The sequence below is a fragment of the Simochromis diagramma genome, unplaced genomic scaffold, assembly GCF_900408965.1.
Source record: "Simochromis diagramma unplaced genomic scaffold, fSimDia1.1 OVJJ01000656.1, whole genome shotgun sequence".
NCBI lineage: Eukaryota > Metazoa > Chordata > Actinopteri > Cichliformes > Cichlidae > Simochromis > Simochromis diagramma.
The window spans coordinates 2,270,425-2,342,513 of NW_024387038.1; the positions used below are offsets into that span (position 1 = coordinate 2,270,425).

Consider the following 72,089-nt stretch of genomic DNA (forward strand, 5'->3'; position numbering starts at 1 on the left):
ACTACATTATAAAAGACATTTGGCATATTAGAGGATACATACATTGTTCAGAGCTCATTATTAAAAAAAAAAAAAAAAAAAAAAAAAATCAGCTGCTTTTGGAGGTGTAAAAAAAAAAAAAAAAAAAAAAAAAAAAGACCAGACACATGCACACAAAGTGAAAAAGATCTGTAAAACAAACAATGAGATGGTGGTTTGTTGCTTTTTTTCCTCGTGAAAAAGCTTTATCGAAAGTTTTCTTTTTTCTTTAAAGGCATGTAACATTTTTCTTTTTCTTTCCTTTTTTTTTTTTTTAAAATCACCCCTCTAATCTGGTTACGCTGTATCCTCCCTTTGTCCCTTAAAACTCCAGATGTTTTAAGAGAGAGAAAAAAAACAAAACAAAACTGTAAACCAGCTCGGATTGTCAAGGCGACACATTTTCAGAGAAAAGCGTGCATCACCCCCTTATTTGTGTGTGTTAGTTTACAACAAAAGTGGCGAAGCTGCTCTGTAGCCAAAAGGGAGGAAGGAGGAGGACGGGGGGGGGGTCAGCCTAAAGCGGCGGAGGCGATGCAGACGCTGAATTTAGAGCTCGAAGACAAAGAAGTTAAAAATCTACAGTTCAGATTTCGTGACTTCCATCCTGCAGAATAAAGGGCTTTGGGGCGGGGAGGGCTGGACCTGCAGCTCGACACGCTGCAGAAGAAGAAGCGCCAAATGTTGGGTTTTTGATGCTACGCGGCGGCTGCAGCACCTTCTATGACTTCCTCCACGTTTCCAGGACAAACAGGAAGCGGCCAGACTCAGGCAGCACGGCCAATAATGCACTTTTCTAGTTTTTTTTTTTCCGTTTTTAATTCGTTTTTTTGTGTGTGGACATAAGACAAGGGGAAACTTTGTACCAATAATTTAAAAAATATCAATATTACAATATAAAACATTTAACATTAACGACACACAGGTGGGCAAGAACGGCAAAATGGGGGAAGAAGGGGGAGGGGCATAATTTAAACTTCTTTAATTAATATTTTTATTTTTTTTATTTTATTTTTTACATGGAAGCGTGGGGGGTGTGGGGAGGGAAATGAGTCTGTGTGTTCCTGTTTCGAGGGCGCGAATAAGAAACTGAAATACTTCATTAAGCACACATTCAAGTCACAGTATTGTTCTTTGTATACAGTTGTACTGTAATACTGCGATCACAAGTATTGCCTTTGAATGTTTTATCCACATTTATCAGACGTTTAGATCCCGGTGGAAGACATTTAAAAAAAAAAAACACCAATAAAAGTTGTTTTTTTCCTTTTTCTCGGAGAGGACGCGGAGCGAGTCTGACTCAATACACCGATTACAGCGACTGTATATGAAACACGCACGCACACATACACATATATATTTGCTGGCTGGTGAACTAGTGCTCAGGCGGACAAAACCCGAAACGAAAACAAAAACTGATGAGATGACCTGTACAATATTGCTGTTATGTTTTGGAAATGCACATTTTCAGTAATACACATTTAGAAGGCCTTTATAACTCCTACAGGTCTCGCCATCGAACATGAATGAGTGCAACTACTCGGACAGTGAGTTCACAATGTACACACGCTTGCTCTGCCAACACATTAAACCACAGGACTTTTTTTCTTTAAAGAAAAATAACATTGAGAAAAACCAAAGAAGAAGAAGGCTGAAAAAGAGCTTACAGCGCTCGTGAGACGTTGTACCAAAAAGTGAGAAGGTGCCGGGCACCAGTGTGAGAGTTTAAAAAAAAAAAAGTGGGTTATTGTACTTGTACACTGGGAATGAAGGCTCCCTTCAGAAGGCTGCTCTGCACGGGGAAGGTGGTTGGAGAGCCGCGGCGATGAGCTCCAAACAGCAGAGAAGCGAGGCGTCGGCTTGCTTTTGTGCTATGCACAGGTTCTCCCAAGGTGAGTAAACAGCATATAAGAAAACTGAAGTGTTTTTCTTCTTCTATTTGAAGTTTTCAGTAAGGCCACATCAAATTGAAAGTGTCTTTTCCCCCCCTGTTTTTTGTTTTTTCCTTTTTTTGGAGATAAATGCCACCAGAACTACAGCACGGACTGGAAGACACCTTTGCTAGGTGCAAGTTTCGAGACACTACATTATTGGATACGTTAGCAGTGACAGATAAAGGATATTATCAGATATGTGACTGGCTTACCTGTGTACACAGTAAGAATATACAGTACTAAGGCTATCCTTTGAAGTCGAAGACTACGCTCGGTACATTAGTTTGAAAGCGGCAGACGGATTTGCTCTGGCAGAAGACCGCTTTCGTGTTCTGCAGATGTTGCTATGGCTCCGTGTGACATGTACTGATGTGTATACTTTCCAGGAGACACAGCGCACACAGAGTATTGCAGGCAAGGCAGAGGCGTTGCTTAAAGCTTTTCTTTTTTTTTTTTTTCTTAAAGACTTCATTAAAAACCAATGATAAAAATAGGCCCTCTGAGGTTTGTCCCCTTTCAAAAGCAAAAAAACAGAACAAAACAAATGAAAAGATCTTTGCTTATGTAAAATCTAAAAAAACAAACAAAAAAAAAAAAAAAAACCCAACCCAAGACTTCAGACTTTTCCCCAAAAAGAAGAAGCAAGTATATCAAAATGAAACCCAAAAAAAGGCGTTTGAAGTAAGGTCACAATAACATACAGGTTGGGATTTTGGACCTCGAAGGGGAGAAGAAATAAAAAAAATAAAAACAAAGCCCAAGCTCAGAGGAAGAATAGAAACTATTTGGTAACAAAAGTGTACTATATGTTTAATACAAAAAAGGTATGGAGAAAAATGTACCTTTACTAAAGCTTATACAAGATCCTTGGTCCATAAAAACTATGTTATCGTCACGTTTTATGTGTGTCCCTCTGCATCCTTGCACTCCCTCCAACAACAACACATCCAAACCACCCCCGCCCCCGCCCCTGGTAAGGGTTTCAGACGTGAATGTGAGAAACAAAAAGGAATAATTACAAAAAAATTAAAACGGAGCGGGGAGGATAAAGGGGAGGTGGGATGCACACGGTGGATGTACTGTTGTTATCGTTTCCGTCCTCACAGCTGTAGAAAGGTGCTGGTGCTCTGAGCCTGCAGGAATTCACTCATTCCCAACACCAGAACTGGACAGGCAGGTCCCTAAAGTAACCACAGGAGAAGAGAGTGGGGGGGCTGGGGTGGGGAGGCGTGTCAAGGAGCACTTTATATACGTTTATTCCCATCAGCTGACGTTGTGATGTCACTCCTTCAGATTTCCCTCTGTGTAGGAGGGCTCCTCTGTCCCACCGATTCTTTTGTTTTGTTTTCCTTTGCAGCTTCTTTGTATCCAAAATGAACGCAGCACTTTTAGAGTCAGTTTTGTTTATTTCCTATAGTCTTCATATACCTCAGGGTATATTTGCTCTCAAGGCATGTATGAGTGCCCCCCCCCATGTGTGCGTTAGGAGACCACGGCTGCGGCGGTGGAGGAAGAAGACGTGACTCCTGCGTTGGAAGTGCTGTTGGAGCCGTAGACGCTGGAGCCGGCCTCCTGGCTGCTGTTGCTGAGCAGGCCCGAGTTGCTGGCCCGCAGGATGGCGCCGGCGGCGCTGCAGTGTGGCCTCGGTCCCGGCTCCGGCGTGTAGGTGAAGGTCAGTGTGGTGGAGTAGATGATGCCGTCGTTCCTCACCAACGTGACGGGCACCTGGACGGGCTGCCGCACCCAGCGCCAGCCCTCGCGGAAGGCGGAGATGTCGGGCACCACGCACAGCATGCTCTCGGCACACCTGCAGGGAGACACGATGATGGAGTCATACTGCAGGAAAGACTCCGTCTGGAGTTAGGGTGGAGCTTCTATTCGTTTTTACTTTGACTTTATAAGGATTAGACCAAATCAGTGAGTCACAAGGAATCAGCTCTCTGTGGATTTTGGAAAATTGGGTTTTTACATATAAGAAACATAACACTGAAAATCAACTCATAAAACCATTTTGGGATTCCTGGTTAATTCAGCAAACATGACCGAACCATAACAAACCCATTACTGCCATAAAGCAGTGCTGTTTACAGATTCTCCAGCTCACACATGGCATAATGTACAGTGAGTAATATATCAGCTGACAAGTTCCCTGCTGCCCAACGTTATCACCTATAAGTCTTAAATATATACCCAAGCAGTGCAGGGACCTCGGTATATGTTTAGACCCATCCACAGAGTGCATGGGTTGGAGGCTCGGTAGACCTGCACTGACTTAGGTAGGTGGTCACTTTGATGTTCCTGTACTGCGTGTGTGTCACGCTTGGTGGGTGGCAACGATAAACACATGTAGATGAGTCGCTCGGAGAAACTCAACATGACAGGATAAGTTAAGAAAGGGGGATTTTACAAGGTATGTGTGGTATATTGTCTAATAAATACATACAGCTAACACAAAATGGGCAAATTATATTAACTAATCTGAAGTTGCCACTAATAAGTATTAAGAGCAAGAGAGTAAACACTTTGTTCTTTAACTGAATCCGTCATTTATGCTCATATATTAAACATTGGCCATGTTTAATATGAGCCTTACTCTCAAAACATGAAGACCGTGCATTTACAAGAAATTCCTTGTTCCCACAGCTCTGAGTTAAAGAAGCAGAGGAAAAGAGATGGATGGCTCTTTCTCTCTGATGATCAGACTGCTCTAAAACCTCAGCTGTTTTTTTCCTACTATAGGGGCTCTGTATGACATCAGTGAAATGGGATACTCCTAATGTGTCCATCTCAGGTACACAGCTAAAAGGTAAATGGTAAAAGGACTGGTTCATTTCTACTCCGAGCACTCAAATGGCTTTACACTTGCCTCATTCACCCTCACACACTTTCTATGTAAGTGCTTTCTTCTGAGAAGAACTTGGAGATAGTATCTTGCGGAAGGCTCCTTGAAGCATACAGGAGCAGACGGGGGTTGAACCACCAATGATTAGTACGCGACCTGCTCCACCACCTGAGCCACAACTCTGTCTATGAGCACAAAAGTCCCGCCCACCTGCTGTGGTTTACAGGGGGCAGCCAATCAAAAGACAACTGGCTTAAAGGGAAGGACAGTGGCTTGTTTTACAATGAGCGGCTGCACCAAGGTCAGGAAAAGAACAGGTGAGGATTATTTCAAACTTTGAATCATGCAAAGCAACTCTAGTGATGTCCATAAATAAAGGTGGAAATTAGCAAACCAAAACTCTCAGTAACTACAGTGCATATTACCTCAGATTACTCATAATGGACAACAATCTTGGGATAAAAAAGAAAAAAATCTAGCCACGGTGGTTTCTTTTCCCCCCCTTCACTTAACCTGGTAACCTAAAACATGTTCAAAAAGCAGCAGAAAGCTGAGACACAAAGCACATCCCAGTGAATCCCAACAAAGCCCCACCTGTACATGGTCTCAGCCTCAACGTCTCCGAACCAGACCCGCAGATTTGGAGTGAAGTTCTGTCCCGTCAGCTCCAGCATGGCGACATCCCCGCCGCCGTTTAGCTGCAGACAAACAAGATAAATAAACCTGGGATGTAGTGCAGGTGAAATGTCCTGTTAAAGGGGGGAATTTAAAAAAATCTAAACGGTCTCTTTTGTATACCTGTAAGCTCTCCACCACAGGCACCGGGGTGACAGGCGAGTGGACGGGGCCCATGCCCTCGTAGAAGGTGTATTCGGCCTTGTCTGTGCTGATGATTGTCCAGGAGGCGCCGTCGTTGATCATCTCCTTGTTTGGTTCCTTTGGGCATGGAGTGGCCTGGGGGGGGGAGACCCAAGACAAGTTGACCAAAACATCTACCCACAGGAAAATAAGCCAGGCACAGAAGAAGAAATGAACTCAAATTCAATGTCAAGTCAGGCTGCCTGGAGCCTTTTTCAGAACGCTACAGCAATCATCCTCAGTCATCTGTGAATAGTATGATTGACTTAATCTGAGGGTGACACGACCGCGACCCTGAAATGATGCGTAGAGATATAAGAGTGACACTGACTTGAAACTGGATGATCCTTTCTTGGGAAAGGCACAGGTACATGCGCTCTGTGTCCTTCAGGTAGAAGGCACACTTGTGGAGCTGGGAGACGGGGTCATCGGCGTCCAGCAGCGCCGTCTGCTTGTCCACCTTCCGGATGATCTGAAAGGACATGAGAGGGGAACAGATTAGCCGACTGCACGATGGGGAAAAAGGAATCGGGCGGGGTGAGCGTTGGAGAAAATTAAGTGCAAAAAACCAGAAAGAAACTGAATTAAGGAAAAAATGACAGATCTGGAAGCAAGGGGGAATGAAATGCAGGACTGCATGAGCAGGGAGATTAAGGAGGGGGGGGACAGGACACACAAGCAGAAAAGACAGAAGAAAAGAAAACAATGTCACGAGAAGTTCAGTCAAAACATGAGTAATACGGTACAAACATCAGGCTGCTCCTTTCAGAAAAACTCAGTATTAAAAAGGCTTTCTGCTATTTCACCGTCAGCATTTGCCGAGTTTTACCGTGGATACGTCACAAAGGTAGGTTTAAATTTTATTAACTTAAACGGAAAAGAGGGGTCACTGCGTTTGCTGCTGCTAACCTCTATGACCGCGGCCCTTTTAAGGAGTTATAAAACTCTCGGGAGTGATCTTTGACATCAATCTAACTTTTGATAAACAAATTAATGACGCTGTTGGAACGAGCTTCTTTCATCTCCAGTCACCTGCAAAGGGGAAGCTTTTCCTCTGGTTCAGAGACTTTGAGACTGAGCTATCCATGCCTCGATTTCATCTCGATTCGATCAAAGTAACGCTCTGTATTTGGACGTCAGTCTGTCACCGCTTTAGCCAACAGCAGCTGGTCCAAAACGCTGCAGCACGGTCATTAGTTGGCACGTGCTAGTGATACCACGTATTGGCTGTCAGTCAGTTTTAAGATTTCATTAGTAGCTTTTAAGGTCCCTCTAGATCAGGGAAATCTGCTGAACAAATGCTCCCGTCCAGATTAAAACACAGAGGTGACCCTTAATTTGTCATATTTTAATAATAATTGAACATCTTTTGTAGTAGCCAGTTTATTCTAAGTGTGTTTCTTCTTCATGTCTGTTTGGAGCATAACGTGCCATCTTCAATATGCACGATGCGACGTGTCGCAGTGTTACATGACTCATCACTGAAGAATGTGATTAATGGTTTCAAATACTGTTGTTTGGACAGTTTTTGATATGGTCTATTAAACAGCTCTCACATTTATTCGATATCAACGTGTTTCTCTTAGTTTTAGACTAGTTGGTTGGTCCAGTTCACGTTCATCTGACTCAATGCCTTAAGTATGTTAACCGGGACAGGCTGGATTCGTCCATCCTTGCATTACAGTTTCATATTGTGTCATTGTTGTGAAACAGTGTGATTGTTACCAGTCTGGGCAGGGCCATGCCGGTGACGGAGCAGACCAGCTTGACCGTCTGGCCGTAGTGGATATAACCGTCTCTCACAGTGAACTCCTCTCCTTCTGACTCCTCATCGTCCACTGCAAACACCAAGCACAGGAACAGGCAGTCAATGCTGCAACCAGCTGCCCACACGCACACGCTTTGGTTTATACACTAAAGCCAACATTCAATCTATCAATCAGCCCGTCACGTTCTTTGTCTGCGATGAATCACATGTGTAATTACTACAACAAAGAACAAAGCTACGACTACAATGAACAGTGAGAGGGTGACATGTAGACAAGGTGACAGGCTGTCAAACTGCATCGCTGTCCTCGTCAATGATCAGAAGCTTGTGTAACAGATATGAAACCTGATGGAGACTCACACAGGTGGATGTAGAAAGCGCCCCACTGTTGGGAGCTGGCGTGAAAGTTGCCACCCTCCACGTGTAGATACCGCGTGCTGACTGTTTGGGAGCGCAGTCGGTTGAACAGTGCCACCTTGGTCCCCGATGCAATGCACACTGTGGGCGGAGATGAAAGCGTGGAGACACGGCCGGTTACATAACGCACCAAAAACAAGTTGCTTTCAGGTCGGCGTGATAACAGAGAGATAAGACGTCTGCCAGCTGGCAGGACGTGTCCTGTGTGTAGCACAGGTGTGCCACATGTGACATAACTGGGTTACTGGACACTCCATTTTCACTACACTGCCCTCTGGTGGTTAGAAATAGTATTGATCGACTAACCGATTAGCTCAAAACACTTTGTTTTTTAAAAAATTACATTAAATCATAAAATTCTGAGCATGTTTTAAAAAGTAATGAACAAACAGGCTATAAAATATGCAAGAATAAAACAAGTAGAAAAATGAAGTTAGAAGACAAATTCAAATATCATTTACATTTCAGAATATTCGGTGCAAGATGGAAACAATGCAAATTAGCAGCTTAATTTAAGCTTTTTCTCAATATCCTCACAATGGCTGTAAGAAAACCCCCACATGTGCCTTCTTATTGGCTCCCTAAAGAAGAAAAGAAATCAAACCTTATTCACTGTTAAATGTTTTGGTGCAGGAATTGGGGAGACGCCCATTGGTGCTTAAATACTATAGAAACAATACTTTGTCTTCTACGTGCCTCCTTCTCCTGTTTAACGTTCATCCAAGGTTTTAACCTCTGTTCTTGCCTTCACTTCTAGTCTTTTGTATCAAAGCAGTCTTTCTGCTTGGACTCTGGTTAGATTGTGGTCTCATTTACGCTCTTACTTCGTCTAAACACCCCCCCTACACACGCGTGTTAGTAAAGGCATCTTCACTCCAGCTGATCCATACTTTTACAGGGTAAGTGAATCTTAGAAGAGATACAACCAATCCAATGTTTTCCAGCTGCAGTGAGAATCAAAGTACTTTTCCCTGAGCTGCTAATGAAGCTCTGCTGACTCTGTGGTAAATCCAATCAAGTCTTCACAATAAAAGCATCCTGCCCTGAGTGTGAAGCAGCAACAGCGGGACGTTTTCAGTTTACATCGGCAGTAACTTACAACACCGACAGGCCTGAAAACGAACCATAAAATAAACCGCAAAAGTGCCGAGAGCCTCACAGAGAGAGCCAGTTTACAAACAGACGTCAGGGTACGAGGCCGGCACGTCCGGGCCGCGGTCTGTACCGAATATCTTGAATGATTTTGCGAATCTAGCGTGCCAACCAGAAGAGAGACCCGTGAAACGCTCTAGCTGGCTATGCAGTAAATCACGTTAAGCGCATGTTAATATGTTTAAGGCTGTTGTCAGGGTTTAAATTTACAGCTCTGGCAGACTGAGCTACACACTGATTTGACATGAAGAGTGACTCTAAAAGGTAAACACTCACAGCGAACCTCTAAACTTATCACAAATGACTCACAGTCAGCATTTTTGAGGGACTGCTTCTTTTTGGAGGGCTTGGAGATGACTTTGATCCTCTTGCTGAGGAAGACGCCGATGTCCGCGCTGTTGCCGTAGAACATCTTGACAGACAACATGAAGTGCTTTCTCTTGTCAGAGTCGGATATGTACAAGGTTTTGGCTGTGCAATAATTCTGAATGAGGAGGCAGAAAAAGAAATAAATAACAAACAATCAGATTCATTTCTGTTCATGCATATTAAGCATATTAAGCACTACAGAAGAAAAACAAGCTCCAAATGTGCTGGAGGCATGTGACAGACTTCCTGTTTCTGTACTGCAGGGTGCCTGGAGGCTATACCGCGCGGCTATGGCTGCTTCTGCTGAGTAACTCCATGTTCCTGTGCCAAGGTAAGTGACAGAGTGACAGTATGTGTGTGGGTGGGTGCGTGTTGTACCTTTCCCTCTAAGTTGAGCTGTTGCATTTCTTGGTCGCTGTTGCCGATGCCGATGAAGGCGCAAGGCTGCGACTCCTGGTCGGAGCAGCCGTCTCGCTCCATCTGGTCCTTCTTTTTCTTCCAGCCGCTGCCCATCAGGTACACACAGGGAGGAGGGCAGAAGAACCTGGAACACACCACACACGTGCAGCTATAAACGCCAGCATCTAAATCTTTAGAGGTGATGAAACAAAGTAAATTTGTTTTTGTGGTGATTTTTTGAGACAGAGATTTGTTGAGAGATGCCAAAAAACCTGAAGCACCAAAGCTCTTCTTTAAATGTTTCTGCCTTTTACTCTCGTCTCTGTGCAGATGATCCCACACTGCTTCAATAATGTTGAGGTTGAGCTCAGGGGAAGCAAATCCATGTCAGAAGGTGCTTCACTTTGCATTTTTCTACCCATGTATGCTTTTACTGCACTGGCAGTGTGTTTGGGATCACTGTCATGCTGAAAAATGAAGCTGCTGCAAATCAGATGCTTTCCAGATGATTTTACACGGTGGATCAAAATCTGACGGTACTTTTCTCTGTTCATAATTCCAATCTTAACAAGATCTCCGACACCACTGACTGAAATGCAGCCCAGACAATGACACAGCCTCCACTGTGCCTTACAGCTGTAAACACTCAGGTTGTACATCTTTCCTGACCTCTGCACAATATACACGATGACTGGAACCCAAAAAAAAAAAGATCCAATCAGATGTGCTGTCACTGAGTTTTAGTCGAGTTCTTGGGTATTCTGGCACACCTCAGCCTTTCATCCCGTTTCCCTTCCTTATGAACGGTTTCTTGACACTTCCACTGAGTCCATGTCTGATGAGGCTTTAATGAAGAGCCACATGCATCTCTCAGGTCCTGTTTCTGGCAATGTCGGAACTCCCCCCCCTCATTTCTGAATCTCATGACTTTCAGATACTGTTCATCTGCTGCAGGTGGTTTTTAGATCTGCTGCTTCTTTTGTCCTGAACTTGTCCAGTTTCCTCAATTTTAAGGACACACTGCACACAACGCAGATAATATACCAAAGTTTTTAGCCAACTTTGGGAATCACTTGGTTGGTGTAAAAATTATATTTAATTATATTTGGAACTTTTTTGTAGATCTAACTTAAAGGAATGGAAAAACGATGCCTTTTGTGACAGTCTGCTAACAACGAAGTGTCTGAAGATATAATGTTAAAATTAGTTCTTTGCCACGTTGTCAGAAACTCTGGTTCGTTCCTTGATTTAGGGGTGTTTTTAGGCTGGAAGGAGTCATAGCTCAATGTTAAGTGGCTTAACAAGCAGATGATAGGTGTAAATGTGGGGAAATAAAAGAGAGAAGAAGAGGAATAAGAGAAGGAACAGAAAAGACCTGAGTGTGCACTTCCTAATTTGAACCAGAAGAGGGCACTCTTGCACCAAGCTCCAGCTGGAGTCCAACTTGGGTCAACAAGCTGTTGTGTACAGCTACAGTAAAACATCTAAAGGCTGTCACGCTTCATTCTGCAGATGTTACCGTGATCGGTCCAGAACCTAAATGATCTGTCAAGAAACGAGAAGCAGCATTTTGAATGAAATCTAACTTTCCTTCCCCCATTTTTAAAAAGGTCCCTCATTTTACTTCTCTTCTCCTTTCAAACGCACGTTACTACTGTGAAAACAAGAACTGCCTTGAAATAACTCGCAAGTTCAGTTTTGTTAAAAGAGAAATCCACTCATTACAGAACGAGCACACACTTCAAATAAATTTATGTGCGTCAGTGTGGAACTGGAAAGCGACCTATTTCGCAACACCAGTGTCTGTCTCTGTGGGTGTTTGTCTACTTTCACCTCCTATAAAAAGCTCAGACAGCGAGAGAGGCAGCTTAGAAAGAGGGAGACGGCACATTAACATTCTCAGTGCGTCCACTTTTGGGGTTTTTTTTTTTTTCCTGGGGCGCTCTCTTGTTAAGGCACAAAAAAGGAGGAATTAAGCGGTCTGACGCAAAACATGAACGCAGCCTTTTGCAGGCCAGGAGGATGTTTAAACAAATACCTGCAGCTACATCCGAGCACGGCCTTTGGGAGTTGCTTATCACCTGAAAAAGTTCAACCTCAATGCACAAAAGAGCAGCATTAAATATGTGTGACAGATGTGTTTGAATGTTTCTCTTCGCTGTCACTTTAACTGGATGAGAAGGCTTAAAAAGTCCTCAGAAGAATTCGTCTCAACCTCTTTTCCTATCTCTCTCCCTCGCTCTGTCTTCTGTTGCGCTCCAACTCTCAGAGGTGTCTGGGAGTTGGCGCGCAACAGCCGATTTACCAAGAGATAGGCCCTGATGAGATCGCAAGCAGCGCTGCACCTTGGCCAAGAAACCGAGTGGTGGGGAGGAGGAGGATAGGGGGGCTCAGGAGAGTTGCAAAATGAGCATGAGGTGTGGAGGAGCGCTATAAAAATATGCTTCTAAGTGAGAAATAAAAAGGTGAGTGCATAGTTACAGGAAGGGCGCGAGGAAGATGAGCTAAGAGGAACAGATCCAAAAAAGGAAAGAAAAAAAAAGTATGTGTTACGATGGCGAGCTATCACCCTGCGTTTAACCAGCAGCATCAGGTACGGCATGAAAATGACAACATTAGGTTGTCACACGTGCGCTCGCCCGTGAAAGCCCACACCGAAAGGCTTCACGGTGCTGCGAGACGCCCCTTCCTCCTCTTCCTCTTTTATTCTCGTAGCTCTCCGTCGCAGCTCTTTCTTCTTCCGGCTCTCTGTGGTTTTTAACGTGGCCTCGTGGAAAAGGTCGCCTCTCGCTTCCTTTTTTGACCTCCACAGATATCGGAGGTCAGAGGGGTCAACACAGCCACCCAGCACAGAGGCACCGTGCTGAGGAATGTGCTTTTGTTCGGCCCCTCTTGACTAATGTACACTACCTGTGTTTGCCACAATAGTTGAATATAGATTAGAGGATAGTATAAATGCCTCTGGGCCACAGGTGTCTGCAACCAGTGGGGACGGCTAAAGGCTAAAACAAACAAACAAAAATATCCAAATTTCCTTTTAAAAAAAACAAAAAAAACAAAAAAAAAACTAAAATTTAAAAACTTTTTTTTTGTTGCTTTTTTTAAACTAGATGTTAAACTGTGTCCGTTCTTTGAATTATTGTGATGCAAACAGATAAATAAATGCTTGTAACACGTTTATAAATAATCAAACTTCTGAGGAAAAATAAACTGCGTTTACAAGAACTGTCGACTGATCGCAATCTAAGCAGCATTATCGCCACGGGCTGAAGACGAGAAGCCGCCAGCATCACTAAGGAAGTAAATTTAGCCGGCTGGCTACCAGAGATGGGCAGTAACGTATTAAAAGTAACTGTAATCTGATTTTTTTCCAAGTATCGCGTAAAGGATTACTTTGGGAAAAAAAAAAAAAAAAAAAGGTGATTAGATTACTGTTACTTTCCCGTAAGCAAACTGCATTACTAAACAATGACTTTGTTTGTGAGAGTGTCTCACGACAATGACATACGAGTGTGCGACATCGAAGTGTGCAGATCAACAATGGATAACATGGAGTGCGGGAGAGAGTACGACCATGCAGCAGGCTGAAAGGTCTATTGCTTTATAACGTATTCAGGTTGTGTGTCATGGTTTGTTTGTTTTTTGTTTTTTTTGTTTTTAACTAAGTAATAAAGTAACTAATTACTTTTGAAAATAAGTAATCAGTAAAGTAACTGAATTACTTTCTTTGATAAGTAATCCACTAATTACTATTTTAAGTAACTTGACCAACACTGCTGACCACCCAGATCTCACCCACAGGCGTGTGTGGCTGTGCCCAGCGTATTTTTCTCACATCTTTTTGAGACGCGTCTGCAGACAGTGAAGCTGAAAATTTGAGAAGTCTGTTTGTTTGCGTGGTGAGTCACACAATCTCAGCGTGTTGCTTATGATTTTAAGTTTGTAAGAAGGGGTTAAACATTCAGCAGACTGATGAGCTTTAAAAAAGGGCTGCTCAGAGCGATTTACAGTCGTCATTTTCTTCTTTGAAACCAAACAAAACCACCGAGCTGACAACTTAAAAACAGAAACCGATGAGAGACTGGATGATCGCAAATACACTGCATGGTGAAATCCATACAATGGCAGTGATGACAATGATGAGCATTTCTGGTCACGTGAAGGGCTATCCAGCGATCGCCAGTTATTTAGTGAGACGTTCTCAAGAAGGCAGACCACTAAAATATTCAAATAAAACAAAAATCCTCCCCCACAAAGTCCTACGCGTCTAAACAACTGCAGACTCCAGGATAAAACGTAGCAGGGGCCGCTAAAGAATCAATTTTGTGATGTGTTACTGTGAGGGTGAAACACTGGCCGGCATTAATAGATTTGCTTTAGATTCAAGACCAAAATCTTGTAAGGATTCCCAAAACCTGGAAAAAAAACGTGTATTAGACAAGAAGCTCCCATTTCATACTAAACTCACCTTTTCTCATTGCCATAGGATTTCTGTGCAACTTTTGCGTGTAGGATCATGACAGTTTGGTCTCCTCGCTCCTTCAGGTAATTCCTCATCGCTTCTCTGCAGGAAGAGAAAAAAGAAGAGAGATAAATTAAACCAGCTATGTTCTAATCTGAAAGAGGAAGTGACGTGAGTGCAACTTCACAGAAGACTTAAGAGGCCACCCTCCTTGTGTATACATGCACATGCACTTGCAGCGACCTCTGAAAAGCCAGAGCCTCCACAATATGCTTGCAGAGAAGCTGAGCTCTCCCTGGGTCCATCCGAGGTTTAAGGGGGGAGCAAGAAAACACCAGAGCCAAAAAAACAAAAACAGAGCTGAGCTCATCACCAAAGATTCCTCATGTCGTGTCAAAAATGTTGCAAGGGCCGAGCTCCGATTACTTCTGTCAACTCTGCCAAAACTTCTCACCTCCCGCTACACCCCCACCCCCCCCTTCGCAGGCGCGAGCCGAAAGCTTGCTCGACTGAGAGGCGCGGAGGTGAAAGATCGGGCTTAGACGCACAATTAAAGCACGTCATGCGCATGGAGAGCAACACACTTTGACCCGATCGCTACACATGCACAGATGTCAGTGACACCTGACACGCCAGGGGATCCTCACAGGGCTTCCCACTCAAACACGCACACACACGGCTTTTCACTCTAGCACGTTATACTAGGCCGCACACTCGGCTTAGACATGCCCTTTGTTATGAAAAGCAAGGGGCCTCCTCAGTGTGTGTGCGGGACACAGGGGCATTCGGGGGAGTGGGCGATACAGAGGAAGAGGAGAAAACATGATGAGGCAATTATTTTTCTGATTATTTCAGTCTCACTGCAACAGTAAAAATCTGTTTTTTTCTAAATTACTGATCGCCAGCAGCTATAAATGAGACTAATAGAGGTACGATCCTGGAATTCCACACAGCCTGACATCACTTAAACACCACATGGAGAAAATGATATCAAGCCGGGGTGGACGGGGGAGTGCGTACGACTCCAGTGGTGAAAACAGTGGTTTCGTTAAAACGTTGGACTTCTCCCCACGGATGCATTTAGAATGTGATTACGTTATTAAAGGACGTAACCCTTCTCCGGGAAGTGAATCGCTGGTGTCACACACACACACTCTAATCCCGCCGGGTGGAGTGGAGGGGGACTCCTGTGCTCAAAGCTCTGATTGATTATGGAGAGAAAACACAGTCCAGGCCTGCTGATGTCAGACCCTGCAGGGCACATGTCACACCTCTAATACTGCCTGTGACCTACTGCTCCCACAGGAAGGATGACACACACACACACACACACACACACACACACACACACACACACACACACACACACACACACACACACACACACCATCCCATTTATACAGGATTAGGGCAGTTACGACTTAGAGCAGGGGTCCCCAATCCCAGTCCACGAGGGCCGGTGTCCTGCAGGTTTTAGATGCGTCCTTGATCCATCACAGCTGATTTACATGGATAAATTACCTTCTCAGCATGTCTTGAAGTTCTCCAGAAGCCTGGTAATGAACTAATCATGTGATTCAGGTGTGTTGACCCAGGGTGAGATCTACAACCTGCAGGGACACCGGACCCCTGACTTAGAGGAAGCTTCTAAAAGATGGTTTGCATCTTATGAATGTCCTAAAGACCCTAAATAAAAACATTTAGATCAAGTCATTCACAAAAAAAGATAAAGATATACAATTTGGAGCGACAAGTAAAATACATGAACAGTTTCAGTTTGGCAATCATGTGGCCCCATAACAGCGGGATCTTAGCTTGTCTGCCTAGAGACTGCTCTGCAACCGTTTGCCAAACACCAGTGATGGAAGAAGAGTGTATTCACAGACCAGATGGTGAAAATCTCCGTGCGATTGTGTTGACTGATAGCAGACTGCCACAGTTTGCCGTAGTTTCCAACTACTCAGAGCTGTAGTTGTGCCTTACGGCTGTAGTCAGTGCATTTCAAAAGATACAACTTTTACTCTGAGGATGGATTTTACATTTCTGCAGGTTTTTAGTTTATACTACCGCTCAGCGACTTCATATGCTTACATGTAAACTACAGGCTGCTGTGAGGGACCAACGCAGTCACAACAAGATTTTTGGTGCATTCACCCAGTTTGTCATTTCACCCAGTGACAGCCAGCAGCCTCCAGGAGCCACTCCCCCACCAATCGGTGACCAGAGGACGCATCGTGTCCAATATGGCAGACACCTCGAGCAAAGTACACATGAGAAACTTCTATAGCACAGGAACACCTTTAAAACATCCAACAGTGTTAGCTTCAAGCACCTAAATAAATCAGAGAACATCTTTAAATGATGCTTTATCCCCATTTTCAGCTGTTTTTTAAATCTTGGACTCACTAATGGAGAAGCTTTGTATAAGTCACACTTAAAATAATCTATGTTTATCTTTAATAATGGTCTGGATGCACACCCAGGCAGTTTTATCTGCCATCCCCCTCCTGCTAAACCAGCTTTCTTCTGATTGGCTGCACCTTGCAAACAGAAAACAATATGTATAGGACCATGTAAGTGACATCATCTCTCACTGATCTCATACAGAGTCATGAGTAGAGAAAACAAAACACAAATCCTTGTCTTTGGGCTTACAAAGATCATCTATGCATGTGCTGACCTCCTTATAAGAGCAGCACGACTATAACGGTCCACTCAGACCGTGCATTCGGTGCCATACTTAATGAGATCTTTGGGCTCCGTCACTCATTTTGAAGCTCATGTTGTCAACACTTTGGAATCAGTTCTTGTCCTCCTGACAAAAGGAAATAAAACACCAAATTAAAAAAAAGAAACGTTACATCAGCCAGCCTCAGAGTCAGGGTCACGCTCATAAAAAAGGGAAGCAGTTTGATCAAATATTTAAATACAATGGCACGTAGTTACTGCACGACCACAAAATGTAATGCTAGTGTTTGTTAAGTGTCGTGCGACAGCCTCGGCTTGTGGTTGACACCGTTTCAGCGCTCACCAAATCCTTCCAGACCACTGTGGCTGAGTTGGGGAGAGACCATTCCCCATCAAGACACAAATGCTTTGGCACGATCGCGCTTTGACTCACAGCGGCTCTTTATGCATGCCGATTTTCACTTCAGAGCGCCTCCAAACAACCACTGAATAGATAACAAAGATGCACCACATGTGGCAGCAATCATGTGAAACTGAATATCCTATGATCAGATGGAAAAAAGAAAAAACAACAACACAAAAGTCCCCAACACTGGGTCCATCGATCCAAACTTGTGCTGTGTAGCCAAGCTTTGTTCAAACCCGCAGAATTTTATATGAAAATCTAGCGGGGAACAAGAGCTTTATAAAGATACCAAATATGTCTCGAAGGATTTCGGGGGAGACGAGTATAAAATGATGCAAAAGACATCAAAAAAGATGACAGATGACTATCACGACGCAGTGAACCAGAAACATCAGGACTTTACGCAGGAGCTGTGTATCAGAGGGGGAAAACCCTAAAAATGGATTAAAGCAGTATTTGTGCATTTGTTCTCTATATTGCACTGTTACGCTGTGCATTATTATTCAGTCTTCAGTAATGTGTCAACAGGGTTTTTCCTGTCACCCCACCCAAAACGTTTGGACTTCCCCCCCCTGAAGGAATACGGGTGTAATAAAAAAAATTTTTTTTCTTCTTACTGAAGCATAAAACAGACAATTCAATATGATATTTACTGCCTAACACACATTTTGTTCCAAACAGAGGTGCCAGAAATATATTTTTCTTTTATACACAAACAGCTATGCCCATGTGTGTATTAATAATAAAGACAATGGAAACGGGACATGCTTCCAAAATCTTTTTCGTGCTAGAAAATGCAGGTGGCAGCAGGAGAGTAACGAGATTCCCGTCTCTTAAATGACTCGTACGTCTCGCATCGATAAAGACGCGGCTTTGATCTAACACATTCACCCTAACACGACAGGGCCGTCTTGAGTAATCATTTGTAGCTTATACAGAGTGAAACACGAGCGCACGCACGCCACACAGACTGAGCGCTGGAGACGGAAGGAGAAGTGAGAGAGACTGTGACCAGAATCAGCTCTACTTCCTGTGCAAGACTAGCACGCAGCAGATGCACGAAATTCCAGTGCAAATCAAAATACGAGTAAGGTAAGACCAAATTTCAAAACATTACGCTGTGTTCATTTGTATTTGAGGGATTTTTAAAAAAAAAAGGGGGTAAAAATAAATAAATAATAATAAAAAAAAAAATAAAATCAGCCCTTCATTCATGCAGAGACAGGAAACGAGGGTCACTTCATTTAAACCGAGTACGCCCACATGTAATAAAACCAATAACCACAGATAAGAGTCTACATCACACACACTCACACAGAAAAGTAACAGCATCTGAGCTGCAGGTTTAATTTCTGACGAGCTTTATTTAGGTCCAAAAAATGTGCTAAAAGGCAGTCGGTGACAGCGAGTGAAAAGAAGGAGGGAGGTCAGAAATAAAACGTGAGGGGAGGAGATCGGGCAAAAGAAAAATCGGAACATACGACACAAAAGACGACACGCTTGAGAGGTGAGACAAAAATGTGCCAGACAGATTTATAAAAAGAGGCATATCTTTAACAGCAGGCGATATGGGGTGTGTGTGTGTGTGTGTGTGTGTGTGTGTGTGTGTGTGTGTGTGTGTGAGAGAGAGAGAGAGGAGGGGTGAGGTTAAGTCAGGCTACAGATGCAGCAGAGCAGACAGGCATCTGCCCCGTACATCTGCCACAGCGTCTTCAGCAGAGCAGCACTGTCACAGGACCCCCTGTGAACACACTCAAGCACACGCACACGAAGAGCAGAGGGGCGGGGCCACATTAATACACACATGCGCGGTGAAACAGCTCAATTAAGATGATCAGACAGTAATTAGTTTGCACCTTGTGCATCACAAAAGGTAGATTACGCACAATTGTAGTGTGGGGCTTTGGGTTAAAGCATTAACAATCAGCCACTTTAGCCTCCTTTTACAAGGCTAGGAGACGTGGCCTTCACACACACACACACACACCCCTCACTGTTTGATGTCTGACCTCCGGATGAGCCGTGTAAGCTCACACACACACACACACACACACACACACAAAAATGGAAAATTGCTGACAACTGTGGGATATTGCTACAGCTTGCACTCATCTCAGCTCTGATCATTTGCTACGCGGTAAACAGAGTAAATCCTCCGCTTTGACATTTCTGCATCAACGACAAAACGTGAGAAAATTAAAATACGCAAACAGAATCCGAATTAAAACAGCGCTGGTGTCGTTGCTTGGGTGACGTCACCAATCACTCAGGAGAATATTGCAGTGGGTACTCGCGCCCTCAGTGTTGGTATATATGATATGGCAGCTGTAATCTGATCCTAAAACATACAATCAAACAGGCAGATCAACCCACTGTGACCAGAGAAGTGAAATAAATAAATACCTGTTTCTTCTTCTAGTTGTAGCTGTGATTAACAGTTTGAAATGGCTCATTTATGCTATTGACAATAAAGTTCCTGCAGATATGCTGGTATCAGCATTTATATCTGATAAATGGCAAAAATGTTAGGGAAACTTCTTTTGTTTTTGTGTGTCTGGAAGAAAATAAACATATTGGCCCATATCTTGAATTGTCAAAATCACCAAATAACAAAATCAGTATTGGTTTTAAAGTCCTTTAAGTCAAACTCTACGTGCCCATTAGACTGTACTCCCTTGGAAATTTATACCTTTTTTTTAAAATTCATTTTCTGTTTCTTTGCTTGTTATTGTCAAAAAACCTGTAAATTAGTTGCCAGTAAACTTGGCAACCCAGCCTGTATTCTCATGTTTAGTCCGTTTGTGTAAATTTGTGCAAGTGGATGTGTCTGAACCATAGAAGTGTTTGTTCCAGTCGAGTAGCCTCCCTGACAGTGTGAACCTCTAGGACCTGGAGGTTCGGCTGCCATAAAAAGCTCCTGTGGGATGCTGCAAAATTTTAGAGCAGCACCCAAAGAAAACCTGCGGACGCGAAGACTCTACGGCAGATTGACAGGCCAACAAAGACCATAACCATAGTCACATGAACTAAACGAGCTCTGTTGTGCCTTTCGGCTGTTTGTTAAAGAGTGTTTTGTGTCGGTCATATTTCTGGCCATCAGAAACCATCAGACGAATCGAAGGGCCAGTGCGAGCCAGCGGACTGGCAGCACATGAATAAAGAGGGGGACACATCAAAAGGTGCAGGGGCCCCTTTTTCCAAAACCACGCTCGGCTGTTCCAAGCAACACGCAACCCCCTCATTTTCCCCGCTGAGTGCCACGCGCAAAAGCCGAGCGACACACACACACACACACACACACACACACACACACACACACACACACACACACACACAGTCTTTGTTATTCAGAACAGCAAACACCAATAAGCAAACAAGTGCGTGCGCGCACACACACAATCCCTAAAAAGCAACCCACATCATCCATCAACGGTCTGGATTCACCCAAATGTTACTCCAAGTAACTTGGAGCAAACTTAAGAAGAACTCAATAATCAAAAACTTGCAGTACGGCTCGTCAAAAAAGCTGCACACAGTAAGACGAGTACAGCGCAGAGAGCGCACATTTGGACCGTGAGGCCTCAGAAAGGGTTATTTATTGCTTCTCTAGCATGTTTCTCCACAAACAACGGCAAAAATAGCACGGTCCATTTCAACACAAGCACATTAAAACAGTCCCAAAGGAGGCGAGTCTGCAGAGATCTAAGTAATGAGCGATCAATAGCAGAACAAAAATGAGGTAATACAGCAAAGCTGGGGTCAACAGAAAGCAGCTGTGCAGGACTCCACAGTAAAGCTGCACATGTTGTATGCTATTGTTGTATCAACAACAACGTTGCAGCTCGTCAGCAGCGGTTGTTATAGACGCATTTCTCCGCTTCTGGAAATCACAGCTGGAAATGAGCTCCTCGCTGCCTCAACAGATTTTATGTGGCACACCTGCTGGTGAATATAAAATTATTAAAACGCTTGTAAAAATTAGGCGTGGAAATCGTAGTTAAAAACAAAAAAGTTCCTGTTAAAGAAAAAAGCGAGGTATTTATTATTCACATGGTGTCAGTTGGGGATGTGTCGGTGGACAATGTCGAGAATCGTTCATGTTAATAGTGACAGTTTGTCAACTAAGGAGGTTTTTTAACTAATATCCCCACCGATACATCAAGTTGACACTGTCACATGATGAGTTTCATTTTAAACTGTTTCTGCAACGCCACAGTTACACATGTGCCCTCAATGTACAATCAACACTTGCAAAACAGACGGGTATGGGCGTGCACCAGCACGTGTACAAAGTTCATGCTTGGACTTCTGCACGCTTTGAAGGTAATGTGCGTGTGTCGTGTGTGTGTGTGGGTGTGTGTGGGTGTAGTGGCTACACGGACCAATCATAATCATGATCTAACAAGAGAAAACAGGCTAAAGAAAGAAAAGAAAAAAAACTGGATAAATAAGCAGAACTAACAGTCTAAGTAAAAAAGAAAAGAGAAATAAATCACTTAATAACTTTAGAGCCTTGCAGCTGATATCCACCCACTAATGTAATCACCCAACACTAGGTTTGGGTGAAGTGATTTGAAGTAGCTTTAAGCTTATGTTTTTAAGAAAAAAGGGGAGGGGCGTGGAGTTAAACGACAGGGTGGAAAAAATTGTGTAGTTTTTGATGTTTTTTTATTGCAAAGGTTTCTTTTTTATTGGTAATCCCAGAGTGGTATTAGTAAGCCACATATTAGGGTTACTTCAGAGGGTCTCTATACTTTCATTCTTTTGAGAATGTGTCCAAAATAGTAATAATCAAAACAAAATCAAATCTAGAAAACAAACAAACAAAAAAAGGTAGCAAATACCTTGGGGAGGGGCGGGTCCCTAGAATAGGTGTTCACAAGAACACAACGGCATACATAAACAAAGGTACACACAAAACCCAGCACTATGACAAGAAAACAAGCTCTAAAGGGACCACGAGTGCGTGTGCACACTCACCTTGTTAGGCGCTGTGGCTGAGGGCGCTCCCCGAACTTCCTGCAAAGACACAAAGTGAGAAGAAAACATGAGTGGGTTGGTTATCAACCACGAACACACGCAGAGTAAACAGTGCATGGCAAAAAAAAAACAAAAAAACCAGCACATGTACAAACGCACATAAAAAGCAGCGTGGCCTTGGCAGCGTGTAATGGCAGTGTGTTCAAACAGAGGACGTGCCAAACGTCGCGCCGCTTGTTTGCCGTGAAAACACGACTTTGTGTTTTCAGGTTAAAGCGAATGAATTTTGTTCAAACTAATTGCCGTCATGTTGAAACACGTTGAACATCAATGGGGAAAAACCCCCCAGATCAGCTAATCGGTATATTTAGTATTACTACTGAATTTCAGAAACTCAAGTTCAGCAGCTGAACAAACGACGGTTCTTCACTGGCCGACGCACTCAACAAACAGGTGTGAAAGGTTTGAGATTACAGAGATTTTAAATGGTGCTCAGAGAAGCCCTAACCATATTTATCTGTGTGACTATAAGCTATAATCTTAAAACAACACATTGATGTAGTCGTGAAGATCCTATTGATAGCAAAACACACACCCCAAAGACAAAAAACCAAAAACAAAAGAAAAAAAAAAACCCCCACACACACACACGATAATACAAAAGCAGCTTTCTGGCTTTGTGTTTGCAAATCTAAATTGTAAAACCTGAACAAGAACATTGACTTGATGAATTTTTTTGGCAGTGCCTCCAATGCACTGGTGCTGAAGGCATATTGCAGCGATTTAAAAATTACAAACCACGAGGACAGAAATTCTCATCTTAAAATACTGGTACTGCAGCAATTTAATTACTTCATTGGTATTTCTGAATTAACAGCAAAAGCGTGAATTTCAACAAGAAGACTGATCTTTTTAATTTCTCCTGTGAATGCAAATTATTCTAAAGTATTCAGAGTGTGCAAAAATACAGATCGAAAAGCATTTTAGCTGAACCCACTGACATTCTGCCTGCAATTTCGTAAAGAAAGACCGCTCCGAGGCATGGCACTCCTCAGGTTAAAAGGTCTCCGTTATACTGACGGTTCATTGATTCTTCAGGGAAACGATACAAATAAGCAGAGAAGGTAAACGTGCTTAGTTAATGTGAGTCAGCCGAGGACCATAATGAAACAAGAGCTGGACTGACGAGTTTTTGAAATGGCTCGTTTGGTTGATTGATTGATGATTTTTTTCCCCCCCTCCATGTATGGAGTCATCACTCTATTACACACCAACTCAAAACATCCGTAATAAGAAAAGAGAAACAGAACAAACATGGAGGAAGTGCTTAACCCTCTGATTTAAAAGCATGAAAGAATATCAAACCTCTACTACAACTGCTACATCTACCTTTGTCTGACAGTGAGCAAAACTCAGTTTAGTCCTTTGTTATTAAAATGTTTTTGTGCTCCACATTTGCATTATCCTGTCCTGTTGCAGGTTCTATGTGGATAAACTCTGAAAGCAGAGCAGGGCCTGCTGTGGGTAGCAGCCGTGTAAGACGCTGTGGTTGCAGTTCAGTCAGCAGGTCCTCTGATAGAATAACAGGAGAAGCAAATAAATGGCGCTTTGAGGACCCAGCTGGGGCTGGCTGGCTGGCAGGCAGCAGCTAAACTCGCTAATTAAAACGCATACAGTTCATCATAAATAAACTAAGGGCACAGGCCAAGCTTTTAAGGTGTGTGTGCTTAAAACAATGTCCATTAACAGAAGACAGCATGGTGACCAGAGAAGGAAGAATTTTTGAATTGTATATTTATTCTCGAGCCGAGGTGATTTTGCAAACATCCGTCATGATACAAAAGCCTGAATTTAACTCAAACTGTTGGGTGAATCATGACTGGGATGGATAGATCGTTTATTCTACCCAAACGGAACAAAGTGACGTGAGTTTGTGCTGAGAGGGCTGCTCTGCACAGTTTAAACCCAAACGCAACAAAAGAAGAAGATTACAGGATCAGTCAGGTAATCATTTTTCGCCCTCGGCTTAAGGTTCATGACCCGACTTTAAAGTCCTCAAATTTCCGTGACTATGAAGACGTCACACGCTACCAATCACTAAAGTTTCTGCCCCAAATGTTGAAAGCTGACTTGAAGTCAAATTCAGTGTGCTGGAAAACTGATGAATCAATATACTGTCACTGAGTCATACTCAAACTCTTAGTAATAGATGTAGCAAGGAAACCACCGCAAACAACCACATGTACGACGATGGGGTGTAAAGTTACAACATATCTCAGCTGAGTGTGACGGTTTTATGGTCAACTTATTTCTTTTATGCTTGTAAAGCAACACGTCGAGCCTTTTACACGCAATACAGAGAAACTGTTTCACTATTCTCCTCAGGACTGAAAAAAAGAAACAAATCTGCAAGGAACAAAATCTCTTTAGGGTAATAAGTCACTGCTAACCAATGAAAACATGTAAAAAAAAAGGGGAACAAATGATGTGGTTTTGTGACAGGCTGTATCTGAAGACACAATTTAAAATGACTTCTTTGCCAAGTTGTAGACACAACACTGGTTTGTCTGTAGAGTTCGGTGCACTTCTCTAATTAAACTCTGATTAAACAGGTCAGAGTTAAGTATTTTAACATTACACTACTGGTTGGAATTAGTCAGCTATAAGGACTGGACTGAAAAAGCAGCCAAGATCCAAAGAAAAGCTTTGACAGATGAGGAGAAAGCCTAGGGGTATCGCTCAAAAACATGCTTTAGAAAAAAGGAAGAAAAAGAAAAAGGAAAAAAGGGGCCCAAGACTTTTGCACAGTACGGTAGAAACGGTCGGCATGGATACGTGTGCTTGATTGCACCTACACCTTACAACCTCAGTGGGAGCACAAAGAAAAGCCATTTGTCTGAGACTGACCATTACGACTCGGATCCTGTGTACTCGGGTTGGATGGAGCCTCTAAACGATGGTAATAAGGGTTTGGATGTGAAGCAGCGTGAAATCGTCAAAATTACAAGCGCTAAATCAAAAAATAGTGGGTGGCAAAAAAATAAAGTAAAAAAAATACAATTAAGTAAGAATCCAACATTCAGACCACCTTCTGTTTTACAAGAGCGGGTGTCGGTGGTCAGGAAATTACACTTTTTTTGTTTTCTTCCACACAAAAGGCTTCAATATTCTCTGAACAGTTTCTCAAATGAAAAACGCTGCACATTCTTTATAATGTGTGGCTTAATTACCAGCGAATCAAGTGATCTCAACGGAGGCCGGTTAGCTCGACAGTTATACTGTAATAGAGCGGTTTGGAAGCATCAGAGTTTTGTGCACAGCTCGGTGAAATAAGAGCTTGAAAACAGTGTCGGTTTTCTATTTATTGACTCAAGGCTGAAGTTTTATTTAAATTTAAACCCCAAGAATCAGAATCTGCAAAATAAATTTCACACAGACCAAGGACGCATCGTTAAAATATCCCATTTTGTCGGACCATAACCCAAAAAGAAAGAATCGGTTCACCGTCACACACGAGAAAATGAGTCTGAAAGGCAAATGGTTGGTCAAACCTTCAAACATACACATACCTGCCATCACAAAACTGGCTGGGTTTAAGGGCTTGTGTCTGCAGATCTACATATTAAATTATTAAAAGGCGGTTATATAAAAGTGCCCAGTGCCTCTACGAAGAAATTTATTCATTTTATTTTTTTTAAAAAGGTGATTAGGATTTTCATTCTCGTGTAGGATGTGGTAGCTTTGCATGCTGCCTGTAAGTATGTCACTACATCGTAGATAGCATCAGTAAACACAGAGATACTGTGTCACTCAAGTGGTTAGGGGTTTTAGCATGCAAACCTTGGGCGCAACTTTTAGAAAAGTAGTCATGATGCCACAAAAAGATGGATAAAAATAGCACGAAAAAACAAAACAAAAAAAGGCAAGGGGAAGAGGGGATGAAGGCCAGGAGAACGGGAGAGAAACTGAAAGCATGATCTGTGCCAGAGACAGACGGAGCGAGTGGAGGTGGAATAATTATAAAGGAGGGCAATCAATAAGGTTCCCACAGTGAAACACTGATGCCTCAACAAGCTAATGGATTCCAGACGGCTCTCTGTTCTCTCCCCCTGCTTCCAAACCTCACCCGAACCACTGAAAGCAGGGACCGAGCGAGGAAGGAACAATACGGGGAAAGTGTAGGGGAGATTACAGGAGAGGAGAGCAACACCGAGAGGATGGTGCATAGAGGAAAGAGGGCGAGGAGATCAAATTTAAGGATTTAGAGGTGGATGGAAGAAGAAAATAAAGACTGCTTCCTTTCTTTTCTATGTCTGCACTTAGTTTTTGTGTGTGTATTGAATTCACTACTATCAAATGAAAGTAAAGCCTGCAAAATTTATTATAGACAGAATTTACAATACGCACTGATCTCTAATCTCGCACATTCTGATTCTTCATTGGGGTTATATGCAAACATTGTGGATGGCAAGACTGATTTTACTGCAAAGTAGAGCACAGAGATCAAGGCGGTCAATTGTTAAAGAGTTAGCAAGTTCTGTGAAAAACCACAGTCCACATTTCCATTCACCTCCACAGACTCACTCGAGACACAAAACACCAACAAGAAAAGACCTAGCACAGGAAACCACAAAAGGTAGAGCTGCAATGGCAAAAGAAAGGCATGCTGACTGTTGCAGCTGCAGTTTTCGGGTAGGCTTGCCTACAGTCAGATGTCTCGTTGCGTGCCAAAGTTCATCAAAGTTCAGTTCGCGCTTTGGTGACTCAAGGGTAGCACAAAAAGCAACCTGAACCCCATCAAAAGCGAATCCTCGGAGTGCACGGAGATGAGATTTTTAGCTACACTTGAGCCTTTCTTGAATAGTTTTCATTCACTTATTAATGTTGCATGCTTAACTGCGTTCATCATTCCCGTTCAGCTGATTTGCCTCACTTTGCGCCAGCATTTTAATGCACTTTGCACCTCCTTGGGGTGCTAGACAACAAGCTACTAAACATAAAAATATGTCTCATCTTTTCCTTTGGACTTCATGACCTAAGGAATGAGTAAGAATTTTGTCTGATTTCTTCCTCCTCCTCTAACACTTTCCTATGAACATGACGAGACACAGGGTTTCATAAGCAGTTTAAATGGGACATTTGAAAGTTGAGTTACTGCTAAATAGCCAGCCGCAACAGGTAGGTTGGTAGCCTTAGAAGAAGAAAACAAGAAAAGAATAAAACCTCATTAAGCCGTCACTGAAGGTGGATGCGGTGGAGGAGATACAGTTAACCAGGAAGGAGTGAGGTCATACTAGCAAATGCTTGTTAGGGCAAAAACGGTGAAGGAAAGTTGACAACCAACCAACAAAGATTTTGTGACCTGGGGCTGTCTTTTAGTCATTGCTGCTCCAGCAGGAAAACCCCCACCCTGAAATTGGGTTTTTAGGAAGTGACGAAAGCGCAACTCTGTAAGAGACAGGGCTGCATGTGATTCATAACTCAAGACAATCCGAGAATTTCAAAGCAATAGTGCAAAAAAAGTCTGTTTTGGCTTTATCATGCGTCTGTCGTAACCCATTTAAATGTGCTGCAAACTCAAACCCATGTTTTGTTATGTCACCTTTGCTTCCACATGTGGCTCTCCTTTCTAAATTTGTCTTAAAACTCACTCGTTAAAGCCAAACTTTTATCCTCCTCAATCATTTGGTTCCCACTTGCTGCAAGCACCAATATTTTCCCTGTTTCCTCCCCTTTTTCAGTCTTTTACATGTGTGTTTATAAACCCTGTAATGGCCCTTTGTATTGTGGCCATATCCTATTAGGAACCTGATAGGCCCATTAAAATGCTAAGCCAACTTGCTAGTAGCTTACCTTGGCATGGTTAGTTATGGGTTAGTGTGCCAAGGGCAGTGAATAGATATGAGCAGGGACAGTGAGTCTATTTACAAGTGTGCAGTGCAAGGCTATGCCCTTACTCTGGAGTTCCAATGGAAAGCATGAGTGATGTCTCTGTCAGCTTACAAAGGTGTACTATTGGTGCCTTTTGAGTCTTGGTCTGTATGTATATGTAATATGTAATTCAGTAATAATCAATTAAAGATAAGTACAATAAGAGAATGTTTTTAATTCCATATTTTGAAAAGACAGACAGAGGATAAGCGATAATCATGCTAAGCAGGTATGGAGTTAGTCAGGACACTAAATCTGAAAATGTTATGGGACTTGGGTTTTCAGTTTAGTATTGTAGGAAGAAGAAAGTGGTTTCCAATTTGTTTGCCACAGACTTTGTGAAATCAGCTACGTTCTATAGGCTAAATTTTGCAGTAGCTAAGGTTATCCAAATGCTCAAGCGAACATAATATAACTAACTTTATACCTCACAGTAACGATAGCAGGCTACACCACCCTAACATTTCGGTCCGTCTTCTCATAAATCTATGAAATTAATATTTTAAATAAAATTTATTTAGGATTACATGCAGGTTCTTGTGGGTACTGAGAAGTGTGCAACCCTACTGTCACAGACTTCTAAATTTCAGGTATTGTGACACGTCTGTGAGGCAATTCTGGTCATTTATTTGCCAACGTTTTTGAGAGACAAATGAATTTTCAAGAAAGCAAATGCCCACCGCTTCCTATTTTTGGTTCTCCAAACTTGAGAATTTGATGGTGTTTGTGGGTTTTTTATTCTTTTTGGTTAACTCAAACTCTTTCGGACTTTTTTTTTAAACAAAGACAATCTAAACACACTTCATCATACTGTCAGAATTTCTTACAGTCTAAATCCTTCTAAGTGGAAAGTAAAGACAGATGAGTCAAAGATGATGTATATTAACCACAGCCCTGATTTCAAAATTGTAGCATAGACTTGACGCTGATATTTTTAGAAGGAAAAAAAAAAGATTTTTGTAATCAAGTTTTAAGGGCAGTTTGTTTTCAGATTTGGAATTTTATGGTGTTATCACTGGGAGAAAAATCACAAACAAAAAGGCCCCCCCCCCCACACTTCTTCCTCTTAATTTGCTGCACTCTCCTCCCACCCCCACCCCCTCCGTATATATTAAATAATGCACAGCCACATTTTAACTACAACTGCATGCACAGTTGATGTGTAGTTTACCACAATTGTGGGTTTTTTCTCAAGATAAAGGCCGACTTAATACAACCGCACATTCTCAGTATCAAAAATACGCCGAGTCTGACATCAGCATTTCTTTTCTATTGCATTTTCTACTACCAGACTACCAGAAGCATCTCGCTTTGCGCCGTCTGTTGGCTTCACTGGCTTGTGAGTGACAGAATGAGGGTCCTGACAGCACAGCAGATAGCTACCGGCTGAAAGTTTTTGACAGAGAAAAATCTGAGGAGCACAAAGTTAGAGGAATGCTCCCTTCTGTCATGTCACCTGTTTGTTTGCCTGAACCAACGCATGCATTAATCTAGGATGCTGAAGGGAACGCGACAGAATAGTTTGGGTATTTCCGTTCTTATGCAGCTTTGCAAACCAAAGACTGTCAAGCTTCACCTTTCCAGTGATGGATTAGGTTCACCAAACGAATTGTTCTTAATAGTGTTTGGAGCAAAACCGTACCGAAAGGAAGAAGGAAAAAAAAAAATGAAAAAAGGTTTTTCCCCCCCAATACTGCCAATATCATTTGTTTATATTACTAATTCCCAAAAGCACCTCTTTGTGATTTAGGCTGACTCAGAGTGCACACAGATGGCCACAAATATTCACAAACTGACACCAGACTGACACTTTAATTTCTCAGAGGGTGAACACAGGAGCAGAGACAAGGTGGCAGACCGTATTCTTGTGGTAGCTTATTAAAACCCAGAACCTCTAACCAACAGCAGACACGACTTAAGACGCAGAGTGAAACTCCTCGCTAAACCTCCCCTCGGGCCTCCTCCGCACAACGTATGCACACAAGTCATAGCGACCATCGCTAAGACAAAAGCATGCACGTTTGTCAAATGTAGACAAGAGACAGCTGACGTCAAGACATGAAACCTAAAAATCTGATTGAATCAAGTATTTGAGTCACTTTATTCGATGCAAATCGAAATGCTACAAGAACAGAAGCCAAACCATTCATCCACTCCCATCAAATGACTCTCTAATGCAACTTTAGAGCCAATAAGTTAAATTGATTCATCAAACACCATAATTGCTGGTTGCAGCTTCTCTGAAAAAAAAAAAAAAAAAAAAATATTAAACCTCCCCCCAGTCTGCAGCTGGCATCAACATTTTAATTGGGGGGTGCTTTTCTTGATGAATTATTACTCTGAACAACACATCTGTAATTCCTCTCGAATAAAATTAACCTCTGGGTGGAGCGTGGTGGGGAAACGGGGCGGTTGTCTCCCATCCTTCTCTGACAGGTAGCATGACATATGAGGTATTTGTGACAGAGAGGGTTGGCAGTTACTATGAATAGAGGACCACCACCCGCCTCCGCGTGCTAGCACGCGAGCGCACGTTAACACACATCGACACATGCGCACGCAACGGGGGGCTGATTGAGAGAGTGTGAACTCCGCCTGCCGTTCAGACGGGGATGTGTTTGACAGCTGTGACTGACAGTCCAAACAGTGCTGAGGAAGGAACGAAAAAAAAGAAACACATCAACACCCGAAGGCTCAGAAGAGACACGAAATGCACACCCCGACACGGCCTCGGTGTGTGCTCGACTGAAAACGCACATCCAAAAACACACACATGCTTTTTGCTCTGTTGCTCAGGCATGTATCTGATACGACAAATCAAGCAAGAGGAAAGTTGCATTTTCTGTTCCTCAAACTTCTCCAGTCCTTGGAAACACATGTAGTAAGAAGACTCCATTTTTATAGCAATTTCAAGTCCTGATTCTAAAAAGGAGGCATTTTTTAGACTATATGCCCTTCAACGAGTGATATTTGCAGGCCTCATAAACTGTTATGCAAATTTTTTTGCTGTTCGTTGACATTTCAGACCTGCTTGTTTTCAAGCATCCCTAGAAGGAAGTGACAAAGTTCAGCAGAAGAAGAAGTGGCTGCTTTCAGCAGAGAAGTACTGCAACACCAGACGAAGGTGGTGCATCTTATCAAGCCGAGCGGCGTCACGTTATATATACACAAGGGCTAAAAAATTTCTCACATAATACTGATGGAGAGTGATATCTGTGGTCAGGAAAAGGCACTTAGAGCAGCTTTTCTAGATAACATGATTAGAAGTGTTGCAACACGCACACAAAAAGCACCAGATATAAAACAAAACCCAAATCATCCAAGGCAGATGATTTGTAGATTTAGCTCCCTGCCCTCACAACATGTTTTTTTTTGTGGCATTTTAAGGAGGTGAAGCTCATATAACTATAAATATAATGAATATATACAGTCTTAATTGCAATTGCAACATGAAATCATAGTGGCGAAGGAAAAAACCTCCTTCAAAGGAAACCCAGCACTACTGAAAAGTTAAGCCTGCTGACGACAGGTCCTGTTGCTGTTTTCTGAACCAACGTTGACAAAAACGGCGCAGAAAGCGTCGGCGCTGACGACGACAACATCAGTTGCAGGATATTTTCTTGCATTTCCTTACCACAAGGTCACTGGTTAGATGAGTAAGAAGCAGATATAAAATGACTGTGCGGGTGACACTGCTAGATTATAAAGAAGCCTTAGCAATCTGCAACTCATATGCCCTTCAAATGAATGCATTTACTGTAGCTGATGCTCCTTTTCAAAACAATCAACAGTGACGGGGGTTTCTGTGCTGCTCCAGCTTACGCGGCTGCTAATGAAGACGCAGCATGCCTCGTAAAATCTCCAAAGTTTACAATACAAATCACTCCGCCGTCATTTAAACTTCAGCTCCGATTCTGTGGAAATGATGACATCTCTAGTCGAGAACTTCCATATTTTGTCTACGTTTCAGAGAGAAACATGCACAGATACAAGCGCGCACATCTGCCTTCTGTAGACCCACTCGCTTCCCCGGGGACCGAAACACAACATACAGACGCCAGACGCCATCATTCATGTGGTCGAGGTCAAAGGTTAAGGTGTAGCCTCTGGGGTCAACTAGAAGGCAGGGTGTTGGTGCGCGTGGACGTGGCCTGATCCACATTATACTACCAAACAATGACGGGTCTGCCCTCAAACTGCTCTCCATCTTCCAAGCAGAAGCACGAGGCTTCCCCTGTTAACTGCAGACCGCAACATAATTAAAAAGGTGTTCCAATCACTATTTTTTTCCCAGACATTTCATTAAAAGCAATTTCTTATGACTAAGTCACCCTGTACTTATCAAGTGCGCATTTCAATCCGCACCGAATTAAGCTGCTTTTCACACATCCGCCACACTTGTGGCCGAGTACACTCTGATAGAGGCCATGTGTGAATATGAAACCACATGTCTGAATCTATGTATGTACTTGCATTTACACCTTTCAGCCGCTGAACACAGAGCACACCCGACAGTAGCATGAAGGAGACAGGAGGGATAAGATGAGGGATTAGGCCTATAAAAAGAAAAAAAAAGAAAAAAAAAAGGTGCCTGGTTTCCCAGCCTGAGGGCTGATAGCAGATATCACAACTCCATGGAGTGGCTGTACACCTCATTTTCAACACCTTGCCACCTCACAGCTTCCACTGGCCTCTGTAGCCACGGGCCCTCTGAGTGACACCAAATATATGAACCCTCCTCGAAACGAGGCTAAAAACATGGTCCACAGTTGGATGCAACTCCTTTTCTCTTTCTTACAACATTTGTTAAGCAGAAATCTGCAAATAACCAGAGCATGAGTCTACAGACTATGTAGAAAAAGAACTATGGATTCCACTTTAGGGCTGCAGCTAACGATTAGTTTAGTAATCCAGCAATCTATAGATTATACCACCAATTAATCGGTTAAATACTTTTGTCTTATTAGTGAGAAATAAAGAGGAAAAACAAATTACCTTTACTTTGTCTTCCTGGAAAGCTTTCTGACAATAATAGGAGGCAAAATGAGTTTTGACAGTGTTTTATCTCCTGGACGAGGCAGATTGGGTGTGTGTTCATGTTTAAGAGTTTTTGTGCATGTGTGTCTGCATGTTTAAGTGTGCTACTGAACAAATGAGTTTGTGTCTGTAAGCATTTAAAGAGGGATGTGGTGGCTGCAATAAAGAGAAGCAAGCATATCAGCATTCTAAAGTTTGCCCTGTGCTTTGATGCAAAGTTTCCACGCTGCTGAAAACAAGACGTTATGATGGTGTGGGCGTTAATTAATAATAATTTAATGTCCAACCTAACAACCCTCAGGTCAGTGCCTCAGAGTTTTACTGGCCCACGTACATTTTACTGGCTTGTGAACAAAAGCTTCTCCTTTTTATAGAAGCAGTTTAGTTAACACAATATTTTATATTATTGCACTTTCAATCTGAAAAATATTATGAAAGTCTTGAAATTAATATGGTCTAGTAGACCCCATGTCCCCCTTTAGACTCACCCCTGTTTGCTGCAGGTATCTTCCATATAAAACAGAACAGCTGTCAGACAAGTTAACAGCTCATCTGCATATTTTAATTTAACCGCTGGAGGCTTACTGCAGATTTTTCCCTGCATAAAACAAATGGCGGAGGATGGAGTAGCTACAATCTTTGCTTTTCTTCATGACGGAGTTGCTGACCAGGTGGTTTGACTGTGATTATAGAAACAGCTCTGCATCAAAGCATGTGCGTTGAGGATCTTTTATAAATCGAATGATTCAAATTAGTCAAATCGTCGCAGCCCTATTCTACTTACATGATTCATTCTTTGTAGATTCTCCTGTTGCTTTGATTATCGGTGCAGGACAACACAGGCTCTCAACATCAGTGCAACTGCACACTCATGTAAGTCTGAACACATTGGAGAAACTGTGGTAGAAAGGCATGCATGTGACTGTGGTGTGCCACAAGTTTGCCGTCATCATTTTGCAATGTGCAACAGTCAGAAAAACATGCCTGCATTGATGCAAGAACTGATAAGCTTGGAGAAAGTTGATTTTAACTGATTTTAAGGGCTCCTCCATGGGGGGGAAAATATTCTTTGTGTGCAAAGTTGGTCCTAATACCTTTTTTAAAAAAAATAAATAAATAAAATAAAAAAAATATAAAAAAAGGTCAAACACAAGCTAAAAGCTGGAATGGAAAAAGAGCAAGACGGGCAGCATCAGCAGTTTTAAAACAGATTCAGTGAACGGCTTGCAGATACTTTCACTTCTTTAATTTTTTTCATGATGCTTCAATTCCAACATTCACGTGGTTTAAATATTTGTTCCTGAAATACAGCAAGATACTATATACTTCAATGAAATGAAAATACAACTGTTCTCTGAAAAGTGTTACTAGATGTAGCTGGTCGTCAGGGTTTTCCCCTCTCAAAAATTGTGTTTAAAAATGTACAATGCATGCTAAACAAGAAAGAAAAAAAAAAATGATAAAACGATATTAATCATGACTAAAATTAATATTAAATGAAGATGAAGCATTTGCAACAGTATCGATACAAATGGTGCCCTCTTTGCCGCCTCCAGACAGACGCACATTTCCTCCCCCTCAATAACAGCTGAAGTAGGTAACATTCATAACACTGAACAACACTTCAGGAGGAATTTCAAAAGCGTTCAAGCTTCAGTTTCCACAACATTTAAGCATTAAACACTCACCATAAATGTTAACCTAGCTGGCACACATGAGAACTTCAGCCCTCAAACTATAAGCAATTACCCAATAGCTACATTTACCAATAGACACTAGGGCTGCCACAAACGATTATTTTGATAGTCGACTAGTCACCGATTATTTTTGCGATTAGTCGACTAATCAGATCATCATCCATTGGACATAAAAAGTACAGCTTATTGCACCAGCAGCATCTGCTCTCATATAACTATCATTAGCTTACAGCTTGAAGTGTTTAAGGTATGTGCTAACTAAAAATAAAGACAAGATGATAGTTTATTAAATTTTAATGAAATTTGCAGATTGTTTCGGTGAAGTTTAATAAACTCCTTGCTATCTAAAATATAACGGGACACCGGAGTATATTCTCGAGCATCTCACACTTCTGATGATCAGTTGTCTGCTTGACGTTTATTCAGCTGTGTAAAAACTATAACTTTAATCTCAGCTGAACCGATTTACTCAGGAATAAATAAAATACTAAAAAAAGCCAAAAACAATAACATTTTTAAGTTATCTAAGTGACTTATATATGTTTAACCTGAGTAGCGAAAGACGGCGGTGGGTTTGAAAACGATTTGCCGGGAGTCCGGTGTTCTCACGGACTCTAGTGAGCCTTGCCCCCAGCTAGCTATCGAGCTAGTGGGTAACAGACGTCTCCGAAAACGTCGGAGTTAAACGTTTATTTTGTGACCCAGAAAGAATACTAAGAGTAATATTAAAACTAACTAGCTGCTGCCATTGTTGGAAACTGAGCTGGCAGCTGGCATCCTTGTACATGCAGCGCTGCCATCTTCTGTTTCAGTCCGTTATTACACTCTTAAATCCTACTACTTATTCCTGCGTCTTTTGTGATCTTACAAAGCTTCAAACGACGCGTCGACTATTAAATTAGTCGTCGGCAATTTTGATAGTCTGCGTAATCGTGACTAGTCGACTAATCGTGGCAGCCCTAATAGACACATGGAAAACCGGGCAGGTTGCTGCCTGTGTGGAGCAGCAGGAGAAGCACAGCTGAACTGAGCGGAGAGTGCCGAGTGCGGAGAACGAATCCAGAAAAATAAAGAGCGAAATCCAGAGCGCAGCACTAGAACGAGACAGGTTTCAGGACTGAAGAGCAAAAGCTAAAGATGTAAAGACAAGACGATAAACTTTAACTTTTTTATTTTGAGACAATTCATTAAAATGTGTTTCTTATTTTGTTTCTGTATTTACTAAAAAATATATTTTACCTTAACGATCTGTAATGCAATAAATAAATAATTCATAAAATGAAAGAAACCTCTAAATCTAATTTTAAAAATACTTATTTTGTTAAATCTCCAGGGTTAAAATTTTTGTGACAACTCAAAGTATTGATGGGGTACACTAGGGGTGTAAAGGTAATAAGATTCATTTTTCATTATGTCTTTTGGGGTTTTTTTTTAGAGTTTAATCATTTTTATATTTCAGCACATTTTCAATTTATGCAACTGAAAAAAAGTAATCATGGGGGGGAAAAAAATCCTGTTATCCTCTTACTGCTACAGTCAAGCGTCAACAATAAGCTGTTGACTCCCTGCCGCCATGCTGTAGGTGATAGATACCGCATGGCATATTGCCAAAATATTACAGGTGACGCTCCTCCTCTTTAACTCGCTCTGGGACTCAAACGGAAACATTTTTTACCCCACACACACTTCTGCCATCATGCGATTCTGACATCTAAGGTGCTGCCAATTCAAATCAGACATAAACACGGTCGATTTGGATTTGATCTCATCTGATTAGTGCCAAAAAACTTTCCAAAAGAAAAAAAAAAAGTAAAGCATCAGTCATACTGAATGGAGCCTTTGTCGTGAACACACACACCTGTGTCAGTCTAGCAGAGCAGGTCGTGCGTTCATCCGTTGAGGTGGAAAAGGTGTTCGAGTTCATGCGTCAGGGCAGAGGGAAACTAGCAATAAGACTGGGCGATCTGGCCAAAACCATCCATCATATCAGGATCTTCTGACGTAGAACTGAGTTGGAATCTGAATCCCAATTCTCTCATTAGATTTTAGTTGAACTCATGTAATCACCTAATTACTTGTGCACATAACTGGTCTTCAGTTGAAATGCCAAATTATTTATTTATTAATTTCCCAAGACCTGCATTAGTCAACACCTGCCAACTACTGCACTGACACATGCCAGACACAATAACTAAAGAAAAATTATGGGCTACAGTTACCAAGCTAGACTACTAAAAGAACTATAAAAGACTTGTGAGGAGTTCAAACATGCTCTGAAGTTAGTAAACGTAGTGAAGCCCAGCCAAAAGAAAAAAATAAATCAGCACCATCTGAAAGACAAGAACAGGCTGAGACTGAGAAACTGTGCTCCTTGTTACCTATAAACGACACGCTTTCAAAACTTCAAGACCAGACAGAGACGAAAAATGGTTGGAAACAACAAGTCTCACCAAGCAAGTGGATGCGTAAAGAGGTGTGGAGGGAACTAAAGTTAAGGGAGAAATGTGGAAATCCATACCTGCCGGCTACATTAGTCCTGGGAGCCTACTAAAAAAATACCTGCATGTTGATGTCACAAAGTGTTGCACAGTTATAACACTAATCAAGCATTAAAATCAGTCTTTTGCCTTCACTACACTGTTTTATTCTGTCTGTGGCCCATAACATGGATATAACACACATGCATATATTCAATCATTGAATAAAAAACAACAACAACAAAACTGTTGCTGTGATGGCAGCCGAGACGAAGCACTAAACTCATATTTCACACAATGCCAGAAGATTTGGTTTAAAACAAATAAATAAAAAACTGTCCAAGGATGCCCTTCCTGACACACCACACGGCAGATATTCTGCTTCACTCTCATTCTCACTACTGGAAATACTCCATCTGTTTTGGGAGAGGGAGCTGGCTGGGTAGGCAGCACGAATAATGTTTTCCTTGCAGTCGACAGCAGACGTTTTCACACTCGTGCAAAACAGCATCTCAGGCATTGCTTCATCAAATTCTGTACACACTCTTCAGCTCATCTATTGCCTTTGAACAGACTGGCACAATGTGAAGGTGATAGAGGTTGTGTGGAAAACCCCAAAAGTAAAAATTACTCAAACTGCTACTTCATCAACAAAGAAGATTAAAGTGTGATCAAAAACCACAAAAGAAATAAAGAAAGAAAAACCTTTATGTTGCGTGAGCAGTTGCATGCAGACCTGACTAAGTTATCTGACTGCTGATGAGCTGTCCGACCCTCAAGGCTGACTTACTGCAGATGGCAGAAGTCTGGTAGCTGCCCTGAGATGCCCCGCTGGGGGCAGAATCAAGGGCAGGGCTCAGTAGTGTGTGTGTTTGTGCGTGTGTGTGCATTTGGGTGGATCACATCAGCCTGCACTTGCAAGTGCTTGCATGCACATATACACACACAAGGCACCAGCTCCATCTGTCTCTGACATGGGAGAGCTTAATGACAGAGGCAGAAAAGCCAAAGAAAAGGCCTTCTCGTCGTGTCTCTCGTTTCCTCCCTCCCTTCATTTTTCCTCCCTTCCATCTCTCTCCTTCTCGACCGCACTCTCCAACATCAATGCTCCATATGGAGCTTTCTGGACAGGCTTTTTTTTTTTTTAAAACTCCTCTTGGCCTGGCACACAATCAATAAGACATCCAGACGTACACTTACTTGCACACCAACTGTACAGCTTTAACGAGGGTAATCTGGCACAGGCGCTGGAACATACTGAGAAAATACATACTCCATTACATTATTGCATATATAATAAAAGGCCTGAAAACAAAGTAATGAAGTTTCCAGTGAGTGCTGTGGAGCCAACCAGTACTCAAACTTACAAAAAAACCTTAAAGCTCATTCTATCTTAAGTGAAGTCTCCTTGGTCTCCTCTATACTGCCTGCCACCTGCCTTCACCCAGTCCTCAGATAACCATGCGTCCTAAACCGAGGACACTTCTGCCCAGTCACAGTGGATCTAACAAGTAATTAATTTGCCTTGGTTTAAAAAGTCAACAGGAAACTCAGTGCTACAGAGCAGAAGGTTAAATATCCTAGGTCAGATTGCATTAAGGAAATAGCAGGATTTTTTGCATGAAAGGTTGTTCAACCACCCAGCAGCTGTTACTCTATCAACACAGCCCTATCCATCCATTGTACAGACAAACAGCTGAGTGTACGTGCAGTTCCTGCTACGCTGTTGCAGAGGGTGGGAGAAAAATTCCACTTCCAGCATGATGACAAAGTCATATAAGCTATACCAGAGTATGAGCACTGAATCATGGGAAACCACCTTCATGCACAACAGTGATGCCTATAAGAAAACATAAATGAACAGCAATAGTTCAGGTAGTAGAGCAGGGCATCAACTAATCAGGAGGTTTGTTCCCGTCCTCACGCCTTGGGAAATATACTGAAGCCCAAGTTGTGAAGGATGGATAGAAAACACTTAGACATAGAGGTCTTGTATGAATGGGTGACTGAGACAAGTGGTATAAAGTGTGTCTGAGTGAAAAGCACTACATAAGAACCAGTGAATTTACCGTCTTGAACTTGAGGTAAAAACAGGTATTGATTGATTTTATTGGTCTTTTATTGGACTTATTTTTTGCTTGTTAACCAAACCATCTGCCTTTCAAGTAAATTTAAATGAACAGCAGCAGGGTAGAGAAATACAGTTTGTTAATACTTAGTTAACAGTTCTTAAAAAACAAGCTAGGAAATGCATACTGTGCTAGCACCAATCCGAACCTTCAAATGCAGCTAACTTGGCTAGTGTGAGTGCTGTGTTCAGTCTCAAGGCTTGCTCGAAGAAGCAGGGCCAGATTTTGGCATTTTAAGCAATTAGTGTGATCTTTAAAATTGCCAAATAGGCACTGATCTCTAGTCCTACCCTCAATGATGACTGCCTTAATGAAAATCCTTGCACTAAACAATTAAATCTATGAGGCATGTGACAGAGCACTGTCTCACTGTTTCCAAACAAACAAAAAATGGCCCAATTAAGACAAAATCTTAAAATTATGAAGCTCACTGAGCTCTGCAGGAACACTTTTCAACAGTGTGTGAAAGAGCGAGACAGGAGCTGAGACACTGAGGCAAACTGAAGGTTGCTTGTTAAGATCAGTGTGAGCACAGGGCAGATGTGGAGTAGGAACAAGAGTGTAGCTGGTAAAGGTAAAGAGAACTGATGCACATTTTAAGGCCAAAAGTCATCAGTGATCTCTATTCAGGAAGAACGACTGGGCAGGAAACACTAAAGTCAAAAGCTGTGAAGCACTGCAAAGATGTCGAACAGAGCGTAAAAGGATGTCAGGCCAATGTGTGAATGAAATTCAACACTTAACTGTGCATCTTCACCTGCAGCTCAGTAAAAATGTTGCTGTCAGTGTGCAGCAAAACAAAAGAGCAGATAACATCTTTGGATTACAATGAACACTTTGTTCTTGCACGATCCTAATAAGAGTGCGATCATTTCGACATGATTTTTTTCCCCACTGTCCAGGTCTGTGTGGCTGTTATTAAAACAGTTTCTCAAAACACAAGGAAAATAGAAGGGAAAGCTTATGCCAACGCAAGCACCCAATCACGTCACACTTAAACCACACAAGTTTTTAGGTTTAAACAAATGGTGGAGAATAGAAATAGCACACATACATGTGCACAGCCACATCAGAAAGGAAAAAAAACAACAAAAATAAATAAAATAGGCCAAACGCAAAGATGTAGAGGAAAATGATCTTACAGAATTAGACACTGATAGCAAAAAAAGAAGAAGAAAAAAATCCACAGAAGTGACAAGTGTGACTACAGCCTAGAGAAACCACAAAGAGCGGCTGGGGTTTGGGGTTGAAACAGGTCATGTGCTTCGGGGAGACTGTCAGGAATGAGAAGAGAGGGGACGAGGCAAGGGACACTTGAACCCTGAATGAACCACCCTTTCCCGCTCCCTTCTCCCCCTCTGCTGAGCTGATGACTCACTGCTGGAACGAATGGGAACCCAGGGAGGAGGTATAGTGAGGAGTGGAGATCAGCTGCAGCAGTACTAATGTATGTGCAGGTAGCTGATCTGGTCAAGGACGTTAACCACACTGGCTGCTGTGAGAACGAAACTTGATGCAGTTTATATGTGTGAACTGTCAGAGACTCGGCTCCTTTTGTTTTTTTAAAAAGCATGTACTTGCACTTGTGCTTGAAGCTGGACGGAACAAACAAACCGGCTTATACTCAAGGTTAAAAGTTCAGCTCTTTTCATTTTAATCTCCTAGGACCTGGCGTCCACATATGTGGACATCACATTTTGGGTTGTTTAGACCAAAATACTAAATTTTGCTCTACAAGGGCCTGATATCCACTTACGAGGACATTATGCTGCTACTGTTCTATTGAAATTTTAGACAAATATCCTCATATGTGGCTCTAATTTTTCTCAGAAACAAAAATCAGGTAAAAAAAATAAATTCATCGGGTACCAATATGCCCAAATATCAAAGAGAAATTAAAAATGCATGCCATGGAAGAGTTCAAGTCTTAGGAGGTTAAAGGTAAGACAAATGTGTTAACTACTACACCAGGATACACCTGGATGTTTCTTTCTGTAGTGTAGTGCAGCGGCGTTAAAGATAAGACTCCAATCCAGCCACCTTCTGGACATCTTCAGAAATAAGTGCATAGATTTTGAACTTTTAACTGTATTCTCATAAGTTTTAAAGCTTATCCAATTGATAAAGACCCCAATAAGATCAAAGTGGGAGGTATGTGGCCCGCAATCTAAAATGAGTTTGCCATTCCTGGTATAGTGGTTTACACATTCACCTAACACACCAAAGACTGGGAGGAGGCACAATCAACCTTTACGTACACAAAACAATTAGGTAACCAAGACAATATGCTTCAAAATATTTCAGAATACCTCTTGAATCTTTCAAAAATTCCTGAAAACATCACAAATGTTTCCATTTTGGATGCATTATTTATTTTATTCCACAAAGCCCAGGGCACATTCATCAACTAGAGAGGAGATTTCTGCACATGCTTGCCGTCACAGGTGTCCCATTTCACAACTACGGCAGCCTGTTACCTACATACTGAATTTCAGTATCATTCATCTTAACCAGACACCGATCGCACAGAACAAACTTAATATTTTTGCATTTCACCCTGAAGCGTGGAGCCGACTCGAATGCTACTTGTTTTTTTCCCTCTGAGCGCGCACCCTTTCCCTGTTGCCTCGCCATAAAACAGGTCGAGTGGCCTTGTTACTAAAACATTTGCAAAAACATCTCAAGCTTGGCTTGCACTACAGCGAGGCTTTGTGTAGGAACACCGCGGCGTTAAACTGCACACACAAACTGCATGTAACGCAAACATTTAACATGAAGCTCAAACACTGCCACAAAATGACCAGTTAGCATCACTGAAGGCAAAAGATGAATTACAAATCAAACCTGCTGAATCATTCTCATTGGATGAATTAGTTGTTGTTGTAAAGATTGTCAGCTTCCTACAAAACTACACGTTTTCTATAAATGTCTTTTTTCGTCCAGTCAACACCTTAAGCTATTTGGTTTTTTCGTTGTAAGCTGATTTAAATGAGTAATCTGTGATCAAAAACTGGACTGTATCTCTTCAGCGTACATGTCTGCCTTTTAAATTGGGACGGTCCAAAATTAAGCTCAGTTTATGGGCATTTATCAGCTCAGGCAAACTAACCACTGTCTTCTTGCCCTGCCCTTGCCTCAAAAACCACCCAAAGGACTTTACTGCGCTGCAACAAGAGGAAAAAATAGAATTCCTGGCAGAACCAGAGACCGAGGGAGAGCGAGACATGACCTTTAGCTCACAGGCTGTGAGATGATCCGCTGCAAACTGAACAAAACGGAGAAACCTCAGTGTGCTTGTGTGTACGTTAGCAGTGCAGCAATGATTTTGTCAGCTCCAGTCTGCCGTCTGGTTTCGCTGCTGCTGTCGTGTTGGGGAAAGGGGACGTTGTTCCTGCTACTTGTTCCTCTTCAAAACATAACATCTTCCCAAAATAGGCAGCGCTGTCATTAAAAGCATGTGACACAAGAATCTAAGCCAGCCGCACACACAAACACACACTGGACAAAAATTATTTACTTTTACGACTTTCTGATTTAAAAAAATATTAACAGTGTGGAATTCATTAGTTGCTGGTAGAGAGTGGTTCATAATGAAGCAGAGTATGGTTTATTTAAGAGCAGCTGGTGTTCAAGTTGGGCTCATTGAGGCTCAATTCCAAAGAATCCAGTAGTGATAAGTTGGGGAAACTTTGCTGGTGACTTTTTAAATAAATCTGTAGATTTTAAAAGAAAAAAAAATATAAACAAGTTAGCTTCCTTCCATGAGCTCATGGGAAACCTCACATACTTTCTTCAGCAGTGCTTCCATTATGATGGCAACGGTGGAGGACTTGAAACTGCAGCCACAAGTGCAAGATGATCGTCCACAACATGAACCAGACCAAAAAAAGCATTGTTTCCTAAACCACAATCAATAGACCGATCCAGAATACGATACACATGTCCATTACTTCATTGTGATTCCAAGCAAAGGCCAAAACCTCCTGACGTCAACAGCCACAGGAATGCCACCAGGCAGATTCTTCAGTAAAACTCTCCAGCAGCCTCAGTCAAACAATCGGACAATGCAAACAACATTTGGAGATAACAGTTTGTCTTTCCTGGAATCCCAGATCCCCAGTCTCTGTTATTTTCCTGACACTTGATTACTTGCACTGTTTGCTCCCTCGCTCTCTCCTTTGCAGAGAGGGGGGGTGCAGACTGCTCATCTCTCCAGGCCTGCCATCACTTCCCTGGTTGTTTCTCCAAAGGCCGGTTTGCAGAAATAGTCTGGTTGAAAAACACAAAAACGTACTAGGGATGCTCCTGGAGATCGATATACTAATTTATTAAAATCGGAGAAAATATAACCTTCGCTAAACTTGCATGTTAGAGAAAGAGTAAGAAAACACACCCGAAAACAGTCACAGTGGAGCACAGTCTAACGGATGAGGTTAAACTTCGTTCATAAATAAATAAATAATGAGTGTCTTTAAGAGACATATGAAACGATCACAAGCTTCAGTGATCCAACCTTATTTTTACATGTCGCTTTCAAAATACATCTCACTCCACACACACATCAAATTTATCTGTCGAATGTAACACATTCATCATGTGCGTCAAAGCCCTGAACTTTTCTAGGACTTATCAGATACATGTGCATGTGAGAGCACAAATGCCCATCGCTATCAGATTGGATATCAGCCAGCCTAAAACCTTCCAGCCACCAAGTCCAAAGCATGTGTGAGTTTGGATCGTACAATGTGCAAACAGTGTAGCCAATATTTCATAGCACTGCTAGCAACTGAGCCATCCAGGTAGCTCCCTTAGCTGCATATGGTTTTATTCCCACTAGCACCTATTCGACCACTCGTTTTTTAGGGCTTCCCATTAGGTGGTAGGGAGTGACTTCGACTCCTTCACACGACTCAAACCCAGCAATGAGGGACATGGCTACACATCCCACCACTAGCATCACTGGCTCTCTTCTTTTAGCCACCCTTTTTTTTTTTTGTAAACAGTCTGACAAAAAGCTATAGACCAAGTAGCAGGTATACCATCACCTCCATGTCCTCTGCTGATGTGTTGCGTTTGTGTCGTGTACAAATGACGTCACAGACTTTCAGGCTGCCTTGCTATAACGACTTGACCCACATCAAGGTGGTACTCAAATGTAATGGAAAACAAACTGAAACAGAGCCAAGCTGAGGACGAGGCTATAGACTATTATAGCAATGTTGCAGACCCTTTCCAGCCAAATAAGCCCCACACCAAATCAAACCCATTACACCCACATCATATCCAAGCATCAGAGAATTGTCTTTTCAGACAAACTACAATCACTAACCTAGCTCATGCATGCAGTCAGCTTACTGTAACCTATTCACACATGTAAAAGAACCAAGAACGACAAAATAAAAACAAAACAAAACAAAAAACAAGCAAGAAAGCAAACGACACAGATGTTATAGCTTTACATGATTTGTTTCAGTTGCTTATGTTCACCAATTACAGCAGTCTCAATCGTACACCTCTCTCTCTCTCTCTCTCGCTCGAACATTGGGAGTGGCATGTCAGAAGTCTTGCACAGCGAGACCCGCACCTCTGCCTACACCACAGAGCTAATGAAGCCCTGCTAACGCCCCAGCATCGTTGGGTGTATTAACCTTTCAAGTGGAAATCTGGGTTAAAATTCTGTGCCGCTATCGAGGACACAGAGCCATCGGTAGTGTAGTGCTGCTTATCCCCCCCACACACACACACACTTATTCTTTTTCACATGCAAATGTCATAATTTTGTTTAAAATCAATATTCAATTCATACAATCAAATTTACAGTGTTCACTGCCAGCCTTACATTACACATTACTCCAGTCAAGTGTTTATATGAGCCAACCTACATTCTGCTGCCAGGTTGGACAACAACATTTAATCATCTCATCCAACGGTCGGACAAACCTATAACAAACACGTGTTGCAAGTCATGCAATGAAATGACTTGCAAAAAATAAGCACATTAAGCATGATTAGCTCATGGTACACACAAACTTCATCACTGACAGTACAAAAACAAAAACAGATGCATCCCTGAACATAAACCGATGTTGGTCTGTTAAATTGCTTGTTCAAAAACAGACTTGCGAGCATCAATCAAAGCCAAAAAGCAGTGTTTGTATCCAGCACAGGCACGAGTCAGATACCGCTGTGTGGCTATCAGCGGACCTTGCATCATAAACCCAAGAATAAACCAACATTTGTTTGTAGAAGGTTTACTACAGGCTGATTTGCTGCTTGCCACTCCCTTCTTATCTAATACAGAAATAGTGGCAGTTGCTTACAGCTGTGGGAGGCGGCTTCACTGGGGGCTTTCCCAACACGGGAGATCCTGTGTATATTTCTACCCTTCCTCTGAATGGATGAAGCAGCCGAGTGCGGTCATCTGAGAACAGAAAGCTCTAACAACAAAGCTTCTGAGCCCCACAAACTACATGATAGTCAAAGGCCAATTACCTGAGTCAACAGAATAAAGAAAATAAATCTCTCTAGTAATTGTCCTGAAATCTAGAGCAGCATATCACGACTGCCCTGTTGCTTTTATCTCCTTTTATGGAAGAAAAACAAAAAGGCAGAGAGAAGCAAATACACAATCGTTACAGCCTTCAGTCTAATATTTTTTCTTCTCGAGTTCAGCTGCTCCTGCTTACGAAGTGGGCAATGGTTTGCTCACTGAACCAGAGAGAACGCAAACAGGAGTCAGACAGGGGGAATCAGCTCGTGTTTTCTGAATGAAACATCCTGAATGTGGACGGACAGCGGGGGCAAAAACTGCTGACACAGTAGAAACCACCATTCCCTTGGCATGGCTGTAATCACAACAAACAGCAAAGGAACAAGGGGCAGGGAAAGGCAAACTCCGGGTCTGAGGAAACTCTCCTGGAAGTGAGAAAAAAGCGCTCCAAAACCAGAATCGGCAGAGGAGTATGTACCGCCGCTTGTCGTGTTCGCCTCGTCTTAGCTTTTTGGTTCTCTTGCCAGCTTTAGCTAAGACATGAAGCAGAGGCCAAGAACAACAACAACACTACCAATAAGAGCTGGGCCTCTATCAAATATGAGGGCAGGGATTTTTTCAAAACTTACATCAGAACGATCTGTTTCATCCTTGCTGAACCAAACAGCAGCGAGAGTTTTGGGAAATGCCAGAGATTTAAAAAAAAAAAAAAAAAAAAAAAGAAGGAAAGAAAGAAAAAAAAAAGCTCAGACTAATGCACGCCTTCTACAAGTAAATAAATCCCCCTCGTGCTGTGGTTTTGCATGAAGCATCCAACTCTGTTATCAGGCTTTTTTTTTTTCCCTTCCAGCCATGCACCCATGTTAAAAAAGGTCATTAAAACACATACAGCCACTTAGAATAAGCAGAAAGGAAGTGGAGGGGGTGTTATGCTGGTATGTCTAGTTTGCGCACACTTATGCTCGTGGCTGAGGACCAAGAACGAAGACGGCTGACTTGGCAGCGATCCAGGCCAAATTACGAAAAAATGTGCATTTCTATCCCCCTGGGTGTCTCCTGTGGTTGCTCCCCGGAGACAGACGCACACAAACAGCCTGAATAGGGAAACAAGAGAATGAAGACACTGAGTCAAGCAGGGCGTGTGGGGCTTTTAAGCAACCCGCGGTCCTTCGAAACAAACAAGCCAAATCTGAACTCTCAAAGAAACTATAGGCTTCGGGGAATATTTCAATCATGTGAAGTAATGGATATGTATGAACTTCCAAAACAATAGGCTACTGTGCACAAGAAATAAATCCTCCCCTAAAGATGTCTGGCTGTGGCACATTTGCTTTGGTGCTTTTGCTTGTGACTTCTGTGCAGCTTCACGCCCCCCTCCCCTGGCTCGTAACCCCCAAATGCCACACACTTTGAAGATTTTCACAGCTCTGGGTGGATAGGAGGCAGCTGCGGAGGCTGCAGGATCATGAGGTGGCTTACAGATCAGGTAGCTCTCTCCAGTATCCTCTCCAGTGTTAACCTATCTAGGAGCGCTCTGCCTTTGAGTGTGTATGTGTGTGCACACGCAGGTGGACATGGGGCTGCTGCTGCTTTGAGGGGTGTGTGCGTGAGTGTGGGGTAGAAGTGTGGAGCAGGGAGGGAGGGGGGGGTGATTCGGCATGTCTTTTAACTCTAGCCCGAGCCTTTGCCACCATAAAGGTCAGCGCTTCGACATCTGCTGCTCTCTCTGAATCTGTCCTTTTATGAAAGGAAGCAGGGAAGAGGAGAGGACCCTGGGGAGTGGATGCACATGCACACACACAGATCAACTTTAATGTCTAGGTACACCCTTCAAACGTGCACATTAAACTGGATGAACACAGACCCGGAGCTCAAAGCGCACGTTCATCCAAACAAATACAAGAACACAAGTTTGCGCCTCAAAGACAGGCTCAGTACTATCATTACACCAGCACAGAGACGCTTGGCTTTTGGCCTGAAAGACTCCTCTCTCTCTCTCTCTTTTTTTTTTTTTTTTTTTTGGCAGGGGGACAGACGAGGAGTGTGGGGGGGTGAGCTAAATGGAATCTCGTCCCCCTGGGGCACACAGCAAAGGCAGAGCAGTGTTGAAATAAGTGATTCATGCTTTTATCATCCCAGGTGAACAGTGCTGCTCTTTCAGCCATCACAATCAGTTTCTCTGGCGGGGGGGGGATTACGAAAGCAACGCCATATATGGCCATGGTTGTGTTTGTTTTCCTGTTCTAATACATACAAAAGGAAGGCTCGAGAGTTGTTGTTTTTTTTTTTGCGGGGGGGGGGGGGGGGGGGGTAGCTAATTTGTGTTGTGGTTGCAACATATGAGTGTGTTAAACCAGGGGAGAAGATTGTGTGCACTGTTAATTGTGTCCCCCCCAAAAAAAACAAACCAAAAACGAAACAGAATCCGCATGTATGCATTTTCCTTTGGCCTCATTTTACATATTTAGTTAGAAATTTACATCATACATTTTTTTGTTAGCTCAAAATGGGCTTTGGGGGCACTGATGACACAAGTCAGCATATACAGTCAAGGCTGATGGTCTGTGTTTTCTGTGAGTGTAGAAGTCTGCGCATTTTTGTGGCAATTCTGACCATAAATAAAAACCTTCAGCAAATTAAACCTCACAAACAAACAAACAAAAAAAGCCCACGATTTTTCTTTGATGGAAGGCCAGAAAAACAAAAACCTTGAAGGGTGCCAATTTTTTTAAATTTTTTTTTTTTACATGCACAGGAAAAACCATGTTCATAGACAACATGATGAACTGATGTATTGATTGATTTAATCAACAAATTAGTCAACAATGAAAACAACCATTAGCTTAGCAAATCAATGTATAACCTAGTTAATGTGCAGTTAACGTGAATTAACATATAAAGAAAACCCCATCAAGGTGCTCCACAAACTATTCATAATGTTTTAATGCTGCATGTTTAGCTTAGAAAGCAGATCAAGGGGAACTAAGGTAAAGGACATGTTGCAGGGAACTTCATCAATGGACCTCTTTATTATCAGGAATCGAATAGGCTGTAAATGACATGAATTCAAGCTGACCGCAGCTCCTCATCTTTGTCTAGGAGGAAATTACAAACTGTTCTCTGACATTTTTCAAGCCTGCCTGAGATCTGATAGATAAATTGTGAATAATTTATCATGCGTTTTCTAATGTATCGGATAATAACCAGAGCTATAGAGACATGCACTGAAAGCCCGACACAGATGCTTGTTTTCTGGCACATACATTTGGCCCGCCCCCTAACAACTCAGCATCCACCTTTAGAGACTATGATAGCAAAGTCAAACAAATCTTTGTCTGCAGCCTTTGTACAACACAGCAGAGGAGCTGTGATACTATTAACAACTGTGTGGTTACAGAGCCCCTCCCAGTTTAAAACCAGAACCACACAAACCATATACTAGGGAAACAGGGTGTGTTTAGGCTCATTGGTGCCCCTCTGACCGTTACAATGAACAAGGTCTGCCACTAGCTTAAAAAAAAAAAAAAAAAAAAAAAAGGGCCTTATGGCACTTTAATTTCTGTTGAACCTCTCACGCACCCACCCCATCCTTCTCACACACACTGACTCCCTCCCCTCCCACTAGCAGAAAAACACACACACGAATCTGGAGATATCATCTGGACAGGTGGCCAGCCACCCAGACCTGACCCGCCTGCCCTCTTGCGTGCTCCCTCCCTCTGCCCCCGCCCCAACTAAAATCAGTTCACTTCTGCTGGAAAACCCCAAATGAACATACACAGCAGCAGCACCCCCCCCCACCACCACCACACACACACACCTCCAGCAAGCCCTGCAAATGTCTGTCACCCACTGTGCCTAGTCTGTGGGGATTACTGCCTGCACAGTGCAGCAGCCAACCAGACCCACAAAAAAAAAAAAAAAAGGTTGTGTCTAGCTAATGTGAAGCCAAATAATTTTAATCAGGATTTATTCTAAAGCCTGACCAGAGTAGAAAAGCCAATCGGCTCAGTTATACACAGCACCACCTGGTCTACAGCCCATTTACATTGAATTAACATGGTCACACAGTACTGATGACAAAACAAGCAGCGACATTCAGATCAATGGATGTTTGAAAATGTTAAGCAAGTCACATTTCCTATTAAAAGCATGGAGATGCTGCAATTATTCAATCCTCGCCATCTATACCCAGTCACAAATTTCAAGGTGGAAATACAAAACATTACATTTGACTGTTACACACAATGCTTTATGACTTTACGAAGATGGGCGTCTAATATTTAGGGCTGTCGGTGCAGATTAGCAAAAAGTCGCAGCTGTCACACAGATATGATAAATAAGACAAACGAGACGGATCACTCGGGTTAACTGGAGAAAAATGGACAATTTTTTTTCAGCGATGATGGGGTTAAAAAACACATGGCCGTGAGCTGTGCATTTTGTCCTTAGATGCACTCCACATTTGAGAACTAGGTTTTCATAAGAGCCACGTCGCAGTTTATGTAGTAAATACAACAGTGCTACATTTCTTGGAGAGAGCTGAAGTCATAAAAGTACATGCTATACACTGTGTGTGTGTATATGCACGTGTGGGGGTAGCTTCAATATTGACGGCTAACACGCCGTATTAAGCGAAAACCACGGCGCCAACAGTGTTTTAAAAAACGATGCTAAACGGACAGTTTGGCCACAAAAACCGCAACGTGTTTCAGTCAAACACCGCTAGCTAGCGTCCACTATCGGACAGCTAGCCGCATTAAGTCGTGAGTCCCGATTCGTAAGCGTGCTGCCCCGGCTAGCTGGATGTTGAGCACGTTTCGAAAACAAATATAGGGCGAGGAATTAAAACGAGAGCTCTCAGCGTGAGCCCGGTCGGTGGGGTTCAAACGAAACGGCGATATCGGCGTCAAATTACTCCCGCAAACATGTCTAGCTGTTTAGCCTGGCAGCTAACAGTTCGCCGTTGTCTGGGAGAAAAGGACCACCGGGGGTGAAGTATCGCTTAGCAGAGGGGCTAGCTCACAAAACACTGCAGCAACAGTCAGCTCAAGCAAGTAACTGGTCAAAGAGGGGGAAAAACACTCGCACGCAAAGACACTGACACAAAGAAACGGCTTCTGGCTACTAAACCATCGGCCAGGGGACGTGCAGTGTGCTCGGTGATACAACGCGTGGGTTAAAAGTGAGCTATTTCATGGCAATAAGTTATATTCTTATCAACTCCGCTCCCCACCGCCCCGAATCTCAGACTCACCCTGTCACAACAGGCGCCATCTTCCACAAACTCTCACCAAAACTCCAATACTCGCGATATCCCCTTCTCTCCCACAGCCCAACAATCCGCCGAGACAACAGGAGCAGGACTGGAGGTGTAGGGACGAGGGAGACGGAGAGAAAAGGGGGTGGGTGAGGAAGACGGAGAGAAAAAAAGGGGAGGCGGCGGGTAACAGCAACACATACACACTCTCTCTCTCTCACACACGCACACACACACACACACACTCACTGAAAGAGAGAGAGTGAGCGAAAAGGGCAGACGCCACAACAACAGGCGTGGGAAACTTCCGAATTCACGCGAGAATTGGAAAACTCTCACAATAGGCGAGCACAGAGGGAGCGTCCCCTATCGCGAGATATGCGTGAAATCGAGTACTTGTTTATCTTGTGGCGCTGAAATACTATTCCCACGTGTTCACCGGGTAATAAATTACAGCACCGATTGGTTTGAGAGGGGGAAAAACGATAGTGGTGAGGAAAGCCTTGATTTTTGTTTTCCCAGGCTCACGCGCATTTTGTTGTAGGCATCCTGTCTCCATGTGGAGTCCCTGCGTTTACAGCTGTGTGCAATTACAAGCCAAATTGTCATCCATATATGCTCCCCAGCTGACTGCAGACAGCAAACCTGCAAGGGTACCCTGACTTTAAATGAGAGTAGAAATTAATGGAGGGTTTCTACGCCCCAAATATACAATTCCCTTGGGTAACATTACAGTCCCTGTTTAGAAAGTGGAAACAATGGTGTGAACACATGCGAATGGACCATACAGAGAAGATTAGTGCATTGCTATCACACTGGGCAGTCCCATGACCACCCTCCACACCAAACCTCAGCCCAAAGTACAAGGGAGGCTATTATTTAGAATGATCATGCTTGCAAATGCGGCATAAGCTTTATTAGCCCCTCCGCCCCTCCTTTTTTTTCCTTGTCTGCTTCTGCCCCTACTCCACCCCTCCCTCAAGTGCATTTCCAACAGTTTGTGTGTTATACCATCCCCACAACAAACAGGTCAAGCCATTCTTGTTTATCTGGGAGGGGGTCTAAGAGCCATAAACCTTCATGTAGGTCCACATCCCCATGTGTGTGTGCCCATACAGCCTTCATTTAAATCTGTTTGGGATCTTTGTTCAGCTAACAAGTGACTTCTGGTGGGAATTTTTCCAACTTCAAAGAGGAAACGAAGGCTTCTGAGACCACACCGATGGCAAGTCAATGCTTTCGTTTGTTAGATGTTGTGTGAGTGATCTGCCTCTGGCTGTTTTGTGTGGAAAAAGTGGCTCTTGGGTGAATGAAGAAGATCAAAAAGAAGAAAAAAAATAGACAAACACCAAAGGGATATTTGGGAGATTTGCTGTTATGTGTAAATGCACACAATATTTTTAAGGAAACTAGTTTAAACTTAAGCTTAAAGCTTTTTCTTAACCTTGTAATGTCAAGTGTATCATTTTCAATACACTTTTTTGTCAGTTTTTGAGGCTTTTTGAATTGTCAGTGTGACCCCCCCCCCCACACACACACACACACAAAAATCTGAATGTCGCAAATATGATACAGATTAAAACTCATATATCCAAATTAATATTTAATTTATTTTTTTATTTGTCAAAAAGGTCAGTAAATAATCCATCTGGCAATTGTTTGTTAAGGTATTAAAATATATGGGTAATTGAATATACAGTGGAACCCCGACTTACGAAATTAATTAGTTCCCGAGGGTCTTTTGTAAGTCGAAAATTCTCATAAGTCAAAGCACCCTTCGCGCCTTTTGAGTGAAAGATAGGCTACAGGCTAATTGCTAACTGCAACAACAATACCTCATTCAAGTGGAACAGCAAAGCGCAAGTACGAAAGCCAAGGGGGTTGTCACATGATTCAGAAGGCATTGTGGGCATTGTAGGCATTCTGGGCTCAGCCAATCAGAGCCAGCGGATTTTGTTACGCAGGCATTTTGCCGTAACACGGGCAGAAATATTGCCGTTAAGTGCCTTCGTAACTTGGATTTTTTGTTAAATGGGGTATTCGTAAGTTGGGGTTCCACTGTATTGGGAAATATGTTCATCTTTTTATATTTGAGTTTTTACAGTTAGTTGTTTTTTATTGATTAAAATATCAATTTAACATTAGTTTTTGAGGGATTTTTAAGTTGTTTTGAAATTAAGACGTGGAATTGCAAACAAGTGCATTTCCTCAAATGGCCACTTGAGGCAGGCTTCAAACGTGAGTTAGTTCAACGTTAAGATGTCAGACGTTGCATGAGACATAAACATGTCTGTATAGGTTCTCAGTCATCCAGGTCATGGTAGTCTAATCAGTTTGGAAAGAAAGTGAATGGATTCATCCATCCATGTCCTCCATCCAGTTCAGGGTGCAGACTCAGGGGTCTGGCAACCAAAAGTCATGAAGTGAGAGGCGGGATACACCCTGGATAGGCCGCCTGTCTGTTGCAGGGCTAAAACGTTGATTATGCTCTATTGTTGACACAGACATGGACATCCACTTCCACTCAAACTATTGCACTCCACGTTTAATGATGAACCTTGCATCACTCTAACCCAAGCGACAGTAGTGGATTCGTTCACGGTGTGAAAAATATAATCAAAGCTTAACACTTGAGTCCAGGAGGCAGAGCTTGGTATAGTGCCGCTACTCCTCCACATTAGAGGGTCTTCCAGGCATATCCCAGTGGGTGGAGGCCCTGGGGTAGATGATGTGGCTTGGGAATGCCTCGGAGAGCCCCCGGCAGAGGGAGATTTGGGTGTCTCTACTTAAACTGCTACATATTACCTACAGCTAATATAGCATATCTTTAGAGTGTAGATGTAGTTCTCCCGGTACTTCTGGCTCAGGACGGTTCAGGAAAACTATGCAAACTCTACACAGAGAGGCTCCAGACAGCTGGTGTATTCAGTCCCAGGACTGTCTCACTGTAGGGCAACAGTGTTAACCACCAAATCTCAGCGCTACCTTTATAGCTCACCTTAATTCTATTAAGACTTGACATTGCTAGGAGCATGCTTGCTTAGACTGACAGCATCTGCCTGCTGGGCTTTACCTCTGCAGTGGTGATTTTTGAAGTATCTTTTATGGTAATTACCTGACAAAAATACATCTTGCTGTGCACTTATGTTTACTGAAAGACCACCCAAGACCTTTTATATATCAGTTATTTCTGCCTGCTGATTAGCAGATATCTGTATTTTTTATTTGAATGCACACTTCTGACCACGCTAGGCTGTCTGGCTCCACTATGATGTCCAAATGTTAAACTGAGGCTTCAGAGTCAGTGGGTGATGCGGTGTTGGCTACCACCATCTTTTATATACAGTCTGTCAGTCAAAGGCCACTGTGACGTCACGAAACAGGTTGTTGATAGGACACTAAATTGGTGACATTGGCGATCTAAAGTCCTCAGTACCTGCATTATATGAGTCTCTTAGACAGTCTTTATTCTGCGCTAAGCTAACCGGCTGCTGGCTCCAGCTACAAAGGCAACACAGGAACATGAGCGTGGTATCTTTTCAATGAACTGTTAAAGCAAACAGTTTCCAAAATATCAAACTATTCCGCTCACTGTGGGATATGATACAAATCAAGGAGAAATCAAAAAAAGTGTGAGCGCATGAAATAGCAGTTTTTGCTCACCTCCGTCCGTGACAGATAACCTATCAGTGTCAGTGCGCAGCACCACCAAACAGATTCTCTGTGTAAAGTAGCAGATGTGATATCCCCCAGCGTACACTGTATAAATCTACCCATTTCATATCTTTCAAATGCATAATTCATTTTTACGGAGCTTCACTGTTCTGCCAGAGAGAAAGAGAAAAAAAAGGAGGGCGAGTTAAAGAGTTGCATAGAGTGTGCCTGGCCTGCAGCCCGCTCTATGAAGACGCAGAGACCTCAGAGACGAGGACCTCATCCTGCCCTCAACCATTTTTCCTTTCCTTCTTTTTTTTTTATAGCCATCCGAGAACCTCCAGTTACACTCAGAGCTGAATGGGGAAGCATAAAGTTTCCTCAAATGTTTTACAGCTGAACACAGTAAAAGGAAAAAAAGCTTAAAAAAAAAAAAAAAAAAAAAGGAGCAACTACAGTTTTCAGAGAAAATAGGAGTCAAATAGAAAAAGAGAAGAAGCTACTTCACTTTTACATTTTAGTGCTATTAGCAATTCCAAAACTTCGAAGTCTGATCTTTGACCTTTCCTGGTTCTCTTTAAACGTAACTCGATTTAAAAGGCCACTTGCAAACACAATTTTAAGGCTTTTTCCTGTCATATACACGTTCTCTCCTGCTCCAAGCTTTGGATTCTTGATCATTTTTCTTCATCATTTCAATTTCCTCCTTCCCCTCCATGTCCCGTTCTCTCATTAGGAGTGAAAAACCATTTATTTTACCAGAGCCAGGGCCAATTCAGGCAATCATGACTAAGCCGTAAGCCTCGGGTCTATAAATCCCCGCACTTGACTGCTTTAAGCTTGTGGCTCAGAATGAAAGACAGATTGAGATAGAGGGCGAGAGAAATCCTAGTCCCCAGCGGAAACGCCACTAACTCGTACATCATCCCATCAGCGCCGCAGTCTGAACGGTTTGGGCTGAAGGGTAGTGTTGCACCAATCGACAGTAAAGTCTCACAATTCCCCTTCCTTTGAGTACTGAGTTGAAATTGCAAAATTAACGCGTTATTGTTCTGTGAGTTTGGCCAATTTTCACATCCAGCTTATCCCGCTAAGCTGAAGGCCCTAGTAACACTTCTAAGAAAAAAAAAGAAGAAGCCATAAAAGAGGGAAATGATTGTTATCAGCAGATGTGACGAGTCGAACAAAGCGCGAGAGAGAAAGTGAACCAATTAGGGAAGTGCAGATCGAGCTTCCTGACGAGCAACTCTTCGACTTACTCATTACAGCCGGGGTGGTGAAACTTCCTGACACGCTACAGCACAGTAGAAGTGCAAAGCAGCGACAGACAGAGGAAGGTGGGCCGAGAGACACTGGGTCAGATGTAAGACACGCGAGCTGATGGATGCGGACATGAAGGATGGACTCGGTTGCAGGAAAAGTCCACTTACTGCTGTAAACAAACTCATCAGTGCGTTATCGCAAGAATAAAAATTACAAACTGATCAACTCTGGCTCGTGTGAGTCTGAGTTCACGGCAGAAAAGGGCTTCCCTTGTCTATTCGTCCATCCGTCAGGTCCATCTGTCTCGCTGCCGAGGCCTCGTGGGAAAAGCCTGGGGCGGACGAGGGCAGACAGTTTGACAAATGGGAAGGACGATGTGTCCGAGTAAGGGGCGCGCCTTCTCTCCTCCTCTCGCCCTTCCATTCAAAGCCTCCTCACTTTTATCACATGACTGTCATTACAATTAGGTCCCAAAGACATCGCAGTGCCCGACTGCTTTTTGCAGAGAACGACAGGGTGATAAGTTTGCAGACTGTCAAGGGAGCTGAAGGGCCTGTTTTGCAAGCCCGCTCTTCTGAAAGAAAGAGACGAATGGGAGGCATGAGGAAAGAGACGTTTCCCCTTTCCTGGACTCTGAACGGTTCACGGCGAGTTCAAGCTGCCAAACGTATGTGGGGCGAGAACTGCACAGGCACGCTATCTGGCAGCTCTGACACTTCCTTAACCCACAGCTTGGATATCACATAGGAAAAAAAAAAGAGAAAAGAAATGTTATATGATTGACTTACACCGCTGCTTTAAGAAACACAATCCAGGGCTTATGGGTTTAATAAGAGCCTTTATGATCTATTGTTTGTCTGATAACTGATCACATTCCCAATTTATAATGAAGAGCGATCACAGAAATCCACAGCGCGTATTCATTAATTATCCTCTCGCACATGCTGTAATAGAGCTAGATTACAGACTTTCACAAGCGCGACACGATCACAAAGACCCATAAATCCATTAGTGCGATGGTTATCAGTAAAAATAGCGCATTCGCTCCGTTACCTGAGGAGTTACATCACCGTTGCAGCCATGGCACTTTGATGATCATCTTGTTGTGGGTCACGCACAGCGGATTTCATTCTTGTTTTCACCAGAGGGAAGGCTTTCTCATATAAAGTTATGTGAGCCTCGCTCTGGGCCGGCTTGGCTTTGTTTCTTGTCGCCATCTTTTTAAATCAGCATTTGCCTCGGGGTATTGTGCTTTGATTAAAAAAGCAGAGCTGACTGTGAGCTCTGAAAACATGCCGAATGCATTATGTTATGGAAAGTCAAGACTGTCCGGTGGAAAACGTGACAATGTCTGAGGGGAATATTCGGAATATTGATGCATGCCAATGGGTTTAATCAAAGCATCCAAACATAAATTTTGCCCTTTTCTGTATATGAAACACATTTTATAATGACATATTATTGCTACTCAGAATAATGCTGAAGGAGTTCTGCAGCAGCCTAAATAGGACATAATGGGAACGGTCAGGCTACTGTAGGCTACGTTCAACAGAAAATGTAGCTCATTCATCATGTCGAGTTATTTGTTCATATGCCTAAGGAGGGAAAAAGGTTTTTTAAATCACCTGCAAGTTCTTTTCACTTTTACACACCTTTAAAGTTTTCCTCAAGCATAAAAGGATCCTAAGTATGAGTACTAATAAAAGAAAGTTGTTCCGATCTCACACGTTTGTCTGAAAATAGCATTTACTTAGATTCATTTAGCTAAAAGGCTAACATTAATGGTGATAATAACTAGTCTGCCTCATTCAAACAGTGAAAAAGTCCATCAACCAAAAGCTTAGTACGAAAATAAGGGTGGCTATATAACAACCAGTCTAATTAGCATTGAACACATTTTTAATCTGTATTTTAAATACAGCTTAGCAGTCGTTCTCATCTCTGTCTTTGCCACAACAGATTGTTACACTTTCCGCATCATCATTCAAGGACAAGATTTCAAGATACTTAAACTCCCCCACTTAAGGCAGATCACTCTGGGGACATTCAGCCTTTTTTGTCTCTGATTCGAGGCGCTGATTCTCATTCCTGCTGCTTCACTGTGGGCTGCAAGCTGCACCAATGTGAGCCCCCTCGTGTCTCATTCGCCCAGTCACGCTTTCTATTGGATAGAAAAATTGGAGGAAACCTGATCTTTCCTGAATAGTAGCATCTAGTATCTTGCCCAAGGATATTTTGGCAGATGGACTGGAAGAGCTGGGGATCAATCCATCAGCCTCCTTATTGGTAGACCCACTCTATGTAACTCAGTGTAAAGACCTTGGTCTTTTAGGAACCATCAAATGAATAATTTATGGTGGTGTGGGCATATGACTAGGATGCTTGCTGTGCACATACTAGGTGAGGTGTTTTAGGGATGTCCTACTAGGAGGAGGTGCCAGACGAGCCCCAGGACATGCTGGACAGATTGCATTTCTTGGTTGGCTTGGGAGTGCCTTGATGACTCCATGGAAGAGTTGATGAAAGTGCCTGGGGAGAGGTTGGTGTAAGGTCTCTGCTGAGACTGCTGTGGCCACAGCAAATGGATGGATGGATGGATGCATGTTCAATCCATGCAAGAACTGAAATGTAATAATGTCGCATTGTCAGCATTGGCCTGGCTTATTTTACATTCTGATGTATCCCAATAAGAAGTGAACCACCTTCATAAAACCCACAGGTATACCTGAAACTGCCTCACTAAGCCTCTAATCGGGCTAATCCTCAGACTACAGGGAGTGCAGAATTATTAGGCAAATGAGTATTTTGTCCACATCATCCTCTTCATGCATGTTGTCTTACTCCAAGCTGTATAGGCTCGAAAGCCTACTACCAATTAAGCATATTAGGTGATGTGCATCCCTGTAATGAGAGGGGGTGTGGTCTAATGACATCAACACCCTATATCAGGTGTGCATAATTATTAGGCAACGTCCTTTCCTTTGGCAAAATGGGTCAAAAGAAGGACTTGACAGGCTCAGAAAAGTCAAAAATAGTGAGATATCTTGCAGAGGGATGCAGCAGTCTCAAAATTGCAAAGCTTCTGAAGCGTGATCATCGAACAATCAAGCGTTTCATTCAAAATAGTCAACAGGGTCACAAGAAGCGTGTGGAAAAACCAAGGCGCAAAATAACTGCCCATGAACTGAGAAAAGTCAAGCGTGCAGCTGCCAAGATGCCACTTGCCACCAGTTTGGCCATATTTCAGAGCTGCAACATCACTGGAGTGCCCAAAAGCACAAGGTGTGCAATACTCAGAGACATGGCCAAGGTAAGAAAGGCTGAAAGACGACCACCACTGAACAAGACACACAAGCTGAAACGTCAAGACTGGGCCAAGAAATATCTCAAGACTGGTTTTTCTAAGGTTTTATGGACTGATGAAATGAGAGTGAGTCTTGATGGGCCAGATGGATGGGCCCGTGGCTGGATTGGTAAAGGCAGAGAGCTCCAGTCCGACTCAGACGCCAGCAAGGTGGAGGTGGAGTACTGGTTTGGGCTGGTATCATCAAAGATGAGCTTGTGGGGCCTTTTCGGGTTGAGGATGGAGTCAAGCTCAACTCCCAGTCCTACTGCCAGTTTCTGGAAGACACCTTCTTCAAGCAGTGGTACAGGAAGAAGTCTGCATCCTTCAAGAAAAACATGATTTTCATGCAGGACAATGCTCCATCACACGCGTCCAAGTACTCCACAGCGTGGCTGGCAAGAAAGGGTATAAAAGAAGAAAAACTAATGACATGGCCTCCTTGTTCACCTGATCTGAACCCCATTGAGAACCTGTGGTCCATCATCAAATGTGAGATTTACAAGGAGGGAAAACAGTACACCTCTCTGAACAGTGTCTGGGAGGCTGTGGTTGCTGCTGCACGCAATGTTGATGGTGAACAGATCAAAACACTGACAGAATCCATGGATGGCAGGCTTTTGAGTGTCCTTGCAAAGAAAGGTGGCTATATTGGTCACTGATTTGTTTTTGTTTTGTTTTTGAATGTCAGAAATGTATATTTGTGAATGTGGAGATGTTATATTGGTTTCACTGGTAAAAATAAATAATTGAAATGGGTATATATTTGTTTTTTGTTAAGGTGCCTAATAATTATGCACAGTAATAGTCACCTGCACACACAGATATCCCCCTAAAATAGCTAAAACTAAAAACAAACTAAAAACTACTTCCAAAAACATTCAGCTTTGATATTAATGAGTTTTTTGGGTTCATTGAGAACATGGTTGTTGTTCAATAATAAAATTATTCCTCAAAAATACAACTTTCCTAATAATTCTGCACTCCCTGTATTTCTTGAGAAGCTTTGCATTTACTGAGTGTCTACCTGGCCTCTCCTCCCTTTTCCAGTCTTCATGCTAAGCTAAGCTAACTGACTGGTTCACCTCTACTGAGAAGATTGAAACATCATCATATATTATAATTCAGCAAGCTGGAAAAATGGTAAACTATAGCAGGAAAAGCTAATCAGTGACAGGAATATACTTGTCTTGTGTGGATAAAATGACAGGCTAGCTGCTTCCCCTACTTCTGGTCATGCTAAGCTCAGCTAACCATATCCAATTTCCATCTCTTTGGGATAAATATTTACCCTATCATATCATTCTTGGAAATAAAGATAGTAAGCTGACATTTTAGTTGCTCTTTTAGGGATTACAAGCACAAGATCCTACAAAGTCAGCCAAGCAGGCTTCCTAAAGGTTGCCGGTTCCAGCTCTCAGTCTAGCTAAGGGACTGTTAGTGAGGAAAGTAAATGTGTACTGCAATCCAGCCCCTCAACAACTACCGCTGAGACTCCCATAAGCCGTTTTATTAAGCATAAATCCTTGTTCCTCAAGAGGAGCTGTTAAGTAAAGAGACGACAGCCAGGAACCCAAAAGTGTGTGTAATAATATCGTGTGAGTGTTGTAATAAGTCATAAAACTTTCAATGAATGACTCACAAATCAAAATAGGAGTCAGAAATCTCAAATTGCTCAACTTAATTGTTTCAAATGTCAGGATGTTCGTCATAAACATCCAAACAACACCTTCTTTGGCGATTAAGCTGCGATGCAAAGCTTCTATGGATGTGAGCGATGGCCGCGTTCCACCTCAGAAAATCTGAATCGATGCGTGCAGCCCCGAAACGAATCTCTTCTTGACCCCCTCGCGTGGATCAAAAGCATGATTTATGGAAGATGTAAGGAGTATATGCTGCAAAAATCCTCTAACTTCAACACGAGCTACTTTGTTTGTTGTCAGGATGTGGTTGAAACACCATCTTCTGAGCCTACGGATCCAGTATCACGGTCGGCTAGGCCGGAAGCCAGTGACGTTCTTTGCCAGAAAAAGAGCCGAAACGTCTCCAAAATGCAAACCCTTAAGAGACTAATCAGGAACAGGGTCAAAAATGTCATAACAATAGACGCTTCCAACAAAAGTAAGGCTTTCCACTTTGTGAAAAACCTCCCGGGATATATTCACATTCAGTAAACTAGGACCGTGACTCGTTTAGCTTGGCCTGCCGCCCTCGTCAGTTAAGACTTCTAAGGCCAAAGCGTGGTGAAGGCTCATAGCAGAAGCAGCCCGATAATGTTACAATACACAATGTTAATGTTTCTTTAACAAGAGCAAGTGACAGGCGGTATTATATCATGACAAAAAGATTGATAGACAGTTATTAGTGGGCACAAAGTACTCTTGCTCAGCTCAGCCCAAACCTCAAAGAAGTGCATTTTTTTGTTTGTTGAGGACATCTCAAATGGATTGTTTCTGCAAGACGAAAAATATCAGTTGCTCCAGTGATTCTTAAACCAATATCCGTGTACGTTTGCTCCCAGCTTCCTCTTCCTCGTGCACTCGTGAACTTGTAAAACATGATATATTGTATATTTACATGACTTAAAAAAGTCTGGGCTAGTATTGCAATTGTTTAGTAGATCGTGTTTAGACAGACAGCTTTACTTTGTTAACTGCAGCATATTTGGCTGGTGGGGGTTTTGAAGGGAACAAACCTCAGCCAAGTGAACCTCTCAAACCTTGACCTTTGCCTCCTTGACGCCCACACTCTCTCTCTCTTCTTCTCTGTCTCCACACGAACGCTTGCACAAATGTATTCGCACATCACAAAACATTTTGCAGCGCCTGCCTTGTCTGCAAAAATTAAGCTGGAAAAAAAAATATCTCTGACACACAAAGAGGAAGAGGTGATACAGTCAGTGCAAGCTGCACACACGCCCACACATGGAGCATCCAAACGCGCACACTCACAAACAATCTCTGGCCAAGTGGCTGCACCGCTGGGGCCGTGACCCTGTGCTCCTTTCTCCCTCCCTCCTCCATCTCCCAGCTATCCGTCTGGGGGCTGATAGAGAGAATGGAGGCAGGGGTTGGAGAGGAGCTGAGGGGCAGGAAGAGGACTGGTGATTAGGAACGGAGGGGGGGATGATCATACCCCTGACCCTCTGTCCAATTCCTGGCAGCCACCCTGCTGCTCCAGGAGAGAAGAGAGAGAAAGACCCTGCAAATATTTGTGATCGTTCCACACCCACACACTAGATAGTGAACATCCGCATTCTGACAGGCAGCATGGCATGGGTGTGGATTTTAGCCAACCTAGTGGCACGGCTCCATGGAAGGCAATGCCGGTCAGTCGGTCTGTAAGTCGAGCAGCTTTAGACTCTGTTTTAACAACTGCTGCATGGACTAGCATCAAGTTCAATGCCTTCAAATCTATTAAAATTCCAGCAACACCAGCTGCCCTTTGTGTTTAGTACGAATGAGCTAAATTTAGCATGCTCACACTAAACCAAAAAGGGTGTTATCATTTTCACAATAAACAGTCAACATGATGACTTCAGTGCTAAGTCTTGTTTTTGGTTTAGAGGTAATGAGACCTGCTATGATGGTTTGGAGATGGTGGTACTCACTGATTTCTAAGGCCGAATCATGCAGGCATGGAAACTGGTCACTGACCCCCTGATAGTCACTGGTCTCTATGGAAAAGTGATTATTCGGGAACCCGCTGATGAGAAATTAAATTGCAAAGAGGCAAAAACCTCCTTACGATTGCTTTGGTTACCAGTAGTTTGCATGGAAGATGCTGCCTTGTCTGCAAACGCTCACCAACTGCTCGCCAAGCAATAGTGAAACTAATAAAAACATGACACAAACTGGAAACAGAGTAAAAACTGCTGCAAATGACATTTTTAAAAAGGCTCAACTTTTACCTTCAAGGCAAATATTAACAGTTGTCGTTGCAACAAGGACCCTTTTTATCACAGGTTTCACCAAGTGACAGACAGCAACTTCCAGCACTACTGTGGCAGAGCGCTGCAGGGAAGGGGTGGTGCAGCGGACTTGAGGGGCAGTGCGAGTCAGTGCCGGGAAGGCTGGCAGGGCAGCTGTGTTGAATTTAGTAATCACGATCTTCCCCATTTCAGTGACGGCAGGACCTGAGCGGAGGGAAGACAACTGGGAAGCTGTCTGGCTGGAGTCGGAAACATCAAATAAAGACTGTTTACAGTAAATACACACTTTACAAGCATGCTGCGCCTGGCGAGCCGTGACTGGGGTTTACAACTACTCAGCAACCAGCTGGGGAACGGTCCAAGATAACACCTTTGACCAAAAGAGGGGTGAAACCTTTTTTATGTGTACAGCACGACAAAACAAAGCAGATAAGGTCTGATAAGACAGCCTCACGCTTGGAGCAATACGCGTGTTTGCAATACATAATAAAATTGCTAATCCCCATTTTGGCCCCGTGAAGGCCACTTGGTGCAGCACCTGCAAGTAGATTTTCACTGCGAAAAATGTTTTTATGCACCAGTAAATCAAGATTCTCATAAATCCATCACACGGCAGTCATAAATCACCACTTCTCCCATCTGCAGGGCAATTTGATACCAACACTTTCAGATGTATTCACTTTGGGATGCATCTTTGAAAAGCTTTCAGTGGCCTCAGCATAAATGGAAGACCAAAAGTGATCTTCTGCCTGCATTTTTATATGGCGTGACTGAATGACGGCGAGCGATTGGGCTGAGCCAGCGACACTGTACATTAGCGAGCGAGGCCGGATATTAGAACAAGCGAGCGAGGGAACAGTAGTAGTAGTGTGAACAGACGGGTGAGGAAATGGGGTGGCAGGCATTCAGTGGGGGAGCTTTAGAAACGCAGGTGCCTTAATTGTCCTCCAATAAAGCCTCGGCGAGTGGGCAAACCTGTGAATGAGTGTCTGTTAAAAAGAGGGATGAATGAGGCGCACGTGAATAAATGAATGAGTGAATGAATGAGCAAACGAGTGCCTGGAAGAGTAAGCACTCTGTGGGGAAGCTGGAGAAGATTGTGGATGATGGGTGGGTGGAGGGGGGAGGAGGAAGAGACGAGTGATGTGTTGGAGGTAAAAAAAAAAAAAAGATCCAGAAGGAGAACAGGGTGGAGGGGACATTTAAGGAAGAGGAGGGGGGCAAGCAAAAAGAAATGGTGAAGCAGATATACAAACAGATATGTGTGTGTGTGGGGTGGAGGGGGGGCAAAAATCAGGATGGAAGGGGGGGGGGAGTTTTAGTCAGGCCTGTCTCAGACAATGTGACATGGCACACGCTATTAATTCTGGCTCAGCGGAGAGACCCTGCCTCGCCATCTGCTCGGGGTCAGGGGCGTTCGCTGGGGTCGGCGTCACATCCACCCCCACTGCCCCTCGCTAACCCCCCCCCCCCTACTCACAGTCAGACACACACACACACATCCACAGACACAAAATCAAACCCCACCCCACCCTTGCCGTCCTCGCCTGACAGACACCCGGCCAGGCCCGCGTGCATTTCCATAAAACAATTGCAAGCCAACCTGCTCCCGTGTCGGGTGGGTGGGGTTAAGAGGGGAGTGGAACGCTGGCTAGCGCTCCTTAACAATGGCCTGTCAGATGAAAAGGCCCTTGCTGAACTTGATATACATTACAAAAGAGCCACACCACGGTAGTCCCCGGGCTCAGCCTCGCCAACCTGCGGTTGAATTTGAGCTTGGCGTTCATTCGTTTGTTTGCCCTTTGCGCCCCCCCCCCCCCACCCTCATTACCTCTCCCTTTGCAACCACACCCCCTTCCTCTGAAGCCCACAGAAAATTACATACACAGCCTGCATGTGCGCGTGGCAGGCTGGCGCTGCGTGGAGGTGGCGGTGGTGGTGAGGTGCTTTGCATTCATTTTACAGTAAGGACAAAGCCAAGTCCGCAACATATGTCTGGTGGCAGTTATTAGTCAATTAATCAGTTGGCCTAAATAGACTATATGTGACTACAGCTCTCAGAAAGACATTTTAGAGTGAGCATAACAAATTATAATCCTTTAAACAGCAGTTTAAAGTAAAATTTAAATATATGAAGTAATAAGAAGACTGTTTTTACCTGCTGTCACGGGAGTTCCCATTCACCAACAAAGCCATCAAATACGAGAGCGTGCAGAACTACAAGACTTTGGGATCCTAATTGTGTTGGTGCTTAAAGTTGGGTTTGGGGTTTAACAAGAGAAGATCAGATGGCGATGAAGCTCTAGCACCTCATCTCCTAACAAATTTCATCTAACCTAACCTCACATCTATCCAGCAGCCTCTGATGCTTTTATCTCAAACAAAAGAAAACTTCCTGATTTCTTTGACCTCCTCGGGGTGTGTGAGTGTTCATCAGCCAATGCATGTAGATAGTGGGGAGTTTAAAACCCTCCTGCCACCCCCCAAAGCTAAATCCTTTAATCTGCTCTCGGACACGTCTGGAGGGCAAAACAAACAAATAGGATCCCCCTCCTCCTCCTTTCCTCTACTACTAAGTTCAAACACACACACGCACACACAGATCCCCTCTAGAGCGCCCTGCCACCCACCCCCCCATCACCGAACATGACATCACTGCTTGGAGAGGGTGACATTAACCCTCTCAAGGTTAATGAAGTGAGGTTGTGACTGCAAGGTTGGTGATTCAAATCACGTTGGCGGGCGTCTTGGAGAAATCCTCAAGCTTTACCAAGATCGAATATGGTCCCACTTGACTTCCTTTGTGAAGCCTGCAACATAATCAAGTATGGCTGATGCCAACGGGCTGGGAGAATATGCTTCGATGTATGTGGTTTTTATATGTAGTAGCTGTTAGCGTTAAAAGGCTAAAAACAGGTAGCAGTTAACCTTTTTTTGATCGCAGCATCTTTAAATATTCTGTTCAGATGGTCATGCTGCAGTTTCCTGGTTTAGATGGATGTTAAGCTAAATTTGACAATATACCTAATTTGTCTGTACACTCCACTATATATACATATATGTATACATAGCCACAACATTTGTTGGTGAACTCTAAAACAACTGCAAATGGCTGTCGAAAGATGAGACTTTTATATTTTTCTATGGTCCAAACTGGTTTAGCCACACAAAAAGAAAGACATGGGAAAAGGGAAAGATTCTGGCCTGTATTTAAAGAAGCATGTTAGGGTTACACCGATGTATGGTGCTCAGTTTTCATAACGAGCACTGACTGTTGGTTTGAGACAAGAAACAAACAGTGGTCTCTTGTGTCAAAGTCCAATGTTTTGTTGATTCATCCATTCGCTCAGAACTCCTTCCACTGTGCACTCTACTGGTCTATGATATTGCATCTTATTCATCCCTCAGGCTAAATCTGTAAAGCTGTTCCTCCGTGGGTAGCTTTGGACTGCCCGTCTGCTTGCAGACAGCATATATTGTCAGTTGGGGGCTGTGTCCAAAGTATCTGGTACAACCGCTGTGTGGGTTACTCTTGCTTACTGGTCCATCAACAAGCTGCTGAGAAGACCAAAGTTATAATGTACAAAAAGCTGAAGTGAAACCGAGTGTTAAAAACAATGAAAAGTGTCCACTACAGCCACTTTGTGAGGTTATTTCAGTATTCCAGCCAACTTGGCAGCATTCAACTAACACAGCGTCAACAACATCAAGCAGTTGGGATTTTAGAGGACTACACAGGAGCATGTTTGAACCCCCCACCCACCCAGTAAGCAAATACCTCTACAAAGGGACACAACTCCTGAAACACGCTGGTTCACAAACACCTGGCAGCCTGATGACTGTTAATTGTGATTTGTTGCTGTTTAAATTAAATACAATTTATATGAAATTGAACAGGAAAAATGTGCATTACTCACCCATTCAGCGAGTGGTTTCTTGTTCTCTCAGCACGTTTGCATGAAAGACTCAGATTTGCGTGAAATATTACAGACCACCGAACTGTGGTGAAACTTGGAAAATTGCAACGTAAACCAGAAACCGAGAATGTTCACCTTCAAACTAAAAGTTGTGCCTAAACCAGAAACCACAATGTTTCAAAAGGTTGACTTTGAAGGTTAACCGGCTCCATTTACGGTTTGTGTTGCGCTTTTCACAGTTTTGCAACTCCTTGGTGAGGCGTTGGCGTTTTCTTTGCAAACTGCCTCTTTACCACTGCAACCAACACATTTTGAAAGGCTGCGTTTTGTAGTAGCTGAAAAGTGTTTGCAGGTAAGTCAACATCTTCCTTACAAACGGGGCAACTCTGGATATCTGCTAGCGACCAGCTAGCAGCACCATTCATTTTTAATGCTTTGCTTACTTCACTCTCAGGCAACCTGACCTCCTTGCTGAGTATGAGTAATTTTACCTAGCAACCTCCAGCAACCACTTGCCAACTAGTTGGGGACTACACCCTAGGGAACTGTGGTTGCCTGGGGAGTAGGGGTGGGAATCACTGACCAGTCTCTAGGCCTACATGACCGTGGCTTTAGCGATTGATTTCACTCTGATTTACGGCAAGCAGCCGCTGGCTAATTAGGGAAAATACTCATACTCTCTAGGTCTTAGTGAGCGGGGCCCTAGATGGCTCATCTGCACACGTGATAAACCAGTAAGAGTGTCAGATGCGTTGATTTTCTTGTCAGATATTAAATCATTTATTGGTTCCTTTATTGACAACTCACATACAGTCATTGATAGATGGACTGTAGTGTGGTCTAAACCCTTATGCAGCCCAGTTTTACCCTTTCGCAATTTAATCCTTACATTTCTATTGCACAATGTAACTTTGCTTACACACTTTGGATAAGTGTCCTTTTAAATGTGGGTCAGGTGGTCTGACTGAGATTTACTGCTTTAACAATGAAAGTGTGTGTGGGGGGATGGGGACTCCAGCTTAGGTCAATGTTGAAAGGTCAAAAGATCAGCTTCAGAAAGAGTCGTGAACAGCAGCTGCTGTGTGTATATTATGCTAGCAATTTTAAAAAAGAGAGGAAAGAAGACAGAACGACAGGCAAGTAAAAGTCTAGATGATCTGGAAATAAACCCTCTCCAAGAAAAATGTAATGTTAATACAAGCAGACAAGGAGTGAACCCAAAACATCATTTTAGGTCACCAGAGAAATGTGTATCTATTTATATGTCTCCGTTGTCTGTCCTCAGTCTGGCCTCTCCCTTTTCCTTCCCTTTCTTCTGCCTATAAAACCAACCTTATTACCTTTAAATAAAAAAAACATTTCCCCCTCTTTTTTTCCCTTTCCATTCATTTTCAGTCTCTTGCTCCCTGCGCTGCGGGTTACCTTGGACTCCTCACTGGGTGGGAGCTGCGATGAGCCAAAACGGTGATGTCACTGTTGTTATTTTCAAGAGGGGTGAGCTCATTGGCTGAAACCACAGAGGAGCTGGCATCCAAGTGTCAGGGAACAAGCAGCCGAGGTTGCTAGTGGCCTGACGCCGGCCTTCGTTTGCACTACAGCTGGGGAAAGCATCTGGGATAAGTTGCAGGAGCTCTCAGTCTATCTCTCCATCTTTCTATGTGTAAACAAGTGTAACGAGTATCAACTAATGCGAACGAATACGGAGCAACGAAAAGAGCGACTGGGACGAAATAGAAGGCAGCGCCAAGGCTGCAGCAGACAGAAAGACTAAACAGAACTGCTTTTTGCGTTTTAGAGTCTGCCTCGAAGGCCTCGAGCAGCAGCTACAGGAGAGTGGAGGCCAGCAGCCACATGCTATCTGACCGTGACACGGAAAGAGTGACACAGCTGTGCAACATGTGCCAGAGGACTGATAAAATACAAGCTTCTCCTCGTATGATTTCTGCTCGGAGGCGTTGCTCTGTTAACTTTTATGCTGAAGAAAAAAGAATCGACTCTGACACGTTAAGAAGAATTTAGTAACGCTTATATTGTAGTGCGGTTTAGTGAATTTCCTGTTTACACACAGAAAATCAATATCACATCGCAATGCTTCAAGTTCAGTTAGTGTGATGTTTGACAGAAAACCTTTTTTTTCACGTAAGGGGTCGATATTGAAAAACCGTAGAGAACTTACTGTGATGAAGGTTGATAGCAGACACATTTTATTTTTTATTGCATATAAAACTCAGATCCCACAACAGGATTTCAGTCAGGAGAGGTCTGGATGTTTACTGGACCATTGCAGCACCTCAGCTCTTTCCTTTTTAAGTAATTGATTGGGATCATTGTCCCTTCAGCCAAGGCCTTTCGAATACTTTGGAAATGTAGGTGATTATTTTTAAAGTTAGCAATTTCCAAGGCACATAAAACATTTTGAACCTTAGTTTTTTCCACAAATAAGGCCAAGAAGTTCACTCAGAAAACAGCAATTAAAATCTTTGGAAGAATCCTTAACTGGACAGTAACACTTGGGAAATCACTGGTGGTTTCAGATGAATGGTATTTATTTGAGGGTGGAATTCTTACTTATTGCAAAGAAGAGCTTTTCACTTTTTTGCAGATTCAATGCAATTTAATTCAAACACCATAAAATTATTATAGAAGATATAATCAAAAGGTTCTGGTGCATCAGGTTGGCAGTGTGCTTGTTGTTTTTTTCCTTACTTGGCTGTGCAACACAAAACATGAACATGAACAACCACCTATAGGGCCAGACTTGAAATGCTGACTTCTGCTGTAACCTTTGCCAAAACATCTACCGCAAACCAGTTACACAGTGTGTCAATGAAAAGGCAGAACTTTTTTGGCCACACCAACAAAATCATCACTCACCACCCTGGAATTGACTTGATCATCTTCAGCAAAGAGAAAACACGTTTGAGTTACAACACAACGCAGTGGCAGGGATCCAGAGCGCATCAAAATACTCAGGGGGTGCTGAGGATTGTGGCCAAATTTAAATGAAGTCTGGTTTCTGACAATATCTTGACCGCACCTTGTATGCAGCATGGAAACAAACATTGGCTGTCAAGAAAACTCTCAAACACGCACATATGAATAATGTAAATGTTGAACCACACCCTGTGTAAACATGTAAAGTAAGCCACACTTCTTACCTTTGAGGAAAACTCTGTTCAAAGGCTCCATTTTTACAGTATTGTGCAAAGTCTTGAGTCACCGCTCATTTCTTTCGATATTGATTCCAAGGAGCCAGGCTTTCTTGTAATATTTTAAAGTGATCTTGAGCAATACTTCTGCTTTTCTGGAGGTCTTTCGAAGTTTTTGTTTGGATACTGGTTGCCTTTTCTCTCATTTCCAGTCCAGTCCTTGTACCTGAGCATTTTCACAGGAATGCTTTTTTGTCTGTTAAGCCGGTTAACACCAACAGATGAATCATTCAGGCACAAAAAGGCTCCCTAACTTAGCAAAGACATATTTGTATCTTTCGGTACTTTGTCGCTTGTAGACTTTCACAAAACTGCATTATTTGTTCTAATTTCTTTAGCTGAATTCATGAATGCTGCCAAAGATAGCACAGTTTGACAGACATAAAATGATATTTGTGCAAATATTCCCTAAGTACTATCGGCATGGCATAGCTCAGCTAAAACCTTATACACCTTGCTGAGATATGCCATGTGTCCTTAAAAATATTGAGGAAACTGGACAAGTGGAGTAAAAAAGAAGTGTCAGGCATAAAAACTATTTACAGCAGATGAACAGTATCCGAAAGTCATGTCCTTAAGAAACAGGAAAAAAGATCTGGCCCTTCAGTTGACTCTACTGTTCACTGAAGCCTCATCAGAAATGGTCTCAGTGTACGCATGGCTGTCAAAAAGCCAATCCTAAGGAAGGGAAACAGGGTATTACAAATCACACAAGAACTGGACTGAAAATCAGTTGCAGCAAAGTATAGTGGAGGCTCTGTAAACTGATGGAATTATAAATGGAGAAAAGTACCATCAGATTTTGATCTACTATGTAATACCATCTTGAAATTATTAGATTGGCAACAGTGTCTTTTGCGTTTTAGCACGAATATCAGTGCAGTAAAAACATACCCTGATAGAAAAACACATTGTAACTCTGTCAGTCATGGATTGGCCTTTGCAGACCTCAACATTATTAAAGCAGAGTCTCATCTTGACAGAGAACAGAACAAAAGGCAGAAACATCCAAAATGTCCTTCCTGGAGAACTATTCCCGAAGACTGCTTAAAGAACCGACAAGAAAGCTTGACTAACAGAGTTCAGGCTGTGTTGGAGAATAAAGGCGGTCACACCAAATATTGACTTTCAAGCTCCTTGGATTTCTAGAAACTCCGTTTTTCCCTTGAAATGCTGTATTTCGTTTGTGTTTGCACATGCTTTTCAGTAAATCACTGCACCTTTTGTTGCATTTTCCTAGCATATATAAAGTAATGTGAGCTAGCTCGAGACTTTTGTGCAATTCTATAGTTTTTAATATAAAATGTTAAATGTCAGTGCGATCTTGATTGAGGTTTTCTCAGTGATAAACTATAAACCTTTAGCTTCTTGCTCTACATTCAGTGTGTGTGTGTGTGTGTGTCACAGCGTGTAATAAGGGCCCACATCTGTGTGCCACTCAGCTTATCTGTGAATGTG

General features: G+C 42.8%; 1 protein-coding gene and 1 long non-coding RNA gene across 2 annotated transcripts; both read right to left on the reverse strand.

Annotated features, from left to right (window-relative positions):
* Positions 1-284: 284 nt before the first annotated feature.
* On the reverse strand, positions 285-51,753 carry rbpjb (recombination signal binding protein for immunoglobulin kappa J region b). Its single transcript, XM_040043592.1, has 11 exons — positions 51,312-51,753; positions 22,294-22,332; positions 14,226-14,321; positions 9,737-9,902; positions 9,299-9,473; positions 7,781-7,918; positions 7,378-7,490; positions 5,984-6,124; positions 5,593-5,748; positions 5,389-5,492; positions 285-3,759 (listed from the first exon to the last, which is right to left on the reverse strand). Exons 1-11 carry the CDS (start codon positions 51,329-51,331, stop codon positions 3,435-3,437), a joined length of 1,473 nt encoding a protein of 490 aa, XP_039899526.1. The 5' UTR covers positions 51,332-51,753; the 3' UTR covers positions 285-3,434.
* LOC120741008 lies at positions 16,612-22,287 on the reverse strand. Its single transcript, XR_005697531.1, has 2 exons — positions 19,348-22,287; positions 16,612-19,302 (listed from the first exon to the last, which is right to left on the reverse strand). It is a non-coding gene; the product is annotated as an uncharacterized LOC120741008 (long non-coding RNA).
* Positions 51,754-72,089: the final 20,336 nt, after the last annotated feature.

Coding starts and splice junctions, on each gene's coding strand:
- rbpjb (XM_040043592.1), bottom strand. CDS start 51,331: ATGGCGCCTGTTGTGACAGG. Junction 22,333..51,311: donor ATGGCGCCTGTTGTGACAGG/GTGAGTCTGAGA, acceptor GTGTCTTTGCAG/GAAGTTCGGGGAGCGCCCTC. Junction 6,125..7,377: donor GCATGGCCCTGCCCAGACTG/GTAACAATCACA, acceptor ATGTCCTTTCAG/ATCATCCGGAAGGTGGACAA.